Source organism: Triturus cristatus, chromosome 11 (genome assembly GCF_964204655.1).
Source record: "Triturus cristatus chromosome 11, aTriCri1.1, whole genome shotgun sequence".
NCBI lineage: Eukaryota > Metazoa > Chordata > Amphibia > Caudata > Salamandridae > Triturus > Triturus cristatus.
The window spans coordinates 403,285,364-403,357,452 of record NC_140594.1 but is presented as its reverse complement, the minus strand read 5'-3'; the positions used below and the strand labels follow the sequence as shown (position 1 = coordinate 403,357,452).

Sequence of the window (72,089 nt, the reverse complement as noted above, 5' to 3'; positions counted from 1 at the left end):
TGTGAGAGTTTGGAGATGAGCTCCCCAACTAGTGAGCGATGCGTCTGCGGTTAGTACTGTCACTACTGCAGAGCAATGAGCGCGGCCGTCCACCAACACTAGATCTGATAACGGACCCAGAGACTGATTCCACTGACTTGCTAAGCATTCCTGTAGGGGACGCATTTGAAGTCTTGCATGAGGAACTATTAGGATGAAAGACGCCATAATTCCAAGTGACTGCATCAACACCGAAACGGAGGCTGGAACTGGTAATGTAAAGTTTGAATGTTGCAGATTATGGCCGGATTGGGATAGACCAGAGCTTTTTGTGCATCTATAGTAGCTCCCAAGTATGCTTGCGTGTTGGGAGGGTTGGAGATGGGACTTGGCCAGATTAACTGAGAATCCTAGGTCGTGGAGCAGCTGCACTGTTCTGTGAGTATGTCGTAGACAGTGAGCTTGCTTTTATGAGCCAGTAGTCTAAGTATGGGAAGACACGAATGTGTTGTCTTCATAGAGGAGCTGCGACTACTGCCAGACATATGGTGAAAACCCTGGGAGCAGTAGTGACTGAATGGGAGTACTTTGAATTCGCAATGTTGCCCCCCCCTACCACAAACCTGAGGTATTTCCGGTGAATGGAATGGATCAGGATGTGGAAGTAGGCGTCCTTTAAATCTAAGGTTGACTGAAAGTCGCCTTGCTGAAGGAGCAGGAGTACTTGTTGGAGTGTCAGCATATGAAAGTGATCCGATTGGATGTATAGATTCAGGTCTCTGAGGTCGAGTATAGGTCTGAAAGAGCAGTCTTTTTTGGGAATTAAGAAGTTTAGGAAGTATACACCTGTTCCTTGATATTGTAATGGGACTGGTTCTATAGCTCCTTTTTGTAACAGATCGAAAATTCTGTTTGAGAAGGTTGAGGTGTTCTTGTGACATTGCGTTTCATCTTGGAGGAATGTTTAGGGGAGTGTCTGTAAGTTCCAAGCAATAAACATATTGGAAAATTCGTAATACCCATCGGTGATTGTACTCCAGATGGGTATAAATCGGAAGAGACGTCCTGACAGGAGTGGAATGATCGGGGGTAGAGGAAGGCAGTTATGGTTTGTTTTTTTGCAGGGGAAGTGTGTGTTGAGTTGCCTCTCCCCTTTAAAACTTCTTCTACAGTAACCTCTTGATGAGGGTGATTGATTATTGCTCTTGTAAGAGGGGGGATTCTCTGATGAAATGTTTTTGGAGCCACCCCTGTAAAAGTAGCGACAAAAGGATCCCAGATTGGAAGTGAGTTGCAAAGCCTCCATAGATTTTGCAACCTTGGTGTCTTCTTTCATCTTCTCTAGAGCAGTGTCCACTGTAGGGTCGAATAAGTGTTCATTATTAAAGGATTGGTTCAGAATTGAGGCTTGAACCTCAAAATTCTGAGCCAAGCATGTCTGCATAGCAACACACTGGTGTTGACAGCGCGTGCAGCTGCATCTAAGGCCCACCTAATAGAAGTATTGGTAATTCATTTACCCTCCTGAATTAGGTCATTAGCTTTGATTTTGTACTCATCGGGTAAAAACTGCATTAATTTTTCTAGCTCATCATAATGAGCTCTATCGTAGCGAGCCAAGTGAGCATGTACATTTGCAATTCGCCAGTGATTGGCTGCTTGCGATGCTACTCTTTTGCCGGAGGCATCAATTAATTGTGACTCCTTATCAGGAAGAAGGGCATCTCCTGTAGTTTGTGAATCTGCTCTTTTGCGAGCGTTGGCGACTACAAGGGAGTCTAACGGAAGTTGAACCCTGACGTAAGTGGGGTCATTAGGTGCTGGCTTGTACTTTCTCAATTTTGGGCGGGATAATTCTTGCCCGCACAGGGTCTTTAAAAGTGTCAACAGTATGTTTAAGCATTCCCTTAAGCATAGGTAGTGTCTGTGTTGATCTTGGAGATGAACTTAAAGTCTCAAATAGAAATTCCTCTTCAAGGGGCTCTTAGTGTAATAATAATAATAATACAGAATTTTATAAAGCGCGAAACAGCTACCTCACAAGGAGGTGTCCCGGCGCTGCAGAACAAGATATAAATGTTGACCAAGAGAGCTAGAGGTGTAAGCGCCTAGCGTGGTTGAGCGAAAAGCCAGGTTTTCAGCATGCGCTTAAAGCAGGCTTCAGAAGGGGCCTGTTGAAGAGCAGGGGGCAGGCTGTTCCAGAATGACGCCACATTTGCCGAAAAAAGTCCGTCCTCCCAGCCGTGCTCTTTTTGCTCTAGGAACTGCAATCAGAACCCGGTTGTTGGAACGGAGAGAGCGGGTTTGTGTGTATCTAGGCAATCGGGCTTTCAGATAGTTTGGACAAGTGCCATATAGAGATCTGAAAGCCAATGTAAGTGCCTTAAATTTTATTCTATTTGCTACTGGTAGCCAATGAAGTGAGAGAAGATGTGGAGAGACCGAATGCTTAAAAGGAATCCGCATTAATAGTCTCGCAGCCGCATTTTGGACCAGTTGCAATCGATGTATAAGGTATTTTGGTAGGCCTAGATAAAGGCTGTTATAGTAATCCAGCCTGGATGTTACCATGGCATGGATCACTGTTTTTCAGCAAGTTACTGGCAAGAGTCGCAGAATCTTACGTAGATTTCTTAGCTTGCACAGACAGCAACCGACTTTTTGCTGGACGTGTGATACAAAAGACAGACTGTCATCCCACCGCACTCCCAGGTTTTTTGCCGAGTGGCTGGGCGAGGGAGGTTGTCCCATCTCTACCGGCCACCAAAGATCAGATGGGGGAGGGGGGCCTTTACCGAAAAAGATCACTTCTGTCTTGTTAGCATTGAGTTTTAGTTTATTTGTGTTCATCCAGCAAGCCACATCTTGGAGACAGCCCTTGAAGCTTGCAAAAAACGCCTCAGACACTTCTGAATACGGAAACACCAGTTGGGTGTCATCGGCATATGATAGCCTTGACCCCCCAATTGGCAATCAGCGTGAAGAGCGGAGCCAGGTAGATATTAAATAGAAGTGGGCTAAGAGCCGATCCCTGAGGGACGCCGCAGCTGAGGGCCTTAGGTGTTGAAGAGGCGGAACCCAGCGCCACCTTCTGTGTTCTCTGGGTCAGATATGACTGTAACCACCCCAGTGCCTGGGCCTTAATGCCTGACTCCGCTAAACGAGACAGCAGTATGGCGTGGTCGACCGTATCAAAACAGGCCGACAGGTCCAGGAGCACCAGCATCGCTGAGTCCCCTGAATCCATCGACCACCTCACTGACTCTGCCACCTCAATTAGTGCCGTCTCAGTGCTGAAGCCGGGTCTAAAGCCTGATTGCGTCTCATGTAATATATTATTTTCTTCAATGAATTTATTCAATTGGCGCTGGATTAGTTTCTCTAGCATTTTGCCCGGTGCCGCCAGCAGAGAGATCGGGCGGAGATTGCTAAGATCCTTGGGGTCCCCATTTAGTTTTTTCTTTAGCAGGAGGAGAGTGGCGTGTTTCCAGATATTCGGGAACACCCCAGAGGAGATGGACACATTCCATATTTGCTGAATAGTAGGAGCCACAAATTCAGCTATGGCGTTCCAGAGTTTAGGAGGGCAGGGGTCGTCAGGAGATCCTGACTGACAACGGCTAAGTTCTTGCGAAACCAAGTTTAGTGCTATTGGCTCAAATTGTGTCAAGGTAGCGCAATCCGGCAATTTATCGGCTAAGTCCGTTTTTACCGTTTTTTTCTCTGGCCCAAAAGATTCATAGACTTGTTTAATTTTTGAGTCAAAGAAGTCAGAGATGTTGTTACACAGCTTGGTCGACGGGGGAACCTCCCTCTCAACACACCTAGGTTTAAAGAAGGACTGTACTAATTTAAAAGTTTCTCTGCTCGAGTGTTCAGCTTGTTGAACAGAGTCAGCGTAGAACTGTTTTTTTGCCTTTCTAATGGCTTTGTGCAGTTTTTTTGAAGCTTCCTTATATCGGACTTTATCTAGGAGTCCGTAATGTAGCCTCCAAAGCCTCTCCAGCCTTTTGCAGTCCGACTTTAGTATTCTAAGGTCCTGAGAGAACCAGGGAGCGGACGGGGAATCACGCTTGGATGTCGCGTATGATGCTGGTTCAATAGAAGCCACCATGTTTCCGACCCAGTCATTGAGTAACAGTGCGTCAGTCTCGACATTTGAGGTGAGGGAAGGTGTGTTCTGGGCAAGAACTGGCCCCATCGTAGCGGGAACTAGCTTCTTCCATTGTCTCTTCCTGAAAGAGCACTTACTTGTCGCAGGTTTGTCCACCGCTAACTTTAGTTTAAATGGAATCAGCGAGTGGTCTGACCATACCATTGGCAGCGGTGTCTCTGCCAACACATTGTCAATATTAGAAAATATTAAATCAAGCATGTGTCCCGCTCTGTGCGTGGGGCCCTTGTTAATGAGTCTTAGATTGGCTGTATCCAATGTTGACCTTAGTAAAGCTGCAGGGACACATTCCTCCCTATCCATATGAATATTGAAGTCGCCAACGACCAGAAATTGAGGGTGGAGGAGGGAGCTCTGGATGATAATATCCATCAAAGTGATCAGGTGGGGCTCCTCCCCCCCAGGGGGGCGATCGATGACTAATCCCGCTAGGGATAGTTGAGGACCCACCTGAAAGCAAAAGTGTAGACCCTCTAGACCCTGAATAAGAGTAGGGGTTGAAGATGTGAGTGTGAGCTGCTCTTTAAATATGACAGCCACACCCCCGCCCCTTTTTTCGCCTAACCGATTGGAGAAGCATATTTTATACCCAAAAGGTACAGCCAGTGCAATGGCGGTCATATTATCCTCATTAAGCCAAGTTTCTGTTAGAAACAACACATCCCACTGATACCCTTCCAATAGCAGCCAGATTTCGTCTGCATGCTTAGCCATGGATCTGCAGTTCAGAAGGCCCGCTCTGAGGTCTCTATTACATGGTGACTTGGGTTTAATCATCCCCTCCACCTACCCGCCAACCGGCCTACCTAGTGGTATCCCACAGGTCCCACACGCCTGAGGGAGGGTGGTAGTCCCAAGGTCGATCTTGTGAGCACAGGTATCAGCCATGGAATTTAGAGACCAAAGGTTTTCCCGTGATCGCACGATTCTACCCTTATGTGCAGCCTCACCGGCAGCATATCCGGCCCCGGCTTGGTCGCGGACGGGCGCAGACGGGCTTGCCTTAGGCGCGCCTTCGGCGCGCAAACGGTGCGCCCGCTGCGCTCGTCCGCTGAGCGACCGGAAAAAGCACATGTTAAATAGGAAGTGAATGATAGGAAGGGGCGTGGCCTGATGTTGGTGGGCGTGGCCTCTGTGTCCCGAGGCTGGCAGCAACACAATCAATCAGGTAGCCCGCGGCAGCGTTGTCAACTGCAGCGCGGTAATGCCCAGGGGAGAATGAGGGTAAGATCAGTAAAAGCACAACAATACACTCAAATTATTAAAAGCAGCGATACAACTCTCCCGGCTTCCGCCTCAGGAGGTCAAATGTTCTGGGCCGCGCTAGCCAATCAGCGCGCTTAAAATACCCTGAATCGGAGGGGGCGTGGCCTGATGTTGGTGGGCGTGGCCTCTGTGTCCCGGGGCTGGCGGCAACACAATCAATCAGGTAGCCCGCGGCAGCGTTGTCAACTGCAGCGCGGTAATGCCCAGGGGAGAATGAGGGTAAGATCAGTAAAAGCACAACAATACACTCAAATTATTAAAAGCAGCGATACAACTCTCCCGGCTTCCGCCTCAGGAGGTCAAATGTTCTGGGCCGCGCTAGCCAATCAGCGCGCTTAAAATACCCTGAATCGGAGGGGGCGTGGCCTGATGTTGGTGGGCGTGGCCTATGTGTCCCAGGGCTGGCGGCAACACAATCAATCAGGTAGCCCGCGGCAGCGTTGTCAACTGCAGCGCGGTAATGCCCAGGGGAGAATGAGGGTAAGATCAGTAAAAGCACAACAATACACTCAAATTATTAAAAGCGTGTAATGCCACCCCATGGTATTGAGCAGCCCTATTAAGAAGCTCTATATACCCTATGTTGTCATCAGGTGGCGATGGCCTGGAAGGGTATAGATCTGATCACACACAACGATCTGGATCTGTATTATGGTCCTCCCAGGGTAAACTAATGTCCTGTGGCGTTTCTTCATCCCCATCTCCCTCATCTTGTATATCAGGTGATTGAGGTGGTGGATAATTTGTGGGTGTGATGAACAAATTTGGGTCAATGGGTGAAGTAGGTGCAAAGGGAGGAGAAGGGTTAGTAGCTACGTTCTTGAGTTTTAAAGGAACGTGGTAGTCCTCTTGTAAGCCCATTTTCCTTTTCTTTGGCAGTTTTACATGAATATGTCCAGCATCTGGATGGATAACCAGTGGTTTGTTTCAGATCTGTGTTTGCAGATGGAACGTCGAAACAAGGCTCTTGGGATAGAACAGTTTTCCCTTTGGGCGCCATACTGGTCGGTGTCGAAAGATGGCAGACTGCAAAGCATGTGATCTACAGCTCACATGCCTCGAACATACGGATTTTTCACTCCTTTTTGTGTTGTATGGCTCATGGTACTACACTTGCACTGCTCCGTCACTTGGAGCACTGGTATTCTGATGATCAGTTTATATCATGGCATTTGATTGTCGAAATGTCTATCAATCATCATTTAGGTTGATACAGGTCTTTCTTTCTACTTGACATATTCATGTTTTGTGATTGACCCATTGGCAGACACTGCTCGGAACAATTCCAGGCAGAACACTTTTATAGAACTGCTCTATTACAAAAGCACCTGCGTCAGAGGTCTGTCTGTATATGCTGCTGACAGGTTGGCAAGCAAAGAGTCAACAAGGAGAAAGCAGCTCAATCAGCTATCCATGCGGCAGCCGCCTCGCTCCGATAACTGCGCAGTGTGGGTACCTCCATTGTAGTGTAAATGATCACACACTAGGCCTGCAAATCTCCGTAGGTAGCCACTGTCAGCCCAGCAGGCCCTCCTCACTGCAAGCCACTCCCACATAGGAGTTCAGATGCCATCTTTGGTCAGCCTGGTAGAGAGGAGCAAGAATCATCCACTGGCTCAATGATACGCTGAATGGCAGTGGGAGCCATGTCAGAATTCCCCATTGCTCCGACCCCAGGAACCCCCTTATCCACTTGGTTAGGTCATGTTGGGCTGGCGATACGAGTGGACCGAGAGTGGAGCCCTCTGCTTAGGTGGCCATCACGCTCTGGCAATTGCTGGAGCATTTGAGGAGTGGTGTTCACGGGGTAAGGGGGGGGGGGGGAGGTCTTTGGTCCAACTCTATTTTGTTGCTTTCAAAAGGAGCCCCCAGAGGATAGATTGACAGCACATATCGTCCTGGGTATAGCAGTTTATTTTTTAGCATCTCTACTTGTGGCCAAAAGAGATGCTAGTCATTAAAGGGTAGGTTAATGAGGTATGCTTAACATCTAGTTTAAAACCAGAGATGCATAACCACGATTGGCTGGAGAATTATGAAGGCGCTCACTACTCTGAACACAATCTGCTGCATCCATGACATCTTATGGAAGCAGAAGAGTTGATTTTGGTTTCTACAATACCTTCTCTTTCTAAACGACTCAAGGAGGCATTTTAACAGACCATCCATTTCCTTCCACTGGGCGCCATCATAACTTGCAAGGGAGCCCACTAGCAACACATCAGTGGGTGATGGCCCTCAATCTTACCCTTTTATTTGCAGCATCTAACCTCTTTCTTGGTCGGGTAACAGGAAAATGCATTTAGCCTGGACAGCAGCCAGTTTATGGGCAGAGTTGACCATCAGGGATTCTGAGGGAATGAGCCCCTATATTTAAGTGGTGTCTGAGCGAGAAAGTTTAATCCTCCTCCACTTTGAGTAACCGTCCAGGCCTTAACAGACTTTAGCATACCTTTTAACATGAGTAGGTACTACATTGAGCGTTCAGACCCTAGACAGCTTCTCAACGAGGAAGTGGTCTTCTTTGAGCATGGTATACCTACTTTGTGATACGATTCTGCTCTTTGGATAGCTCCCTGATAAAACTAGTGTTGTCTGGGGGTGGAGCCCTGAATGGGGGTGGAGCCCTGAATGGAACATGCTCTAGATCTCCGTGCCCACTGTATGATGCGGGTTGAAACTGCTTTGCAGTCATTGTGGGGGGATAGAAGTGCTAGCTTATTAGACAACTGGCATCAGATTAGGTCTGTTGTCTTGAAGGGGTGATCCTGGTGGAGGCAGTGGAGAAGGAATGCAAGAAGAAGGGCTCATGGCTGCGCCCTTCAGTTTTACGCAGTGCCACTGAATGTCTGGCATTGGCTTGTCCTTGAAAGAGTCTCCCTTTCCCGGACAAAGATTCGGAAGTCTTTGATAATGGGATAATTTCTTCAAAGCTCCCTCCACCAGGGTGGAAGAAAACATGCCATTGTCTTTTACTCAGCTTTGTAAGCATTAGCCTCTGGGAGTCAGAGCAGGCCTTGGGTGATGGGGTGTGTCAAATGGAGCAGAGAAAAGGCCTGCAGCTCAAAGGAGGTTTTCACCTGTCACAACCAGAGGGGGGTTGGGGGTGTTCGGGGTTTAAAGTGTAAAGGCTCTTGATCAAGTCCTGTAATCTCCAATGTCTTACTGCCAACCAGAACTTGAAGTCTGCGGGGAGAACCTGTAAGTGGGAAACGTACGAAGAGGGCTGAATACTGACGCTCCTACCAGGAGGACGAGGAAAGTGAAGGTTTTTACTGGGTGTGCCCAAAGCAGCAAGCATCAAACAAGTAGATTCCTAGAGCTCAGTCGGCATACACCGACCCAGATGGTAGAGATAAACAAGTTAGTCCGTGCCCATGTGCATTGCCAACTAATGGAGTCACTCACAAGCCAACTCTGGACTCAGACAAGTATTTGAGCAAACACAACCTGCAACATAGGAGGCACATACTAGATGTCAGGAGTACTCAGACCATGTGCATCCAAAGACACATGCTACAAACAATGTTGTCCTCCGTAACTAGCTGCTCAACCCCCTTTGTGTACATCTCAGGGAGGTGCACCATCAATGTTGTCATCTCCGAGTGATACGGATTGTACTTTGACAGAAGACCCATTTAATTAGTGATGTGGCACCTGGTAGTTGCACTAAATGCAAAGCACTTAGCGCCAGCACTGTGCCTACCATAGCCCTGATCAGGTCTTCCAAGTTGTCGGGATGAACTTTAGCATGCCCTTGCGCACAGGGAGAAACTGGGCAGAATTCATACTGCTCTGAGAATGACTGCATGAAGAAAAGTGGTATGCTTCGGTGGGGATGGTGGCTTGGCCAACTAAGGCTCTACAGCTAGGTCATCTGTAGGGCAGTCGTCCCAGGGGGTCATCACAATCCTCTACTCTTGCAGGGTGGCCATAAGGCTCTCCTGGCTGTACACTCTGCCAAAATCACAAAAGGAAGAGATTGCCCCAAAATCACAAAAGGAAGAGATTGCCCTCTCAGGAGATTCTGGTGGAGATGGTGAGGGGGGGGGGGGGGGGGGATAATATAGAAGAATTGATGATAAATGCTAGAGAATGGGAGGCTGGGGAGGGCACCTTGCTGCCTTGTCCTTATTGGGTATCTAGTGCAGTGGTGCATCGAAGGCAAGCTCCTCCCCATACGTTAACCAATTCTTGGCAATTGGGAACAGTAAGGCCTATTTTTCCAGGTGGTGGACAGTCTGGGGTACAGTCAAGCTCTCCAGTCAATCTTTCCAGGATGGGAGCCTAACACCACTGATCTGTGTTTAAGGGGCCCATTATGTAGGGGGGTGCAGCAAAAGCGGTGAGAAGGGCACCAAGGTGTGTCACAGCTATCCTGTGAGCTTGCTCAGCTCCGAGACCTTCTCTGTGTCGAACAGTCAGAGGGCAACAGAATAAGGCCATTCTGCCCAGTTTGGAGTTGGCACAAGACTTCCCCGGAGGGGTACTCTGCTGAGGTGCAGGGGAATTCAAATGAGTGGGGGGTCTCATCCCCTGAAGCCAGTTGGTATACTCCCAGCAGTCAGTGTCTTCTTGGTGCAGGCCTCTGCTGGTGTCAATGACCAAGTCATCCTAGTCTAGATCTCCTTAGAGGTGCTCAAGCATGGCATCTCGGGGCTGCCATTGCAGAGGACCCACCTCTTTAAAGTAGGGCATCAGAGTCAGATTGATGGATCTTTGACATACCGAAGGGAATGGCGCTGGGTGCACTCAGTGTTTGCACCAAAAGGAGAGGCAGCTGGTCTTATTGTGCTGGGGTAGAGGATAAGGTTATCATGCTGGCCAAGCCACAAACATTTCATATTGCACTACAGACAAAATTGGATGGGTGAGCATTCCATCTCCCACCTTGAGAAAGCTTGACAAATATCTAAAATGCGCCAACTGAGTCCAAGACCTGTGCGGTGGCTGAGGTGGGGTGGGGGGAGAGAGGGATGCAGCTGCAGTCGGTACAAGTGTAGCGGTGTTCCCATCAGGAGCACTGTGATCATGGTCGCCTTGAAAAATTGAACGGTTAGGCCCAGAAAAGCAGCAAGGAACGAGTCTCAAACAGTTGTGACACATGTCCACATATGATGCTGACCACATTGCAGGGTATTCCATTTTAGGGTCTCTAGAATGCAAAGTAAGGGGAAAGAGAAAAACACCAACATTTCTTCACTTTTGATACTCCAAAGCTTCAGACCAATGACAGTCTTAAATCAAACAATGTTACCACTCTTTCCCGATTAAAAGTGTATTCCAGAAGTGTGGGTGGAGCAACTGCTGAGATCGAACTGTCCAAACCGGACCATGTGACCCATCAGAGGTAACAGGCATAAAACCATTTTAAATACTAATAAGGTGGAAGGTATGACTGCTCAATGGCCAGAAGTGGCTTCCAACTGCAAGTCAGTGCAGAGGAAACTTTTCTTTATGCTATCACCCAAACACTGGGTAATTTTGAAATCCTATATACGACTGATGGTACATTAAAACACGCATATTTTCAGATCCAATTTTTATTAGATGCATCAGTCAAGTTTCGCCTATGTAGGTAATAAAGAGCTGTTTTGATCAATCATCGTCCAGGAGAAAGAAAGATCTCAGACAAAACAGGAGTGGAGAGGATGTCGCACAGCGGCCAGAGCTGCCGACTCGAAAGCTGGGGATCCCAGTTCGAGTTTCTGCAGCACCCCGTGATTTTATGCATATCACTTAATCTCTCCTGGTGATAGCTGGTTATATAAATATGCTGCAAGAATAAAAGGTTAAACTTTTTGTAAATCTAGTTCCACCAAAGCGGATGTTAAGGAATGCGTTACTTACCTGTAACTGCGGTTATCCAGTATTGGTATCTTTCATAGATTCACATGCCTGAAATCATTCCCAGTCGTCAGGATGGGAATCCCCGGTACATAAATAAAGTAAAGTCTCACTAGACATATAGAGTAATAGGCCAAAGGCCTCACCTTAGTAACATATCCACATACTTCTGTAAAAAAAAAATGCCCAAACTTTGGAGAGTAGCCAATCAGCTATCACCACCCTCTAGAACCTTCCTGGAAGGAGCTCTAGTCCCTCAGATTTTCATAAGCACAGTTTTAAGTAGTTGTATCACTGAGACCCAAGAGAATCCTTCTAGGGGAGGTGGGTGGGTTGCATGTGAATCTATGAAAGAAACCAATACTGGATAACCGCAGTTACAGGTAACGCGTTCCTTATCAAGTATTAGGGTATCTTTCATAGATTCACATGCCTGAATCAGAATAGTAAGCGATGAGCACATTTCGAAAAGTACAGTATATATAAATTCACCAGATAACATATCAATGTGAAAATAGAAAGTACCAAAAAGCTATGATATAGCAGAAGCATAAAACACAATAGAGAAATGTGCGTATAGAAGAAAGGATGGTGGGATGAAAGGAAGGGCTCTCTAATGAAATAAGATGACGGAGCACCGCTTGACCCACTGCAGCGTCTTTCATGAGCTCCGTATCCAGGCAGTAATGCTTGGTAAATGTATGCAGCGTTTTCCATGTTGCCGCTCTGCAAATGTCCGCAATGGGCACACCTGCAAAAAGTGCCATTGAAGTAGAGGTTGCCCTCGTGGAATGGGCTCGAACTGTGGAGACCCGCTTGCTGGTGACAAAAAGTAATAGCTGCGGAGATCCAGCGAGAGATGCTTTGTTTAGTGAGTGGGAGACCTTTCCTAGGTCGACTGTAAGCCACAGAGTTGGTTGGATTTGCGGAAGGTCTGTCTTGTCAATGTAAAATTTCAGGCAGCGTTTAAGGTCGAAAGAATGCAGAGTTTTTTCTGCCACTGTTTGAGGATTTCGAAAGGAGCGCAACACAATAGGCTCGTTGAGATGGAAGTTTGACGGAACCTTAGGGCTAAACTTCGGATTCGTGCGAAGTATGACCCTGTCGTGTTTGAATTGAAGGAAAGGGTCTTGAATTGAGAAAGCATGAAGTTCACTCGCTCAACTTGCCGAATGAGACCACAGAGAAGGGCCTGTAGAGGATCTCCTGAAACAGGATATTGCTGCCAGATGGACTTTAATGGAGGCATGAGCGAGACCAGATTTTGCCAGATGAAGAAGGTAGGGCAGTATTTGCTCGAGAGGATGAAAGAGGGTGTATTTTGTTTGACTTGCACCAGATACAGAACCTCTTCCATTTTAAGGAATATGTTTTGGTAGTACTATCTGCTCGAGCCCGAGCCAGAACTGCTCTACAGTCCGGAGGGATGTCTAGATCCTGGAACTCTCTGAACTCAGGAGCCAAGCTGATAATCTGAGAGATGCTGGATCCGAATGCTAGACTGGTTGGTGGTTCATAGTGAGGAGAGGGGGAAAGTTTCAACCGGATCAGCGGTTCCAGGGAGAGAAGGTGAAGCTCCGTGAACCAGTGTTGGCGTGGCCAAGCTGGAGCTATCAGGATGAGCGTGCAAGGTTCCGCTTTCAATTTCCTGAGCACCCTGGGAATCAGGGGAATTGGTGGAAAAGCATATGCAAAGACGTTGCACCATGCGATCGAAAACTCATTCCTTAGAAATCCCTTCTGGGGATGCCAGCTTGCGAAGTGTTGGCATTTGGTGTTCTGCTGGGTAGCAAAGAGGTCCAGAAGAGGGGGTGCCCCATTGAGAGAATATGCGGTTGAGGGTCCGCTGATTCAACTTCCACTCGTGACATGCTGTCGTCAGCTCAGAGTCGGCCAGAAAGTTGTGTGTTCCTGAAACATACTCTGCTCGAAGAGAAAGGTTGTGAAGGAGCAACCAGTTCCAGATTTTTGCGACTCGTTAGAGTGTGTTAGAGAACGAGTCCCTCCCTGCTTGTTTAAATAGTGCATTGTCGTGGTATTGTCGGTCAGTACAAGCACTAGAGAATTTCTGATTCGCGGTAGGAATGCCAAAAGAGCGAGATACACTGCTCGGAGCTCCAGAAGATCTATGTGGAGTTTTTTCGGAACGGGACCATTTGCCGCAGATCTGGAGTTCTTGGAGGAAGGCTCCCCAACCTTCCAGGGACGCATCCGTCGTGATGGTATGTAGAGAAGCAGGAAGCAAGAAAGGCCAGCCTTGAGAAAGGTTCTAAGGGCAAATCCACCACAGTAGAACCTTTCATCAGAGGGGTCACCTGAATGACATCAGTCGAATGACCCCGTACATTGGACCCATTGAGCTGAAAGCGCTTCTTGAAGAGGTCGCATGTGAAGGCGCCAGTGTGGAACTAGTAGAATGCAGGAAGACCATCCCGAGCAGGGATTTGAAGAGGCACACAGTAAGAGTCTTTTTGGAAAGTATGTGAAGCGCCAAGGAAAGAAGTTTGTCTTTTCGCCCTTGTGAAGGAAACGCTTTCTTTTGGAGCGTGTCGAGAGTAGCACCCAGGAAAGTTATGCGCTGGGAAGACTGAAGGACGGACTTGTCCTGATTGAGAGTAAGTCCCAAACAATCTAAGAGCCTTAGACAGGCGTCGGAAGACCTGGACGCGCCTTCTAGAGAGGGTGCTTTGACGAGCCAGTCGTCCAGATATGGAAAGACCGGATGGTGGTGTTGTAGGAGATATGCAGCCACCGGAGAAAGGCATATTTTAAAAACGCGTGGCGCCGATTTGAGTCCGAACGGCAGGACGCGAAATTGGTAATGCCTGCCTGCTACTGCGAATCTCAGAAATTTTTTGTGGTTGCGGTGGATCGGGATGTGAAAATAGGCATCCTGAAGGTCTAAAGACACCATGTAGTCGTCCGCATTGAGTAGCTGTAGTACTTCCTGGATGGTAACCATACGAAACGACTGCTTTTTCAAGAATTTGTTGAGATTTCTCAAGTCTAATATCGGTCTCCATTTTTTTTCTCCTTTTTGCTTATTAGGACAAATCGGGAGTAAAATCCCTTCCCCCATTGACTTAGAGGAAGTTTTTCTATAGCTCCCTTCTGGAGCAGAAGTGAAGTTCTAGGAGCAGAGCACGCAGATGTTTGTGAAGCATAGGACGGGGAGGAATTTGAATGAATTCTAGTGAATGTCTGAATTGAACCAGTTGCAGAACCCAACGATCCGCGATTTGCTTCCAATTTTTTAGAAAGTGAGAAATTCATCCTCCAACCTTGCAGGGCAGAGAGGAGTTGGAGACCGGCGGTAGTGGGAAGTCATTGTCGCCGAGCAGCGTCTTTCTGTCTACCTCCTTTGCCACGAAAGGAAGATTTAGTGTAGGGGGATTGCTGTTGATGTTGCTGGTATTGTGGCAGATATTGCTGAGTGCAAGAGAAGTAAGATCGGTGTTGGTAATCACCTCTGGTAGACGTTTGACCTCTCCCTCTTGAGCCTCGAAAAGATGGGTTCTTGAATTGGAGGGTACCCAAAGCCCTAGCCGTGTCGGTATCCTTTTTAATACCTTGCAGAGCGTCGTCGATGTGGGTCCCAAAAAGAAGCTGACCATCGTATGGCATGTCTAACACTTTCGTTTGTACCTCCGGTCGGAATGAATTCGCTTTCAACCAACCCTGGTGCCATAGTACAGCTGCGCCCGCGAGTTGGCGAAATCCAGTAGAGGCGATATCCATCGCACAGTCTATAATCTGATGCAGACCGCTCGCCCTCCAGCAATATTTTCTTTGCTTCTTCCTTTGAGTCCTCTGGAAAGGCCGCAAGGTATGGAGCAATATCTGCCAGTTATAACAGTGCCAAGGAATTGGACGCACGCACTGTTAATGCAGACATGGATGAGAAGCGTTTGCCAATATTGTCCAGCCTTCTACCCTCTTTGTCCGGAGGAGCGGTCAGCAGAGCGGAATGATTTTTTGATTTCCGCTGAGCAGCTTGTGTAATGACGGAGTCCGGTTTAGGATAGCCCTATATTTCTTATCCAGACGAGGAAATACTGGAGACACCAAGGAAGGGTTCTGCATGATCTTAACACCCTGATCCCATATGTAGTCTATAATAGGGATAGATCTAACGGATTTTTTAAAAGGCTCTTTAAAAATCATAGAGGAAGTAATCCTGTTGGTGTGAGGTCATAGGTATTTGAAAGCGCTGCGCCGCTCTTTCCACTATGTTGTGAAAGCCTCCAATGTCCTCCGGAGGAGAGTCAGCTGTGGCGAGCACAGGAGAAGCTGGACAGGGAGCTATGTAATCGTCCCACTAGTCACGAGTAGACTGGGATTCCTGAAGTTCCCCTTCATGTTGATCCTCCTCCTCATGGTCTGTAGAAAGTGGAGGTCGTGATGTGACAGGCTCAGACTGTAAGCTTAACGGAGGTGGTCAGGGTCTTGGTGGTGGAGACACAATCGGAAGCAGTGATGTTGGAAATCTCTGCTTATAGTCCGAAATGAGGAACTGCAGGTCAGAGACCAGGGATGCAGGCAAACAAACCATGGGAGGTGGAGGCAGATGGCATTCTTCAGGAGAAACCGCCTGACCTTCCTGCCCTTCATCATAGTCCGAACTGTCCTGGTACTTAACATTCAGTTGCGATGGGCTTGTCGCCGTTCTAAATATACTGCCATCATCAGTCTTCTTCCTCCAAAAGATGTGCTGGAGGCAAGAGCTGGACTCTACTAGGGGAGGTCAGGGCCGGCATTAATGTAAGTTTCGTGATTTTTAGGTGCACATACGTACTTTGTAGGTCAGAATCAGCTGTCGTCAACGGTCCAGTCGACGGTATAGTCGTCAACGGTGAAGCGCCGACGGGTACCATGGTAAATTGAGGTCCCGTCAGAGCAGTCGTCTGTCGATGAAGTTTTCGTCGACGGAGCCGTCTGAGTCCTCGTCGACAATGATGTAGATAGGACAGTCTTCGTCGACGGTGTCGATCGCAGCATCGACGGCAGTTTGGACGTCGATGAGGTCTTAGTTTTAGCGTCGACGAGACAGACCTACCGGCTGTCGACAATGGAGTTGTCGACGTTGATAGTGAATGAGATGCGACAGAAGTTGAAACTGTCATCGTTGACTAGGTCCAATTCAATGCCGTAGATGGAGATTGTCGAAGCCACCGTCAACGAGGCGGTCGTCGACGGGGTGGAAGAAGGCTTTTTGAAGGCATGAAGAACTTCCAGAGGAGAAACCTTTGCTGAAAGAGTCTTAGGAAGGACCTCTGAAGACATTTTTTATGCGCCTTCTTTTGAGGGGGCTGCGACGAAGGGCATGGAGAAGCCACCCATGGTCTTTTTTGAGAGGACTGTGAAAATATGGAAGAGCGCACACTTTCCTCAGAAGAAGTACTGAGCCTTAGTCTTTAAGCCTCTGCAGCCAAATTAAGAGGCATCCCTCACGATCTTTGAGGGTCTTGGAGGAAAAAGGTACGACATACCTTACAATCCTTTGAAGAGTGATTCGGATAAAGGCAGTAGAGACAGTCTGTGTGTTGATCGTCCACACCAAGTCTTTTTTCCACACGAAGCACAAGACCTAAAAAGGCCCTTCTCAGGGTATCTGCCATGAAGAACTGAAGAACTTCACCCAGAAGATGGAAATTTGAAGAAAGAAGCACTGGTAATCCAAAAACAAGGATTGCTGAGCAGAGCACAGAGGAGACTCCCTTAGCACGACGTGCGGTAGAAAATCTAAGGGACTAGAGCTCCTTCCAGGAAGGTTCTAAAGGGTGGTGATAGCCGATTGGCTACTCTCCAAAGTTTGGTCCTTTTTTACAAAAGGACGTGGATATGTTACTAAGGTGAGGCCTTTGGCCTATTACTTTATATCAAAACAACAGGTGAGAGAAGGGTCTAAGGGAAAAATAATTTAAAGACCTACCCAAGTCCAAATCCCCTATTCTAAACTAATGCAACTACAAAAAATCCATTCGCTTGTGGAAGCGATATATTGACGACGTTCTGGTCGTTTGGCGGGGAGATCTTGATTCTATTTCTGCGTTCCACCATTGGTTGAACGCACAAAATGATTTCCTTAATTTTACAGTCGAAGCCAGTCAGACCAGATTGGCCTTTCTCGACCTGTCTATTTTTGCTACACCACATGGCCTGGAGAGTGAGATCTACAGAAAACCGATGGCGAGGAACTCGCTTCTTAGATATGACAGCCAGCACCCGAAGGCACTCAGAGACAACCTGCCTTACGGACAATTCCTTCGAGTTAGGAGGAATTGTTCCACCATTGAGGGTTTTAAAACGCATACCCAGTTGCTGACCACCAATCTTTTGGAAAGACACTATCCTCAGAGTTTGGTAAAACGCGCCCGCAGGAGAGCCGCTAATAATCACAGTGAGGCCCTTTTAGAGCCACCGATGCAGAAGCCTCCTGTAGATAGATTGACTTTTGTACATACCTTCAGTACACTTTCAAACCAGATACAGAAATGTATCAGACACCATTGGCGTTTGCTGAATTCCAGTAAAGAAAAGATTTCTCTCCCCTTGTTTGCATTCAAAAGAGGTAGTAACATCAAGGACAAATTGGTTCACACACGCCCCAAGACACCATTACTGAGACAACTGGGTACTCTCTGGGGCTTACCTGCAGCCACAGGTCACCATCCTTGTGGCGAATGTTCTATCTGTCCACAGACCTCACATTCAACAACAATTGATATAGGAACTAGTAAACCATGGGTTCAATATCAATTTACTAATTGTAACAGCAGCAATCTGATCTATTTGATCACTTGCCCGTGCCGGATAAACTATGTCGGGATGACTACTCGAAAAGTCAAGGCACGTATGCTAGAGCACAAAAGTACATTCAGATGCAAGAAGCTTACCACAAAACTCATGAGACATTTTAATGAACATCACGGACCAGAAGATTTCAAATGGACTGTGCTTGAAAAACCCAATATACCCTTATCTGTCAGTGATATCTCCAGATATCTATTTATTAAAGAGCAAAAATGGATATATAAATTGCATAGTGACACTCTGGGTCTCAATGATGACATTCCCTGGGTTAGTCTTTAATCTGGTATAAGTTCCCCAAATGTTTCATAACACCATATACTTGTTGGTTTGGATATTTGTAGGTATGGCTTTGACTTTTGTTGCTATGTGGCTTCGGAAAAACACTTGTTGCTGTATCTTGGCCATCATATGTATATCCTGGTCTTCATATGATCATCACGATATTTGAACACATGATGGAGTACATAGGAACATTTTAACAATATATGCCTATGGACAAGAGAGCCGGTTAAGCGTATGCCTATGATGAGGTATATATGGGAACATCACTTCTTTGAGTGCACACACCATGCAGGGAATGATCATTCCATTATTAGTTATATACCGTTTGTAGCCTTGGCCAATACAACAAGATCAACAGGGATGTTTGGCCAATTACCTCTATCTAACTACTGCTCTAACTACTACTATAACCCTCCTCTCACATGTATTGTCAATTGGCTGTAGTGAGAGTTAATACGGAGTGTTATTTTGTATCAGGGATCTTGGACTCTGTAGTTCGGACTGTCCTCGACTTTCGAACTACTAAACATTCACGCGTGACGTCCATTTGTAGTATTATGTTCGAACTCTGCTTTGAACTACAGAAGGGTTACGCGTGACGTCAATTCGTAGTCCAGCGGTGTGACGCCGTCTTTGATTCAACGCGCGTTTTTCAAAACCGGAAATACACCCACGACAACAGGATGTATTTAAATCCGAGGAAGTTGTAACTCCGGTGCCTCCTTCCCAGAACTCGGTGGGAGTCCAGAGGTACCGACGGACAGGTTAGTGTGTGATTAATAACCTGATAGCAGGAAGGAATATGCTACTTACCAGTATGCATCTGTTCTTGGCATGTAGAGCTGCAGAGTCACACACTGAGGATAAGATCGCCATCTGGTGTTGGGCTCGGATGATTGCAGGTTGTTGTTGTCTTCGGAAGAAGCCTTTGGTCACGAGGATGGTGACTCCTCCCCTGGACAACAGTGCGCATGGGCATCCACTCCATCGTCAGATTGTTTTTCGCCATGATGGGAAAAGATGGAGTGTATAGAAATGAAAGAAAGGATGTCCATGTGTAATGTCTAAGTAAGACGGATGCTGGAACAGATACAGGTCCCGGGGAGGCGGGAGGGCGTGTGTGACTCTGCAGCTCTACATGCCAAAAACAGATGCATACTGGTAAGTAGCATATTCCGTTCGAGGCATATGAGCTGCAGATCACACACTGAGGATAGATTATACAGCAGTGCTTCCCCTTAGCGGTGGTCGCCTGTATCCGTTGCAGCAGCTTGAAATAAAGTTTTTAGGACAGCCTGGCCCACGGAGGCCTGTTTGGCTTGCACGTCAACACAATAGTGTTTAGTGAAGGTATGCGTGGTAGACCACGTGGCTGCCTTGCAAATGTCTTCTAAGGGAATGTTACCTAAGAAGGCCATAGAAGCCCCTATTTTACGCGTGGAGTGCGCCCTAGGGGGAACTGTAAGTGTACGTTTAGCCTTGAGGTAGCATATTTGGATGCATTTAACTATCCACCGGGCTATGCCTGATTTGGAGATCGGGTTGCCTTTGTGTGGTGGTGCGAAAGCAACAAAGAGTTGTTTTGTCTTTCGAAAGGGTTTTGTCCTGTCGATGTAATAAAGCAAGGCTCTTTTGACATCTAAGGTATGTAGGGCCCTTTCAGCTACGGAGTCTGGGTTTGGGAAAAAGACTGGTAGCTCTACTGATTGGTTAAGGTGGAAAGGGGAAATCACTTTTGGAAGAAATTTAGGGTTTGTCCTAAGAACCACTTTGTTACGGTGTAGTTGTAAGAAAGGTTCCTCTAGTGTAAGGGCTTGTATTTCACTTACTCTGCGCAGGGAAGTGATTGCGATAAGGAAAGCTACCTTCCAAGTTAGGAATTGCAACTCACATTTGTGCATAGGTTCAAATGGGGGACCCATGAGTCTTGTTAGAACCACATTGAGATTCCACACTGGTGCAGGTGGCAATCTTGGGGGAAGAATTCTTTTGAGACCTTCCATAAACGCTTTGATGGCTGGTACCTTAAAAAGGGACAGGTGTTGCCTATTTTGCAAGTAGGCTGCCAAGGCTGCTAGGTGTAAACGTATAGAGGAATACGCTAGATTGCATCTTTGCAAGTGTAGTAGATAGCAAATGATGTTTTGGATGGAAGCATCCAATGGATGTATGTCATTATTAGCGCAGTAGATGGCAAATCGTTTCCATTTCGCGGCATAACACGCTCTAGTAGTAGGGCGTCTGGCTTCCTTTATGATATTCATACAGTCTGGAGGGAGATTGAGGTAACCGAACTCTAAGACCTCAGGAGCCAGATCGCTAGGTTCAGTGTTTGAGGATCTGGGTGTCTGATTTCTCCATGGTTCTGGGTTAATAGATCCGGGGAGAGGCGTAGCCTTTGATGTGGAACTAAAGATAGTTCCAGAAGTGTGGTGAACCACGGTTGACGTGCCCAAGTGGGAGCCACTAGTATTAGTGTTAGTGACTGTTGTTTCAGTTTGCGTACCACAAATGGAACTAGTGGGAGAGGCGGAAAGGCGTACGCAAATCTGCCTGACCAGTTCATCCATAGGGCATTGCCCTTCGACTGTGGGTGTGGAAACCTGGCGGCGAAGGTTGGGCATTTTGTGTTTTCGGGAGTGGCGAACAGGTCTATGTCCGGTTGTCCCCACTTTTGGAAGAAGGGGAGTAGAACTTTGGGGTGTAGTTCCCATTCGTGGATTTGCTGTGTGTGGCGACTTAGGAGGTCGGCCACTTGATTGTGGATCCCTGGGAGATGTTCTGCTAACAGGTAGATGTTTTGGGGAATTGCCCATCTCCAGATTTGCTGTGCCAGTTGGGACAGTTGGAGAGAGTGTGTCCCTCCCTGTTTCTGTATACAATACATTGTCGTCATGTTGTCTGTGCGTATGACGACAGTTTTGTTCTTGAGGTGAACTTGAAAGGATTTTAGTGCTAAGAACACTGCTAAGAGTTCCAGGTGGTTGATGTGGAGCAGTTTTTGTTGACTGGTCCATCTGCCCTGAGTGGTATGGTGAAGGAGGTGGGCTCCCCACCCTGTGAGAGATGCGTCTGTAGTTAGCACAACTTGTGGAAGAGGCTCTAAGAACGGTCGCCCTTTGGACAGGTTGATGGTGTTCCACCATTTCAGTGAGCGAAGTGAGCGACTGTCCACCAACACCAGATCGGTAAGTTGTCCGTGAGCTTGGTTCCACTGTTGTGCTAAACATTCCTGTAAGGGACGCATTTGAAGTCGTGCGTGTGGGACTATGGAGATGCATGACGCCATCATGCCTAGGAGCTGCATGAATACTCTTGCTGGAAGAGATGGATGAGTTTGAAATTGAGAGATGAGATTTTGTATACTGGCTATCCTGGTGGTGCTGGGATAAGCAATGGCTTTGGAGGTATCTATGGTTGCTCCTAGATACTGATGTAAGTGGGAGGGTTGTAGGTGGGATTTGGGGTAGTTGATAGTGAATCCCAAATCGTGGAGAGTTTGAATTGTGCGATGAGTGTGGAGTACGCATTTTTGGTATGTGTTGGCTTTTATGAGCCAATCGTCCAGATAGGGGAAGACATGGATCTGTTGTCTTCTGAGATGCGCTGCCACGACTGCTAGGCATTTGGTGAACACTCTGGGTGCCGTTGTTACTCCGAATGGGAGAACTGTAAATTGATAGTGTTGCCCATCTACCACAAATCGTAGATATTTTCTGTGAGCGGGATGCATAGGGATGTGAAAGTATGCGTCCTTGAGGTCTAATGTGGCAAGGAAGTCTCCCTGTTGTAACAGTGGGAGGACTTGTTGGAGAGTGGTCATATGAAAATGATCCGAATGTATATACTGGTTTAGTAGTCTGAGATCCAGTATGGGCCTTAGTGTTTTGTCCTTTTTGGGAATGAGGAAGTATAGAGAATATACCCCTTTTCCCTGATGTTGAAGGGGAACTGGTTCTATCGCATGTTTTTGTAACAGGGATTGAACTTCTTGTTTGAGGAGAGAGAGATGATGTAAGGACATTGGACGTTGTTTGGGTGGTATGTTTGGGGGGGATTGTATGAGTTCGAGGCAGTAGCCAGACTGGATAATTTGTCTTACCCATCTGTCTGTGGTGATGGAAGTCCAGACAGGTAGGAATTGTTGGAGTCGCCCCCCCGACAGGAGTGGAATGGTGTGGGGGGAGTGGTGGCAAGTCACTGTTTGGTGGCTGGTGAGGTGCGGGTGTTGTTGTTGTTGCCCCGCCCTCGACCTTTGTTATTGTTTCCCCTATAACCTCCCCTGAAATAACCTCTGTTAGGGGATGTTTGTCCAGAATTTTTAAAGGTGGACGTGGTCTCAGTTGATGTGTTTTTGGAGCCTCCTCTATAAAAGGAGCGACGAAATGAACCCCGGTTTTGAGGAGACTGCAGTGCTCCCATAGACTTGGCAGTTTCATTATCCTTTTTCATTTTTTCTAATGCAGTATCCACTGCAGGGCCGAATAGCTGCTCCTGGTTAAAAGGTTGAGCTAGGATTGCGGTTTGAACCTCCGGTTTAAGACCGGAAATACGGAGCCAGGCATGACGTCTGAGTAAGACGCTAGTATTGACCGCCCTAGAAGCAGTGTCTGCCGCATCTAAGGCGCATTTAATGGAGGCATTAGATATTGATTTGCCTTCTTGAATGAGGTCAGTGGCCTGGGACTTAAAGGGTTCAGGCAGATGTTGGATGAGGTCCTCAAGTTGGTCATAATGTGCCCTGTCATACCGGCCTAACAGGGCTTGGGTATTGGCAATACGCCAGTGGTTCGCCGCCTGTGCGGCGACTCGTTTTCCTGAGGCCTCTAAAAGCTTAGACTCCTTGTCTGGGGGGGGGGGGGCGTTTCTCCAGTAGTCTGTGAGTTAACGCGTTTCCTGGCATTTGATACGACCAAGGAGTCTAAAGGGAGCTGGGCTTTAATGTATGCAGGGTCCTGCGGGGCTGGTCGGTACTTTTTTTCGATGCGGGGGTTGAGAACCCTCGCTCGAACAGGGTCTTTAAAGACGTCAGTGGCATGCTTTATAACCCCTTTAATCATGGGAAGTATATGAACTGTTTTCTGTGACTGTTCAAAGGTATCGAGGAGAAAATCCTCCTCAAGGGGGTCTGTGTGCATAGTGACACCATGGAATGTTGCTGCCCTGTTTATCAGTTGGCCAAACCCTAGGTGGTCATCAGGAGGGGAGGGCTTGGAGGGGTAGGTAGTGGGGTCAGGCATGTCAGGTATTGGGTAAGACCAGTCATCTACCGGTGCTGTGTCTGGCAAAGTAAACGGGTCGGTAGGTTCAACAGGATAATTAAAGAAATCAGGGTCCGCCCCTCCCCCTAAGTCATCATCATCATCCTGTGGAGGGGGTGAATGACAGGGAGATGGTAAAGGTAAAGGAGAATCAGGAGGAGGAGGGGGGGGACGGGTTAGAAGGTAATACAGGAGAGGAAGGACGAAGTGGTGAAGTGGCACAGTCCTTTTTCCGTATGGGAGCTGGGGGAGGTGTAATGTCCAGCTTCCGCTTTTTATATGGGATGGCAGTCACATGTCCAGTGTCAGGATTGATGTAGATCCGCTTTTGAGTAGGATCTGGTCGAAAAAGTTCATCTGGCTCCGAAGGTGGGGGCTGCGATGTCCGCTTCGGGTCTGTCTGAGCTTTTTTCAGTGTGGGCGTAGTTTTCGGTGCCGATAATGTTTTCGGTGCCGATAATGTTTTCGGTGCCGAAGGATGTGTTGGGTCCGATGGATTTTTCGGAGCCGACTGAGTTTTCGGTGCCGATGTATGCTTCGGTGCCGATGTATGCTTCGGTGCCGATGTATGCTTCGATGCCGAGGGACTTTTAGGCATCGATGTCGAAGAACGTTTCGGTGCCGGTGGAGACTTCGGTGCCGAGGAACGTTTCTGTGCCGAAGGAGATTTCGGTCTTGGAGCCTGTTTCGGTGCAGACAGTGGTTTTTTGGGTGTTAAAGGCACAATCAGGTGAGGTTTGCTCGAGCCCGAGCCACCTACAGGCTTAGATGTCTTCGGAGCCGGGCCCGAGGGCGGGGCTTCTGAAGAGGATTTCCGGTCGCGACTGGGCCCAGCTGGCGGAGTCTTGACCAATGGTTTTTTGGATGGGGCAGGGGCAGGGGGGGTGGTACTCACACGCTGCCCTGGAGTGATGAGGTCATCTGAATCGTCGGCCTCGGACACGATCTCGAGGTCTTCGGTGTCGTCTTCGGGAACATCTTGAGCAAAGATGTCCTCCGGTTCTGGAGCTGGTTTGGCCATAATATGGCGTCGAGCTCTTCGGTCCTGGAGGGTCTTCTTCGAACGGAAAGCGGAACAAGCTGGACAGGTGGACTCGTTGTGTTCCGGCGACAGGCAGAGGTTACAAACCTCGTGGTGGTCACTGTGGGGGAACTTCGCTCCACACTGGGGGCATTTCTTGAAGGGTGTCCTGTCCATCAGCCGCTTGCGGAACCGGTCCGAGTTGATGTTGACGTCGATGGAATGAAGATCAAGGAGTTAAATTGATTGCTAGAAGTTTTCTGCTGGAGCGGAAAAAAGTTCATCCGAACCCAATGGCGGAAAAAAACAATCTGGCGATGGAGTGGATGCCCATGCGCACTGTTGTCCAGGGGAGGAATCACCATCCTCGTGACCAAAGGCTTCTTCCGAAGACAACAACCTGCAATCATCCGAGCCCAACACCAGATGGCGATCTTATCCTCAGTGTGTGATCTGCAGCTCATATGCCTCGAACACAAAGTTATCTATCGCTAAGGAATATAACCCCCTAGACCGGGTCCCTGAGTATAGCGTTGTAGTAGCCCCAGATAGGCGAGACTGTACACTCGCCTACTCATGCCGTGATCTCATGTTATAACCTTCCCGGTTGACACAACGCTAAGGTTGTTTTCTAACAAAAAGGCGTTCTTTCGCCTTCCTTTTTGAAACCGCGATTTAGTCTTACTGTGGTTTAACTTACATCACGCTTGCTTTGACTGTTGGCCCACTTGTCTTTAGCCACACGAGTGGGTAGTGAGTCTAAAAATATATTGAAGGGCATCTATAATCATTATCCAGGGTGGTGTAATGGCGTGAACACCTTGGGGGTATGGAGTCTATCTCACTTAATCAATTGAATTTTGATAGTGGGCTATTGAGGATATATAGCCATAAGACACTAACATTATATCCATGGAAATCAAGAGAAGGGCAGTATGCACATAGTAAGGTGTGCCTGCGCCTGTATCTCTATTTCATACAAGTATTTTCTGCGAGAAATGATTTTTACAATTTCTTGACCTTGGACTGGTTTTTGTCTTAAAGAGCGGGAAGGTAGTGTAGTGCGATTGATACGCGCATTTTGATTTGGTAAGACTCTGTACTTCAGACAGGGTTTCTTTTTGGTTTATTTGATTGTTGAAGAGCCCCCCCCCCCCCTTTTTTCTCCCCTCTTTTTTCTGTAGAGCGGGGCCTCATCTTTACCCGAGGAAGGTTCCAGGGAGGGGAGGTTTGAGCCTTGACCATGCAGGGTAAGCGGAATATTAGAGCCATTTTGGGCATACCATTATGCCTGTAGGTCTCATTTCTAAAAGCACAAAGTATGATAATTGATTTATTTTTCTGTAGGTGATGATTGCATCCTGTAAATGAAGGTTTCGCATCAAGCGAGGTTGTATGGTTCTTCTTATTACAGTGTCTTGATATAAGAAGTTTTTTGGTTAATGTGCAGTAGCTGCGATTTGGTCCTGAAGAAAGCCTGGATCATTTCCATTTGGGCTGAAACATGTTGACCATGAAGTAGGAGTCATGGTGTTTTCTGCTATGAGTCAGTAGCGGAGACCCTGGTTAACTCCTTTTGTTTTTACTAGGTGTGAGGAAAGAGATATTGCCAAAACACTTTACGTCTTTTCACATAACCTTTTTAAATCTCACTGCACTGCATCACATAGTTTTTTTCACAGTTTTTTCTATGTTTCTTCAACACGCTGTGGCATCAATTGCTTGCCTTGGTTGGGAATGGCATTCACGAAGAGCGTATGAGCTCGCCACAGAGGGAATCCTTATGATCTAGAGGTTACCCTCTTGGAAGTGGCAGATTACCACGTGATAATACTGACCTACAGAGCTTGACACTTTAGCTCTATCACAACGATATAATTTGATGGAAATCTTGCTCAGCTCGGTTTGCCAGGGACAAAAGAACAGTTATCCTTCTACCAGCATACACATCACTTATTGTGCTTCCTCTTAGACCCCCAGTCCCTTTTTTGTAGTTGCACTATTACTTTATATGTCTAGTGAGACATTACTTTATTTATGTACCGGGGACTCTCATCCCGACAACGGCGAATGATTCAGGCATGTTAATCTATGAAAGATACCCTAATACTGGATAACAGTATTTCGGCAGCAGGAAACCGATAAGAGAAGCAGACGAGGAACAACCACTGGTAAATGCAGGAAAATATGCTACAGCCAATAGAAGCGGAGGAAAGGTAAGTGGCACGCTCAGGAACTAATGAGGAGCCAGGAGAGAGGAGGCGGAATACAAGTGCCTTTTAAGTTTATATTGAAAATAGATTACTCAAGCACGGCGCAAGCGATGTGCAGGCGAAACCTAAAAATGCAGCAGCACAGCTGGCTCCCAGTTTTACAGTTAAGACAAAGTATTCAATGCATACCGAAGAGTGGGGCAGGCAGAGCTGTACTGCTTTCACAATTCTTCCCTGGGTTCCACACCTTTCCCTTGCAAATTGCAGGTAGTAAGAAAAAATAACGGCCACAAAAAGGCTTAAATATACTAAGTAGTAACCCAGGATTCAATTTCTCTATCACCAATAGAGTAGAGCTGGCTAGCATAATCGCTCTCAAATGTAACCACAGCAGACTGGATGCAGACTGCTCTTATGATTAAACTATTATGCGCGATTCATTAGAGTAATAGTTTATAAAACAGTCAGGCTAGCCATTACTCAAGTCACTAAATTCAACAGGCGCACAGCATTTCAACTTCATACACCTCATCACCAACTCAAATCAACTTGATCCCATTCTGTTGAAATCCAAAGAACACTGTCTTTATGATTTAACAGCAATATGCTCTGCAGATTGCGCTCAAAGAAAAAAAAGATATGACACAGGTGGTGGGTTTTAATGCTTGTTTATTTTTATTTATTCCACCAGCAACAAGAACAAACCAGTGAAAATGGATTTAAGCTGGAAAACGTCAGCCTGCTACATGTCAGACCAATCTTCTGGGCTGCACACCACATCACACCTGCTGCCAGACATCCCCCAAATCAGCATCGCTGCACGCTCGAACCAGTGAGGGAACAAGGTTGCATACACCCTTCCACTTTCCTTCAAACAAAATCAGTTCTCTTGACTTCAATTTATTTATTTTTTTAATTAAGAAAGAAAATGGTGGCTAGACTAGTATCTGTGTGCACGTTTATTTCCAACCTGGACCTGCATGGATAGAGGACTGAGCCTTGACACGAGCACCAACTCACTGTGCCAGCCAGTACTTTGATTCTTTCTAACCCCCACCCCCCGCTACTCCTCCCCCCCAAAAATGTGGGAGAAAATAACTAAGCATTTTCTGGGAGATTTTTTTGTTTTTAAAGTTGCGATATAAAAAGAATACAGTGACCCACAGCTTTTTAACACTGAAGTTAAGTGTGATGGCGATACAGTACATTAGCTACGATTTGGAGACAGCAGTCAGATATTTAGTATAAAAGCAGTTTTACAGCACAAATATACCGATATGGTCCACCCCCTCCAGTCCCCACTTTCGTTTTGAAGGATGGTTAAATCTTAGTAACGCATGAGGTTGTTCGATTAGGGGAGGAGCAGGAAGTGCAGTCCACCGAGATGATAGAAAGGGTTACACCAGGTCCCCTTGTGTTCAGAGAATGGCATATTTGAAGAGGGCCATAATTGCAGCACTAATTAGCCCAGAGATGGGAACAGTGACAAACCACGCCAGAAAGATGTTCCGGAAGAGACGCCAGTCAACAGCCTTCCGCGAGCGTAGCCAGCCGACCGAGACAACAGAACCGACCTGAAAGAAACAAGCAACATGTAGAAGCAGGCAAATCAAGCCAAGCCGACCGTGTTCACGCAAACACCATTTCAAGGAGCTACAACTCTGTGCCCTTAATAGAAATGCCAGCAAACAGGATCAAAATCTACACATGGCTACAAAAACAACCAAACAACACTGCAATGTATTCTCTGCAAACGGTTGAATTAAGCGTCCTCTATCGCGTTACAAAGCAGTCTCCCTCATACCTCAAAAATACACCATGAGACCGTATACTCATTTAGGACCTTGTTCTGACTACAGCAATGTTTTAGCCCCCTAAAAACAAATGAAACGATACTTACTTTACAATGTGTTGTGCTAATGGGAAGGCCAACGTTTGATGCAATCATGACTGTGAGCGCAGATGCCAATTCAATACTGAAGCCACTGTAAGAAAACAAAAAAAAAACACAAGGGTAAATTACTGAATTCCTTCCTGAACCGAAAAAAAGGGTAGTATGCCCCGATCTTGCAAGCAATGCGTGACATGCACGCACTGAGGAGTCACCCGTGCATACATGTATACTGTAAAGGCATTATTAGATAATAGTTCAGGTAAGGGGCACCGAGTAAATCAAGACATTTTATCCAACTTAAAACTGCTCTGGATTGCAGAAAACTATAGCCTTAAAGTAAAATGGCATTCGGAGAGTAAGACGAGGACACTTGAAGAGCATCAAAAAGCACATCCATTGCTGTGCGTCTTGCAGTAGCGCACATGACTGCAAGCATTGTGACAATTCGGATTAATTAGTTACAACGCAAATTACTAGTCTAGTACGGTAGTAGGTTTCACTCAGACTGTACAAGATCAGTCGCAATCTCATCTACGGGTTTGAACTCCGGCCACAGCATAAATCTTGGGACTCCATTTCACTTAAGGCTTTGTTTTCGAATCTAAAATAGGAGGTCAAAATCCATTAACAAATCATCCTTATTAGGTTCGCAGTTTGTCATAGTATTGATTTGTTTTGGCTACCAAAAACTTTCAGAGACCATAGAGCTTTAGCTCGCAAGAGTACAGGGACAATCCGTATATTAGACTAGAGAAAACTGGCCACTTATGCTGTAATGACGACTGCATCCACTAAGAGGCTGTACAGTCGCCATTACGATCAGGCACTCTTCCGCCATAATAAACGTTTCTAGCCCTCTAGAAGGCAAGATGCCATGTGACAAGTACGCAGGAACATGACCAAGCTAAATAGTTTTCTAGGGTTAGATTTACAGAGGAATGCTCTGTCAAAACTACACAAAGCCGAGATTTCTGGCATGAAGAAGAATCTTCCTTTTAAATAGGCCAACGCTATGCTTCGGCTCTATATCCTTTCCAGGTAGTACCAGCCACAATTGGGAGTTTCTGCTCCCAGTATGTGTGCAGGGCTCATCACATTGCGAGACTGCATATTGTTCCAAAAGCAGCTTCTGCCCAAGTTGTGCACTGGGCTTGTGACTGTGCCAACTCGTTTTCTTGAATACTGCCATCACTGAATCATCCTTCAGTGGCTGTGCATAGAAAAGGTTTAGTATCCACATCCAGAATGCATTTCTTTCCGTCTATGAATTGGTGGTTATGAGATCTAGGGTGGAGCACGCTTTTCTAACTTCACTAGGAAGAAATAGTATATTCCTTGGCTCTTAAGAAATGATCTGCCACCTGCTTTGCGGAGTTAAGCTTTCTGTACCAGCCAATGTTGGAAACAGTCTTGTAAGCGTACAACTGTGTGGAGACCGCCAGAACCTAACCTGTAACCATTATTTACAGTAGCTAGCACATATTAGCATGGTCACACAACACAAAGCCAGAAGATTGCCACCCAAGGCAGTATGAAAAAGGGGAGGCAGTGTTTAGGTCATTGACAAACTGCAGTGTGGCATTCGCCAGAGTAGCCAAAGGGTTATCAATCACCTCCGGTAGGTAGTCCTTTAGTGAACAGAAAGGACTAGACTGCAGCTAGCATGGCCGACTGATGTTTTTTCAATTAGATTTAGAACAAAGCCAATGAATGACATGGATCCCTCATGTGTGTATGTTCAGCTGAATTTCTGATCGGATTAAGGCAGACTGGTTTGATACTTTCACATAAGACTTCAGTTCCTTTGACCTCCATGTCAATGTAGATTTAGAGGGAGCACCAAAAAGGATTAACAGGAGACTATCTAGAATCTCTTGCAGTACATTTGAGCTGAGGTTGAGCCACAAGAATGGCCTCCAAGAAATCGCGCAAGCTGCAGTTCAACAGGAATCATGGTTTTGAAGTGCAGTGCTACCAAACAAGGTTTCCCAGCGCTGAACAGGAGGTAGGTGGCTTGGCCAGAAACATGCAAGAATTGGAAGAGCCACGTTTTTTTTAAATGTTTGCAGAAGGCGGTCAAAGCTTGACAGCTTCTCGGCAGGTCGGACAGCACGTTACAGAGCTAGGGGCCCAAGACAACGAGCTAATGGCTGAACTGATCAGCTTTAACATTGTGGCATCAATTCAGGATTTCAATGGAGTATGCGCTTTACTTTGAGAGTTTGGGAACAGCCCAGAAATCTGAGAAAGCATGGTCCTAGTGCTCAAAAACTGAGGCGATAACTGCTTAGGGACGTTTATAGCCGTTCAGGTGGCTTTACCCTTCGAATCCATTCACCTTTTTCTTGTCCAATACTAGCAGAGGTTTTCAAGAGACTGAACTGTTTCCTAGATCAATAGCTTCCCTAGTCTTACCGACAAAGAATCTAGATCTAAAGGACAGAACCTCTTCCCACACCATTTTATAGTCATTGACGAATGCTTCCAAGAATTGTAGGACGCCTGTAACAAGGGGTCAGGGAGACAAACTATCTCAAAGAGGAGAAGTCAAGGCCGGAGGTCAATAGTTCAGGTGTTCAGAATGGGGTCCCAAAAGATTAATCTCATTCACAAAAAATATTGCAGAGAAGAGAGGTTCCAAGGAGTACTTCATACAGTAATACGGTGAAAACATTAAAGTGCAGAGCATACGAGGTAAAGGAGGCAAATCTTTCCTAGTTGGGTTAGAATTTTTAAACTGGCGAGAAAATACGTGCCCAGTTAAGCATTTTCCTTCATAAAATTAACGAGATCCATTACGTGTACCAACAAAACACACTTTGAGGAACTAAACAAAATCATGACGGTGATAGCCATTCCTGGATGTACACATGGGCAATGACCAGTACTCGTGTGCATCCCAGAGAATGTGGGTGCAGCTGAGACTTGCTGAAGAGTGTGGTAATGGTTATTCCGGGGAGGTAGGTAGGGGTGCTGAAGTGGTGTGATCAGTTTGCATGCAGAAATGCTGTACCAGTTGTGTGAGAAAAAGGATACTTTTCGTCTGCTTATGCTGTGCCATATCTTTGTTTGAGCACTAGTCAACATGCAAAACCCAAACCTCAAAACCATTTGCCGTTTTACAAAAATATTAACACAAATCAAGAGGTAGAGTTTAGAAGGGCTTTAAGTACCTTCCAATACAAAGAACAATTAAAGCTACAAGAAAAAGTTTCGAATTGAATTCCACTACAAACCCTTCAGAAAAATGAGCTTCTAAATGAGTTTACACTGAAAGGAGTTGGAAAAAGCAAAGCAAGGAGTTATGTGAAAGAAGCCGTTCGAATTAAGTCTTTGCTCTTACCTAGAAGGTGTGATCGGCGTTAGATCTTTGCCCATGGTCTGAATCACTCTCCTGCCCCAAACCCACAGTCCGATGCAAATGCCTATGCCTCCGTACAGTAGCAGCCAGATCGGAGTATGCGCTTTGGTAGCAACGTCACCCGTTTGATAGACCAGCCACAAGGCAACAAGGGGTCCAATGGCATTACTGGAAGGAAAACATTCACATGTTAGAAACAGCAATCGCACAGAAACCTTAAACACCTAACTCACCCTCATCACTGCTAAAAACACTAGAAGTTTCTGGGAGTAAAGGAACTCAAGTTAAACTGCTTTATAATACTGTGACTGCAAACCTAGAGAGACAAATACAGTGGTGTGTACCCCAGACATGATGACAGCTTGTCGTCAACTAGTTTCACAACTAACTCCTATGGAGCTAATGCTTTAGGAGTCAGTTCCAAAATCTAAATCCAGACTATGCATACAACTAGGTCGAAGGGAATTAAATATACATTTTAAATGTACATTTAAAAATCTACATCGATTGGCCAAACTGTTCGTCCTTTTGGACAGAACGAGGGTGACCTAAAGCTATCTGGTCACCGGAACACCACTAAAGCATTTCTGGACTTTGCTTTTACATATCAGTGTTATCAGGTGTTCGATTACACAATTGTCATTCTAGAATACCATAGGTCACAAGTGGCACCAATAAGTGTAAGCATACTACCGTAAAGTTAAGCCTGTCCATGAAGGAACCACCCAGGAACCACCCACCACAAAAAAAAAAAAATCCTTGCTTAAACTACCAATCTCCAATAACCAGTCTTTAATAAAAATATATATATTTTAAACTAAATAAAAAAGTGTGGCGTTAGAAGTACCATTGCTGCAAGGATATTTTCCTCCAACTAAACTGCGCCTACGGTAAAGGGTAAAACTAGCTTGGGGCAGGCACTAATCGTTATGGGCTTGAAACTTAACTGCATAGCTCTTTCGGGCACACCACTAAGCCTAGCTAGGAAGGCAGGTAGAACAATGGATTGCAGGTTTGTTCCAGCACGCAGGAGTAGTGGGAAGCCACAATCACAAGGGGCATTATACTAGACCGAAGCCCTTTACAGTGGCTTCTACAAACCGTTTCGAGCTGTTTTCGTGCAGAACAAACAGGCATTGTCTTTGTGGGTGGCAGTTAGAAACAACGGGCCACTGGATGTCAAAGCAACAAGGGCAGCTGTGTTTCCCCATTTAGAACACACCAGCGCACAATGGAGACCAACTCGATTTCCATCCTACACATTCCTAGGCTGTGCTCCAATCACTGCTCAATCTCACCTCCCCTCCCAGACGGTTTTCAAATACAACGCGATAGGCTTATTTAAGCACAACTAAAAGCAGAGCGCTAAGTCACCAACTGGTAGAAATCCACTGACCTGACATCATTGCCACCATGGGCGAAGGAGCCAAAGCAGGCAGTGAGGATCTGCAGGAACTGGAAGAGCATGTTAATTTCTGGCTTGTCCTGATCGTGCCATTCCTCCAGAGAGTGGGTGCTGCCTTTCGGATCTTCAGGCTCCAGCTCCACCTTGCTCTCGTCTACCTCAGCCACCTCTGGGAGAGGGTCTGCCACTGCATTGCAGTAGCTGGTATAGCTGTCCATCCGCGTGCGCTTCTTGTTCTCTGCTCCAGTCCAGGTGAGCTTCTCTAGCTCGTCCCCCTTTGGTTCATTCTCCTTCGGGCGGAAGGAATCCAGAGGCATGCCGCATATGGCCATGGTGTAGGACGTGTAGCTGTTGTTGCGCCTCAAGGGTTTGTCAGCATTGTCCCCCATGCAGTCGCCCACCTTCGCAAGATGGAGCTTGTGCAGCAGGTCCTTGTACAGGCCAGAATCCTTGTGCACTGTATGGTACTGATACTGCCCGCTGGAGTTAATCTGGTTACTGACCGTTTGATTGAACTGTACATGGTTCCCACTCGGCAATTGTACACGACCTAGAAAAAGAAGAGGGCAAACCAGTTAGTGGCAGGCTACAAGCTGGGTAAAGTGAAAGGCGTTAGAAGCATGGAAGATGGACTGCATGATGTAAATAAAGGATGAGAATACATTCCATAACAAAAACGGTAGACCCATCGGAGCTGCCGTAAAAACGACGGTCCCCTTCACCATACAATCATTTGTGAGCTTTTCTTGAGGACGGCAGAAGTGTAAGGGGCAAGCTGGCCTGCCAATAAAAAAAAAAAAAAACTAACGCCACTCCCTCAAAGCAGGGATTTCAGGCGGCGACAGAAAACTCAACTGCCATGGATAATGAGACGCAATTGACACATTTAGACATACAAACAGGGATTTGCTAGAAACCGAATCGTCATCTGTCCAGTTTGGGGTGTGCAGCCAGTTGGCCAAACTCACCACTGTCGATGTTGGTTTCCTTGAGCTCTTGGCTGGGGGATTTCTCCCTCTCAGGCACGTCGTCCGAGTCTCCCAGGTTGAAAGAAACGGTCCTCTCCTCTGCGGCAGCTCTGGGGATTACAGGCGTGTCCCCACACTCCACGGAGCCCTTGTTCTCAATGCAGATGCCATTACAAAGGGGAATCTTCACCTCTTCAGGGTCCGATTTGCGCAAGGAAGAGTGCCGCTCTCTGGACTTGATGGTCATGAGTGGGCTTTCCGAAGGACTAGACTTGTGCCCTGTTGAGAAAAAAGACACTGGAGTAGGAGTTCCCAACAATGGCATTTCATAGGCTTGGGTCAAATACCATAAACCCCCATGCACAGTATTCCATAGCTTTTCTGAACTGCGTTTTTTGAAATGGGTTCCTTCAGTTTCAAAACAAAAAACTCTGGCAATCGAGAATTAGTCCCCACAAAGCTAGTTGAAGGCCTTTCAGATTATACAGTGAAAGACCGCAACATCAGCAAATATTACACAGCGTCCTTACATTACCGAAAATGTGTCGCTACTTCGCATCTTTACAGCGTTTCCTCTGACCGCTGAGAACAGTGCAGCAGAGCGCCTCAAGCTTAAGGGCTGCCATCACGCTCAGCTGGTAGAACGTTCAAGAGTTTCTAGGAGCAGCACTGCATGGTGTAACCAACTAGGTTACAATAGTGTTGAACTAAGGGTCCAGTTAAATACTTAGTATTTCACGCTTTCAGTGATCTAACAGTACTGTTGTTGTGCAACAGGTACATAAGCCATGACCTTCTAAAGTTTCCCATCTGAGTCACACATTTCTACCATCCTTGGGGACCTAAACTGTATTTTGAAGCTATAAATTATCAGCCACAACAAACCTTGTGTATGCTAAGAGTGGTTACTAGGGTACTTTCCGCAACCCCCACCCTTGAGTGACAAGTGCTGCCACCTGCACCATCAGCAGTGCGATTCAATCTCAACTTTAGGCTATCCTGGGAAGCGCATGAAAGGTTAACCCACGCAACGCCGCAGGGTTAGATTCTTCCAGTGTCCTGAAGGGGGCTCGTGCAGCACACTATAATCCTCCAAGGCCGTCCGTAATATGAGCCAGACATGGTATGCCCAGAATATAGCAACAGCTAGGTATGACTAATGAGACAAGCCAGCCATGGTGAACTTGGATTAAAGGAAGGCAAATTAACTGCAGTGCCAAGCCTCGAGCCCCAGTCACTTCAAACTCTACACAAACTTCAAAAAGAGTAGATTCAGACGCCTCAGGTGAGAGGGAGCTTGCCATGTACATTGTCTACTAAATACAAAAAAAAGCGCAAGTTTGCGATTCAATTTAACAAATACGATGTACAAATACAGCATTTTCTCTCAGGAAGGCTTAAAATGTGTTTTGTAACACAATTACCGTCTAATCAAAACCAGAATACTCCCCATAAACATTGTTCCAATAGAAATGGAATGGTATTACTTACGCTCAATTTTCCTTCTCATCCGTGGACAAACGACGAACCAAACAATAAGCGCGCAGATCACAGCACATCCCATGGCAACCAGGATAACACCCCACAGTGGAACCTTGTCGAAGCCGAGCACTGCGGAATAAAAGCACCATTAGACTCCAAAAATTCCCAGCAACACGTTTTTATTAGTAAAACATTACTTTTAATGGTTCTAGCTGACATTCTACGGGCATCATCGCGCATTCCTGGAAAAAATGCGCTAAGCAGAGTTGAACAGTCCTTAAATCAGGAGACGGCCGCATATCTGGACCTGTCAAATACTCAGTCAAGAAACTAATCCTAAAAAAAAAAAAAGAAAGAAAAAATATCTGGCTGACATGGGGATTGATGGATTTTAAGGTCCGCATAACTGGAGGTTTATCGTGATAGCAAGGATCGAGAAATACTAACCCTCTGCTACCTCCACCTCCCCTATACAGGCACCACCGTCTCCCCATTTACTTTGAGAATGAATTGAACACTGTTAGACATCCATCAACTGTTTCCAGTGAGCAAGTGCAGAAATTGGCAAACTCCGCATCCACTGTGAAGGAGACCACCATGCAACTGAGCCAAATTTCGGGGGTGGTGGGAGGCCCCAAGAGAAAATTTCGGGGGGGGGGGGGGGGGGGGGGCAATTCTTCAAGCCATAGGCAGAGAGGAGCTGCAGGGGCTCTAAGAAGGGGTGGAAGAACAACAAAGCCTCATTTTCAAGTAAAGGGTCTTTTAAAGACCTGTGAAGTACTAGGGTGCGGCTGTGTGCGCCAGGGATGAGACGACGGTGGTCGGTGAGGGGGGGGGGGGGGGGCATTGGGGGGCGGGGGCTTAAGCCCTTTCAGCCCAATATTTGTTGCGCGCCCGACAAAAAAAAAAAAAAAAAAAAAATTATGTGTGTTTTTTTAACCTCAAAAACGACGGTTGGCTAATCCGCTTAAAAGAGCATGCAATAAACCCGCGTGGCTTTACGCTGCGCTTACATCTGTACAAGCAGTACTGCAGAACCAAGCTGCAGCATTTAGCGCGATAGTTCGCCATGTCCTTGGCGGAGTGACAGTGCATTTCACATTCACAATTGCCTAGATTCTGAAAAGCGGTTTCAACCCAGCCATCTTATGGGAAGACGAATGGCGAAGTAACTGCAAGTTATGGGAATTACTTTTGGCCTTCAATTTATTTATAGAACTTTTTCCGAGGACACTAATCTAATCAAGGAAGAAAGCAGCTACTGTATCGAGCCCCCAAGCCAGCAGCAGTGCGAGGTCTCAAGAAAACTATATAGAGAGGGCGCCTGCATTATCGGTCTGTGCGCCACACCCCGCACTTGAGCTTCAGTCGTGCAGTGCACAGATAAGGGTGCAGCCGGTCACGTGACCACTCCGGCATCGCTCTTCCGAGCACTTTTCACAGAGCCAAGTACTGACAAACATAAGCCCATCAGTTTAAGGATGCAAAAACAAGTATTTAGTAAACAAGTCTGGGATAGCTTCACAAATATGTTTGTGCCCACTTTCAATAAGGAGAGTGGCGTGCAGCCATACGAACTTCACCCCCCCTTTTTTTTAGGGGGGGGAACGAAGCACATGAAGGCCGGACTAGAGTGTCAAGACATTCCAACCCCGTTAATAATAACATTCCAACCCCGTTAATAATAATCAATACCAAACAGAAAATGCTTCTCGAAAAGTAACCCCACCTGTATGAAAGGCAAATTAACTTTGGATTACCAGATCACAGCAACTGCAGACTTCTGTAGGGAGAGCATGCTCAAGAGCCAAGTAAACCCATTTTAATAATTACTTAGTACAAAACAGACGCTGCTGCTCCTTATTTGCCAGCCATATATTTATTAGCTTCAAGGATACATCCTAGGAATCTGAATGAAACATGAGCACAAGCTCTCCTTTACAAACACCAAATGTTGTACTCTACTGCACCGCAACTAAGTGAGCCCCGCTAAAGCACCTCCAGTCAGAAGTGGGCTATGCAAATTAATAAACGCACTAGTTGTAGCCAATATCAAAGTCAGAGCTCCAGTTAAATCAGGTTTTCGTTAATGGCTGCGCAAAAGGCCACCGACTGGCGTGGTCAGTAAGGGACAAAGCAAAGAGATACAACTTTACAGCTATAAAATGCAAGTGAACAAATAAGCCCAGTCAAGTGTAAAGTGCTTGCTGACTGGCCAGCAAGCAAACCTCACTTGCAACACGCCAAGTACAGTTGAGAAAATATTCCCCCCCCCCCCCCCCCCCCCAAAAAAAAAACAGGCTGCCAATACATTAACCATGCATAAGTCCAACCGCAAGCAACATTTGTATACTTCATGTCAAGCCACCCCTGCCTGCCACAACCCCCTAAATATGCTAGGACCTGGAACAAAGAAGGGAGCCTGGCTGGGTTTAAAAATGTAAAAGTACTTTTAGAGACTGGTCACGAGAAACCAAAGCAGTCGGGAATAAAGTCAATCCCGTTAGGAGATGGAGGTTATGTGCAGCCATGATCAAGCCATAAGGTGGCAGCCCTGAACAGGTGACAGCTTCTCCATCTCCCTTAATCAGTTATAAAAAATATAGATATATATATGTATATATATATATAAAAAACACACAGTTGGCCAACATGCAGCCCTCCTACTTTCCAAGGGAAGACCACAGGCTACCATCAAGTTTGTTCTAAAGAGAATAAAAACGCATGCCATGCCCGTGAGTATAGAATACAGACTTACTGCCATACGCTCAGTTGAGCACACTACACCTACTGCCACCAACACCAAAATGAGAAACAAGAAAGGTTCTCGCCAATAGCAATCCCTACACCATTTACCCCTTAAAGTATAAGTCACCTGCTCTTTTGCCGACTGCCATTAACTCCAGTCGGCCCCCCTACCTCAAACACTACTGTTGGCATTGTACGCGTACCCAAAGCACACCTAAAAATACGTAAAATGTGTAATGAGGGAAAAGCATGCGGCGCTTGTGGATTGGGAAGCATATCAAACTAGCAGATTTAACCAGCCTCTTGCTTTCACGAGATTAGCCTAGATGCTACACCATCAACACGGGTGCTCGTGCCAAGCTAATCCCCTTTTGTACTTACATGGTGCACCAGTATACATGATGGAAAAGAGGTTGATGCCAATAGTGCAGGCATAGAAGACTGGTAATGCTCGCAGTCCATTGGGAACAGGATCAGCCTACAAAACAAAAGAACAGCATTTCTATTAAAAAAAAACAAAATCCAAAGACCAGTTCACTGTAGAAGGAGATAACATTTTAAATTCCTTAACAAAACTAAATCAAGATTCATTATTTCTCTTTGGTGAGAGACACTGCTCGAAAATGTTCATTGGTGAAATACGTTAAGGAAAGTGTTACCCTGTAAGCTTCTGTTTATGACATATAGTTTTGTAGATTTACATGCTGTGCATAATCCGGCCATCTAGTTTTAGGCCTGGATGTGTGCAATTTGTTCTTCTTCAAAGGTAGAGCGATTTCTCCTCTGCATGATAATGTGCATGGGCATTGACTACATTAAGACTCTTCCGATACACCAGGTGAGGATGGATTATGAAACGAAGTGATAAGTAGAGAGATGGCCATGCATAAGAGGAAAAAGATCGAGAATAGTGCAACGGGCAGAGGCTACAGGGGAGGGCGCATGTGAATCTACAGCACTAAATTCCACAAATAGACGCTTAACATTAGCAAGTAACATTTTCGTGTAGTGGCACGTGTGGTTGTAAATACACATGCTGTGTATAGGCTGGAAAGCAGTGCTCACCAAAAGCAGTGGCTAGCCTGTGGGTGTTGCAGTCATTTTGAAAAATGTAAGAACTGCTTGACCATCATTGGCTTATTAGCATGCTAGAACATCCACACAGTAATGTTTTGTGAAAGTGCGGTGTAGATCAGGTAGCTGCTTTGCATACATCAGCTACTGGAATGTACCACAAGATGGCCATAGAGACTGCTTTCTTTAAGTGGTTTGCACTAGGAGTGGGTTTGAACCCTTTTGGCTTTAGCATAGCATGTCTGAATGCATTTAACTATCCATCTGCCAATGCCTGATTTGTGCATTGACTTTCCCCCAAACCTCAAAGGGAAGGATGAGTTGTTGGGTCTTTCTAAAAGTCCTAGTCCTATCAATGTAGTACATAAGGGCTTGTTATACATTCAAAGTATGGATGCACAGGACAACCCTGTCCCTATGTATTTGGAAATAGATTCTTCCGGAGTTCATGCTTGAAGCTCACTGACTTGCCTGCATGAGGCAAAGTAATTTGAAAGGTCGCCTTCCACGATAGGAATTGAAAGGGGGGGGGGGGGGGGGGAGAGATAGAGGCAGTAAGAAGGGGCTCAAATGAAGGGCCCAGGAGTCATGCAGGATTCCAAGTGGGTGTTGGTGGAACCCGGGGAGGAATCACTTGAGCCCTTCAATGAAGGCTTTAATCACTGGTATTTTGATGAGATGTATTGTTTATTTTGAAGATAGGCAGCTACAAGCAAGCGTATGGAGGTAAAGGCTAGCCCAGAAATTTTTAAGTTAAGCAAGTAAACAAATGTTCTGTATTGTAGCTTTGAAAGGGTCATTTTGTTCTGGGTGATAGTAGCAGACAAAACTTTTGCATTTGGCCACATAGCAGGCACCGGTGGTAGGTGTGAGGGCTTCCTTGAGCATGCTCATGCACTCAGGTGGAAGATTAAGGTACAAAAGTTCTAAGACCTCAAGAGCCAGAATGCAAGAATGAGGGACCTGGAATCTGGGTGACAGATTTCTCCATGGTTCTGGGTGAGACGACCCAGGCTATTCGGGAGCCACTCGAGCGGTACCAGAGAGGTCAAGCAGAGTTGTGAACCATGGCTGGCGAGTCATGTGAGCGCTACCAAGATGAGCTTAGGGATTCTTGCTGAAGCCTCCGAACCACTAATGTGAGAGGAGGAATAGTGTAGGCAAATATCCCTGACAAATTCATCTAAAGTGCATTGCCGCTCGACTGGAAATTTGGAGGCAAAGTTTGGGTATTTTGGTGTTATCTGCGGATGCAATCATATCTATTTGAGAGAACCCGCATTTGTGCAAGTAACAGTGGAGGACTTACGTGTGGTGTGGAATTCCCACTCTTCGACTTACTGCCGTCAGCAAAATTGTTGTCTATCCCCTGAAGGTATTCCTCTAACAAATGAATGCTGTAAGGGAGAGACAAATGGTCTGAGATAACAGACCACTGTAGAGCGCCCCCCCCTCATTGTTTCTGATGGTAGTACATGGCTGTCATATTGCACGTCTGGAAATGGACAACCATACCCATCACGTGACGCAGAAAGGCTTTCAAAGCTAGATGAACAGCTAGAAGATCCAGGTGGTTGATGTGGAGACCCTGGTATCTGGTCTCCCCCAGACCCTGCACAGTTAGATCCTTTAAGTGTGCTCCTCACCCCAGTGAGCAAGGCGCCAGTTGTAACGATGGCCTGAAGAACAGGGTTGAGGAAAGCCGCCCCGTAACAAGTTGTTGGTGCTCACCACTGCAGAGAGTGCTGCGGTCGATCAACATTATCATTGAATGACTCTCTGCCCGAGACCACTGTTGCGCTAAACATTCCTGATGCATGTGAAGCCTTGCATGCGGTACTACGGCTATGCAGGAGGTGGTCATGACCAAGAGACGAATGACCGTCCCGACAGTTGTTGATTTGGTTGGAACGCGGGAATTAGTGCTTGAAAAGTCTGGATAATCGCTGAATTGGGATAGGCTAAGCCCACCTCTGTTCAGAATAGCCCAAATGTAAGGCTGATGTGTACAGGTTAGATTTGGTGGCATGAATGGTAAGCCTCAAGCGATGAAGTAGATCTATTGTGGCTTGTGTATGGTTTTGGCACTGCTGATGGGTGGCAGGTTTGAGGAGCCTGCTGCCCAGTAGGGGAAAATATGAAAGCCCCGTCTGCAGAGATAGGAGGATACCACCGCAAGGCATTTGGTGAATACCCTAGGTGCAGTAAGGACCCCAAAGGGAAGGACTTTGAACGGGTATTGCCTTTCGCTGATGGCAAATACGAGATAATGCAGATGAGCCGTATGAATTGGAATGTGGAAGTAGGCATCCTTTAGGTGTATTTGCAGCCATTGAGTTGCCTTGCTGGAGAAGCAGAATAATATCCTGAAGGATTACCATGTGAAAGTGCTCTAACAGTATTTGTTTAGGGGCATGCGGTCCAGGATGGGTCTGCGGGACCAGTCTTTTTTGGGCATAAGTTTAGGGAGTATACTCCTGTACCATGCTGATGGTTCCATTGTGTCTTTGCGGAGGGTGTTGGCTCCTCTTTGAGTAGAGTGATGTTCTGCTAAGGCATGTTCAGCAGATTTTGCTCAACTTCTGACTTGAAGCTAGATATATGTGCCATGAATGTCTGAAGGAGAATACTAGAATTTAGCCCCCTAGCCGTGATGTTAGAGTCAAAGGCATAGCGAATGAAAGTACTGAAAATGAGCTTGGCCTCCAACACCATCTTGACCACGTGTTTATGCTCCTCAGGGAGGTATAGGAGAATCTCCATTTCATCCCAGTAGGCACGGTCATATCTTGAAAGGAGGCCCACGGAATTTGCACTATGGCAATGGCAGGCTGATTACACAGATACTTTTTCTCTGCAGCATCTATGGGTTTGTTCTGTTTTGCGGTGGGCATCTCCGCGAGTTTGCTCAGTTACAGGCAATGGTGATGACTAAGGAATCGAGTGGAAGCAGACGTCAGATGTACAATGAGTCAGATGGGAGATATATACATATATATATATTCACTGAAAAAACCATAGGTTTCACACATGTTATAGTTAGCTGGACATTTTACTGATAAAAAAACAATGAAATTCCCCCGTTATAGTTACTGTAGGCAACTATAACTCACGCGACCGTAATCCTCTGCTGATGCTAATACTGTATTTAGACACTTATTTGCCCAGGTCTTCTTCCATTAAATTTTAGCTATACATATATTACAAATATTTTTTTTTCATAAAGACACATGTCATCAGCAGAGGATTACGGTCGCGTGAGTTATAGTTGCCTACAGTAACTATAACGGGGAATTTCATTGGTTTTTTATCAGTAAAATGTCCAGCCAACTATAACATGTGTGAAACCTATGGTTTTTTCAGTGAATTTGCAAGGTTTTTTAAATGCTAATTCCTAACTATAACGTGTGTGAAACCTATGGTTTTTTCAGTGAATTTGTACGGTTTTTTAAATGCTAAGTTACTTTACGCCATTTGTGGCGTGCGCGCCCACTTAACGCAGTTCGTTCGTTCTGTTTTGCTGTAATAAGCCATGCACAAATGGTGACCTTCGGGCACCATTTGCACACGGGGTGGGGAGAATGTGGGTATTTTTTTTTTTTATTATTATTTATTACCGTACGCGTACGGTAAGCGTAATCGGCGAAATTTTCGAAAAAATTAAAATTGCCTTTTTTCACTTGGGGGGATCGTTGGGGACTCCCTCGACATGGCTAGGAGCTTGGGAGCTGTCTAAACAGCCCCTTTACATGTTTTTGCACTTTGTTTTTCAACCCCCTGTCAGAGTGCGAGAGAGAAAATGGCGGCCGCCGCTTCCTGGTTTCGACCGATTCGAATGTTTACTAAGATCTAACGGCCAATCAGAATCGCGCTCGTCACCGTACGCGTACGGTAAGCGCACCGTAAGCTGGCTCAGATATATATATTGATTTAAAGGCTATTTTCTCAGAATCTACTGAACAGATTTACACCAAACCTACAAAAGGCACTTCCTTGACCTGAGGACTACCTCTCTGCCAAATTTCATTTAATTCTGTTCAGCCGTTTGGGCTGTAGCTCTGTCTAAAGGTCCTATGGAAAAATGCATGGGAAAAACGCGTTTTGGGACCCCCCTTTTATCTCAGCCACCGCTTGACGAATCCCCCCCCCCCGAGACTTTCAGGGTAGGAGCGGAGCGTAGCGCCCCACCTATTTTGAAAATTTTGCGAGGATTCGTCAACCGGCGCAAAAGTTATTCAAAATAGAATGTTGAGGATTTCCTATGGAAACGTGGTCCTAACTATAACTACCTACTGGCGACTGCCAGTAGGATATATATATATATATATTACCTACTGGCGGTCGCCAGTAGGTAGTTATAGTTAGGACCACGTTTCCATAGGAAAACCTCAACATTCTATTTTGAATAACTTTGGCGCCGGTCGACGAATCCTCGCGAATTTCTCAAAATAGGTGGGGCGCTACGCTCCGCTCCTACCCTGAAAGTCTCGGGGGGATCCGTCAAGCGGGGGCTGAGATAAAAAGGGGGTCCCAAAACGCGTTTTTCCCATGCATTTTTCCATAGGACCTTTAGAACGAGCTACAGCCCGAACGGCTGAACAGAATTACTCAAAATTTGGCAGAGAGGTAGTCCCTAGGTCAAGGAAGTGCCTTTTGTAGGTTTGGTGTAAATCTGTTCAGTAGATTCTGAGAAAATAGCCTTTAAATCAATATATATATATCTGAGCCCGCTTACGGTATGCTTACGGTACGCTTACGGTACGCTTACGGTAAGCGTACGGTGGCGTGCGCGAGCGCGATTCTGATTGGATCTTAGTAAACATTCGAATCGGCCGAAACCAGGAAGCGGCGGCCGCCATTTTGTGTTTTTCACTCTGAAAAAAAAGAGTGAAAACAAGGAAAGGGGGCAATGAGGAGAGTTACAGACCCCCTAACATTTGTAAGGGGGTCAAAGAAGGACAGAAAAGTACAAAAAAAACATTTATTGATTTTAAAAAAAATCACGGGGTACGCGTACGGTAAGCGTACGGTAGAAAAAAAAAAAAATGAAAATCAGATTTAAGTGTTTAGATATTAGGGGGCTCTAAAAAGAGCCGTTGTGTTTATGAAATGATTTTTTAGTGGTACCTACAAGTAAGTACCGATGCAGAGTCTAAGGTTCAAGAGGAAGACTCTGTTCCCTTCATCATTGAAGTGCACACCATCTCCTCTATAAATGTCTTGCATGTCATAACGCAAGTTGTTGTGGTAAATGGCACCCATACCATAGTCACGGAGGAAAGCAGAAACAGATTTGTTGACGTGCTTTCTTGCTTTGTCATCGCACCGCGTGCCCACCGTGCGTGCACGGCACTAACTGCGTAAAGTGGGCGCACGGTGCGCGAAGCGCACGGTGCGCGAAGCGCACCGCGTGCTCACTGTGCGCGCACGGTGCGCGAAGCGCACCGTGCGCGCACGGAACGAACTGCGTTAAGTGGGCGCGCACGCCACGAATGGCGTAAAGTAACTTAGCATTTAAAAAACCGTACAAATTCACTGAAAAAACCATAGGTTTCACACACGTTATAGTTAGGAATTAGCATTTAAAAAACCTTGCAAATTCACTGAAAAAACCATAGGTTTCACACATGTTATAGTTAGCGGAAATTTTACTGATAAAAAACCAATGAAATTCCCCCGTTATAGTTAGTGCAGGCAACTATAACTCACGCGACCGCAATCTTCTGCTGATGACATATGTGTCTTTATGAAAAAAAAATATTTGTAATATATGTATAGCTAAAAATGTATGGAAGAAGACATGGGCAAATAAGTGTCTAAATACAGTATTAGCATCAGCAGAGGATTGCGGTCGCGTGAGTTATAGTTGCCTGCACTAACTATAACGGGGGAATTTCATTGGTTTTTTATCAGTAAAATTTCCGCTAACTATAACATGTGTGAAACCTATGGTTTTTTCAGTGAATATATATATATATATATATATATATATATATATATATATATATATATATATATATATATATATATATATATATATATATATATATATATTTATATTTTATCGACTTTTGGTGTTTTAGTCCTAGCTCTGGTGGGGTCTTTAAAAATGTCAGGTGTGTGACACCATACCCATGAGCATTGAGAGACTGGGTGGACCGGTGAGTTAAGGAAAGGATTTTTTGAAAAGGAACTCCGCTAAGGGCTCCCTGTAAAGCTCTACTTTATGGAAAGAGGCAGCTCTACTGATCAAGAAGGATCTAATCGGTAGGAAGGGGGGGGGGGGGGGGGGGGGGGGGAGGAGATAGTCAGGGTAAAGGTTGAATCTGTGTACCCAGGTGGGTCCTGTGGAGGAGTACCAAATTATCCACCCCAACCATGCCAACAACCCATTGTCAGAATTTGGAGACCCGAGGTATAACATCAAGGGTGTCCCCTGTAGAAGGAGGTGAGGATGGTGAAGGTGGAAGAGGTAAGGGGCTAGTACCCTTATCTGCCATCCAGCGCAGAGTTGCAGGAACTGGAGCATAGAAAGCTTCCTAGACGGACAGCTGGCATTTAGAGAGTGAAGCAGCAAGTCCTGAAAGGAGGGCATACGGCCCATGAGGGTGGATGGCGAGCTATTTTTTGCCTTGAATCAAGATGTTCCTGTAGCTTATGGAGGATGTAATGAACTAGTGTCTGACTTGGAGGTGGGCGAGGAAGTCTTCGGTTCCAAAATTGTATTTTGTTTCAGCGCAGATAGCACACTCCGGGCAGAGGCAGATTAAGCGGATGCAGAGGTCGACTGTGCCACTGTGGTCGGAGCCAAAGCGCTCAGTCTGGTCTTTTTTGGTGCCAAGTCAGAGCTTCGAAGTAATTGCTTAGTGCCAACCAAGGCCTGAAAACAGCAGCAGTCCGAAGTCCTGTCTTTAATGTTCCAGAGGGGATTCATGCCGTTGGGTATGGGGAGGCGGCAATATTCAGACTGCTGAGTAGGTGGGAAGCCATCGATCTCCAGGTCAGAGCTCCCTTTAAGGGAGAGTCTTAGTTTGCAGCAGGTGGCTATGTGTGTTCCCCCTAGACGTTACCAGGACTGAAAATGTCTGGTGTATATACTGAGTCGCCAGGTGCAATAGTCGAGTCTTTTTGGAGCAGGAGCAGCAGGCGGCTCAGTTTGTTCCTGTGACAAATTACAGACATGATGATTGGTCTGAGGTTATTTTGCGTGGCAGCAAGGAGAATAGCGAAAAGGCATCTGTTCCGTTGCCGTCGAGGCATGATGGTGAGACAACGTAGATGGGAGAAGGTCTGGTGAGGTGCAGCAGGGGTTGCGGTAGATATGAAAACGGGGCAATGTAAGTTTTCAAATGACAATCGAGAGGAAAGAGCAATGTGAGTGAAGTACAATGCTGATGGATGATAGGTACCATGTTAACCGGACAAAAATCCCTCCTCCTCCTAAAAAAACTGCGGTGTTGAACCAGAGAACACATTTGAACCAGACAGTGGAAAGAAAATTAACAAAGTAGGAGTCTATGTCCATGTGCATTAGCAGCAACAGGGTCAATACTTTGTGACTCGAAAGACTTCTTCGAAGAGAAACAACTTGCACACATCCGGACCAAACACTAAATGCCAGGAGTATGCACAGCATATGTAGCTACAGACAAACATGCCTCATACAGAGGATTTCTTTATGGAAATTAAAGCCCATTTAATTTCCATCTTTCCAGCATTTACTTGCACTGCACAAGATATTCACTGGGATCTACCAGTCAAGAAGGTTTTCAAAAAGGAGTTCGACAACCCTCTGTAGAGTAGTGATGGAGCAGGTAAAACAAAACGTTGTATACCTCCTCTATTTTGCATGAGAAAAAGGTCTTAACCATATTAAGCATTAACTCGTACTAACTAGTGTGGAGTGGAACGACTAATCAACATTTGCCCCTTGATAAACACGAGATACAAATGGGACTAAAATGCAAATTGCATGGCAAACAATTAAAATTATTAACTATGGTACGCGAATTAACTTTAGAATGTGGTGAAATAGAAAACTGCATGTTTCATGTTGCTTTGGTGATGGTTTGTGCTTCCAGTGCTGCAAAATGGGGAGTATTATTGCTTTAAATGTTGCTACAAGCTAGGAAAATACTAATATATACTAGGATTAAACATTCGAATCTTCATTTTTATATTTTAATTATTGTTATGTCTGTTTTTGCTTAAGTTGGTATTCGGGCCTGCTAGGCCGCGGTACTCAATATGGAGCTCAGAGGGTGCCGCCGTCATGTGAGCGAGAGGTCTACTGCGCAGAATCGGATGGCTCTGGAGATCTCCAAGTGACCCCAACCCCAAACCAGAGTGTTCCTTGTCAAGGATAGGAGCATGGAGGACTGCCAAAAGATGAAGTGTGAACTACCAAGGGGACAATGAGGGACCTGTACGAGAAGGCTTGCTTATTGTTACTTCGGAACTTTCTCCTGTGACCCGCATTAAAGGATATACAGTTCTCTGCCATGCCGGGTCTCATGGGAAAACCTGCGAACATGAGAAAACTCCAAGAACGTACCAATTTAATTAGCCAATCAGAACACTGAATACCGTAAAAATGGTTGCACATTGATCTAAAGTAAGAGGAAAAGGGTATAAAGACCCTTGTCCGCGCAAGGGGGGTGGTTCGTTGGGATGATAGTCTGTGGCGTTGGGTCTACGTTGAGCCGATCAAGATTTCCATGGTTTACCTTGGGTTCTTTAAATTCCTTGAATAATCCTCTGTGTGATCCGAGGGTCGCCGATTTCGGTAAATATAATGCAATGCGAAATCTATGCTTATGTTCTAAAGATTTGATGTCTTTTTGAAATAAATCAAATTATGTTATATTCTGTAGCACCTAAACGCTAATGCAGAGCAAACTAATATTAGATAAACAAAATTTGGATTAATGAGAAATGAGGTTGTGATTCTTTAACGGAGTACTGGAATTTAGACAAATGTTTCCTAGGCTTTAAATTGTGTTTTAGCTGGTTCTAAATCACCATCAACCAGTCCAACTAATTGGTCATAGACCAAGTGGTGGATTTCCTTGATGTCAAAGTCAGGATACTATAGGTGCATATATATATATATATATATATATATATATATATATATATATATATATATATATATATATAAAGACATTTACTCCCGTCAGGTAACTTAGGTACACTACATGTCCAGCACTTTTTCTCCTGTGTACAGATTAGAGTGAGACGTATGAGTGTTGGTGTTATGGGCCCCACCAATGAATGAATGTATGAGTGAGTTAGTGTGATGACGAGTGACAGGGAAAATACGTAAATCTGCCATTTCCACTGGAGCAGTAGCAACATGCTTTGCTTCAACGTTAATCTGCAGTGTAAAACATAGCAGTCTTGGCTAGTTCTTTGAATCAGGCACATTGGTTGGAATGTTGCTAGTCTGTTATCCAAAGAGCGTATCACACAAAATGGGTCCTGATGCTTTAGTACTGTAGCCACATGTCCAGTATGGTGCCCTTTGCATAGGTGTCTGCAACAAAGTAGGCAAGCGCTGAACTAACATTGGGGGGGGGTTAAAGCTTTATGCCACCACAGTGTGCACACTTATGCAGCGGAGGTCTAACTTGCATTAAGTGCAGTGCTCATTTAAACAAACAGATATGTGGACTACAGCGAGGTATTAAAACTGATCTAGTCAGCGTTTTATTACAAAATGCAGACCATTCAAGCAGCCCAGGAAAACGCATGGTTCACACGTCAAGCAGCCTGTTCAGGGACGGTACACCATTTTAACACCCATGTCAGAAGGAGTTATTACGAAATCGCTTCGAGCCAATTCACCCAATCGCCCAGATTGGTACAGAAACTAGTGAGCTGTAAATACCCCTTTACAGCAAACCGGGACAGCTCTTGACCGAAGGTAGAAAAAAGCATGTGATCAAAGTAGCGTAGCCCAGCTGCAACCAATGATCACAGAAAAATGGTCTTGCACAGGTAGAATTATGAGACAATATAGGCTATTCTTAGAGACTTTCCATTAACAACCAGACCACCATTGGCAGACTGTCTTTTTTTTCTTCCCAGTCACGAAGCCTCTACTTAGTTGCTTTGTATCGCAATCATTCTGCTGCATACATATCCGTCCCATATGAAATTGCTCTTCAGCAAAATGTCTAGTTTTACAAAACGGCATAGAACTCCCACTATTTCGAGCAGTGAAGCCGTAGGTCTTTGGCCCTACACTTATCAGCCATCTCACCACAGCAGTTGGGGCTGTGCTCCTATGCTAAAGTAGTTGTGTTTTTCCATTCTGTAATCAAAGAAATGTATAGGCCATACATACAATGGAGGAAATGGACCAGCTTATTAGAGGTCTGCATTAAAAATCCAATCTGCACTGCTCATCCAGTGAACAAAGAGTGCATATGCAGGTTTATGTCTGAAGCCCTATTTAGCAGAAATGGTTCATTATTTCACTAGGCATGCTAGTCTGGCTCACTTAAGATGATTCTTCTGTTGTTAAGAAGACCCCAATACTGAAGAGCAAACTCCCTATTGCTTAGCCCAATGATAATTAAGGTATGCAGTACAATAAAGGAACTCACCTTGCGGAGAATGAACTGACGGACGAGAAAGAATAGCAAAGCAGACATAATACCAGAGAGAAGTGGCGAGATAAACCAAGATAAAACTGGAAAGAAAAAAGAAAAAAAACACTATTAACATTAGAAACGGGAAACAAATTAAACAAAATCCTAGCTGGGAAACTGCATTACTCACCAATTCTAAGCAGCTCTATCCACTGGACTCCTTGCTGCCCTTTGGCCACCAGCGAGAAACCAATTGTGGCTCCCACAATACAATGGGTACCGGAAATAGGAAGCTTCAAAAATGAAGCAGCTAGCTGCCATACAGCCGAACCTAAAAAAGAAAATGAATGTATGCATTAGTTTACAGACTGATGCGGACCCATGGGGTGGTCCACTGCCTAATAGCTAGTTTAAGTATGTGCCCTTACGATTATGCTTTTCACAGTAATTAAGAAATAAATAGTAGGATAAAACAATGTCAGTACTTTAAGTTTTATGTAGGCCGAAAAAACAGTTTTGTACCTCAAAGGTCACTCGTCTAATCTGAGGACTATGCTCTGCAATAAAACTATCAGCTGCAGTTTGTTCGATAGGTTTGCAAAAGCTTTAGTGAGCACAGGCACCTTCTGTTCACTCTACACATACAGCACAAGCTGCTGAAGTAGCTACAGAATTAGAGGAAATTAAATGCAGCTGGGAGTTTAAACTATTACAGGCGTGACCGGTCACCCACTTGTCACCAACACCAATCAGTCAAAACCAAAACAGAGGCTGTCCCTGAAATGGGTACAAGGATGAGCAATCAGTGAGCTCATTACCCCGGCTGCATGATAGCGGTTATCCCGACATTCTTTTGGCCTAGCACGATCGACAATCGTGTGTAGATTGTCACCCAGACAATCCTCCAAGTTGTGAGATTTGAATCTGGCTGTGTGGCCTTGAGTGGTGCACCAATGTACCCTTCTCACAAGACTATGGTCTGTAGCCGGGGACATATACATTAAGTAGAAATGACAGAGTACAAGGTTTAACTAATAAGCAAGTTTTTCCTAGTTAGTAGGTGTATAGTGCCAACCGGAACCACTTGTGTTAAGTTCAGGTTGAATGTAGTGCCCAGACGCTGCTCTAACATCCATACTAAATGCATGTGTGTATTGTACAGGTAGCAAAGCTCAATGTTCAATTTGAGTGTATGCTTCACCAGATGAATGGGTCCCATTATGGACGACCCCTGGTACAAAATCACCACAAGACTGAGGTGGCAGCTTAGACTTCCCAGGCAAAGAAACACATTGATGGCACTGCTGCTCTGGGAGAAACAGCCCCAAATATTCAACTATCATACAAGAAAGAGCAGCTTTAAAAATGGAGTGAAACCTCAGAAGTTTTCGTAGATTATCTCTCTCAGAGAACTACCATCAGGGCCGTTGGCGGGCAGGCACAGGAGAGGTGATAAGAATGGTTTAGGCAGGGCTTGCCCGTATCACAAGTTAAACTCCCACAAGGACTGCTGAAAGCCAGGTGCGGAGCTTAACCTCGATTGTGCTGCGGTTGTGGGTCCTTCAGTTGTAGACACCACTCATTAATGCCCGATGAGAAAAGAACACTCAGACGGGGTCTGCTCTACAATTAGAATACAATCAGTTCCAGGCCTTTGACAGATCTGGAAAAGGACTATAAAAGTGGGACGTGACCATTACCACTTCGTTCCAGTGCTTTTATGAACAAGCATTTGCAATGAAATAGGTCTCGCATTTACGCAAATTTAAGCTACTGGCATTGTAAATGACAATGCCTTTTATTGGTTTTAAAAACCAAAACATAAATAAAAGGCATTGCAATTTACAATGCCAACAGCTCAAACTGCCGTAAACGCGAGACCTATTGCAAACGGTAGGTATCACGAGGGCGGGGGTGAAGAAGGCACGGACAACAGTATGAAGCGCTTCATAAACACAATACAAACTTCCCTGTTTGCGTGTATGAGGGCAGACGCTCACAAAATGCTTATCTTCGGTTAACTAGCTCTCAAGAGGTAGCAGGATTCCGTTCAGACATCAAAAACATGTGAGGAGTGAGTTCATGAGCTCCCTCCTGGATCACTTTGTCCCACAGTGCACTCTGAATGAGTGAAGTAGTTGGCTTCGGGCATCCGATCAGCCAGCTCAGAAGAGTGTACCTTGAAGGCGTGTAGTGCCTGCTATCTATTCTAGTCGCTTCTGTTTGCAGTAGTAATACGTTTATTAAGACAAATCTCCATAAAACGTAACTTGCAACAGCTTTAAAAACCATATAACAATCCCATAAACCAGCATCCTAACTGGCCTTCATTAAAAAGTAACACTTGGTGTTTAATACACGTTAAAAAGTGTTTCTCGGCCCTGTCTGGCCCGGCTCTGTTTCTCTTGTTGCGCTTCCAGGGCTGGTTCCCGATCTCCCTACAGCACCCTGATGCCTCTGGGCCCTAACCGGGGCTTTAAAGAAACTACAATTCCTTCTCTACTGCGAGGCCTCGGCAGGTCAAGATTAAGGCTGGGCAAAACACTATGCTCGCATAGTTTGCGAAGTTCGCGCTACTTCGCACTACGCGAATTGCACGTAGCACAGTGCGAACACGCGTAGCGCAGTGTTGCGTAGTGCTGCGGTCATTTTTTGCTTGCTCACGGTCCTCAACGTCAAGTTGGCGACCGCGAGCATGCATAATGACATCCCGGCGAGACTTTCCTTGTTCACGATCAGCAACATCAAGTTGGCGATCGCGAGCATGGAAAATAAACATCCCGGCGAGATTCCCAACGCGAGGTGGTCAGGTTTCTCATTGCGAGTGGTCGCGTATGCTCGCGATGAGAAACTACCAGTTCACGTTGAGAAAGCCGACGCTCGAGTAAAAATCTACTCGAGCAGCAGAAAACTACAGCTCGCACTGTGCAAGATGCCATTTTCAATGATTGCGCAGTGCGGACAAGCAACCGGCACTGTGCAATCATTGAAAACGACATCTGGCACAGTGCGAACAAGGTACTACGCAGTTCGCGAAGTGCTACGCGTAGCTTGCGTAGTGCACTTTGCGTAGCTTCGCAAAGTGCTACTTCGCGAACTACGCCCAGGGTTAGTCAAGATTCGCAATCACGACCCCAGCCCCAGAGCGGTTCTATCAAGCGCCTGGAAGCCATTGGGTTACGCAGTATCCCCTACACAAACAGAAGGATACAAATAAATGAGTGTGTTTAGACAAGTGAAATGCGAGCCTAGCTTTGCCTTACTACTCTATATATAATAATACATGGCTTTCTAGCGCTTGGTTACAGGTCGACCGATTCGAACTGCTATAGATAAGATGTGATATTAGGCACCTGCTCGATGGTGCTCAGTTTAAGCTCGTGAGCGAGAAACTGCTGAGCTGGCTCCAGGATTTCAAGTTGCGACTGATGGCTCGACAGGAGTCAGCAGCTGGCGCTGAACTCACTGAGCTATCTCACAGAGTTCGGTCTGAAGTTCTAGTCGTGCTGTTACATCACAATCCTTGCTGTGAGATTTTCTTCCCAATGGTGAAAAGTGTGCTTTACGTTTTACAAGCAGTAGTGCCTTCCCCACAAATCTATAAACTTGTCTGTGGCATCTTTGATCTATTGCAATAGTGCTACTAGTGGATACTGAACCAGATTGCAAAATCTATTTTTCAGAATGCTGGTTATTTCGGATTCAGTTGCCGTACTTACTTATGCAAATTAAACGTAGAACTATAGTAAATATTAAACTGCAATATTTGGCTACTCTTTTGGGATAAATGTTGCTGGAACAATTTTCAGGAAACATTTGATTTTACTTTTTGGGGAAATACATTAGAGTAATTGCTTCCCTCGTTTCCAACCTGCGATCGCTTTCAGCATCCTAATTTACGACTCAAACCCAGTGCAGTAATATTATGTGTCGTAATCAAAGTTATTCATCGATCAGCCAGCCTATTTTGTGTGGTTTCACTGTAAAGAAGCAACAGTCATCCCTCTTAACCTATAATGGTCTTCCATCTTTCCAGTGATGTTCACTGCAGTATATCAGTGCATGATGTACAACACATCAGTCATATAAAGACCCGTACACATCTTTGGCCCAAAAAACAGGAAAATTATGAGAAAACTTACAGCATCGCACGGTGCCTTTAACAGCTTCCCCTGGGCCTAATAAATCCATCACTAGAAAACTGGCGACGGAGCTAAAGCTCATATTTCAGGGTCGTCAAAAAGCACAGATTCCTTCACAGTTGACAACACCGTGGGCCTGACACGGAAGTCATTATCACGAGGGCCAATTAACCAAACCGCAGTTGCCCCTGCGCGATTGACAACCGCTTCAAGGATGTTTGCCAGGGTCTGTCAACGTAGGAGTGAACGAGCCCCAACCCTGCCTTCCCTCTCTGAAGAGGTGAGAGCGGATCTCCACATAGAATGCTATAAGCATAAAACATTTTACTTGCCATTATGATGCGATGTTGCTGTTTGGACAGCTTTACCTGCTCAGGTTATATCACTGAACAAATGGAGTCCCGGAAATGTATTGCTATGTAAGAGTAACTACGCTGTAATGGCCAGACCACGATAATTGAAGCCATATGGCAGAAATGCGCGTGATAGACCCCAATAGGCCATGGGCGGAGCTATGCGCCCACCTCTGGCCTATTGTGTGCCATCTTTAAAACAAACATGCAGGCAAAGGCCAATAACCGGCCGCAAAAGTAAAAACACATGCACAAGCGTGTTCATTTCCAGGGTCCATTTCTGAACCCCGGACAAAAGGACTCTCGCCTGCGCGAGCACTGCTGCGCAGTGCAAGGCAGGTCGCGAGACCTAAAGAAAGGAATCGGCTACCCTGCAGAGTAGCCACAAAATCCTGACATTCAGAACTAGTGTCTTGTCTGTCAGGAATCTCCAGAGAAGGGCAGTGGGTCTGCCTGTTACCTTGGAGTTGCAGACCATCTGAAAGTGGGGAAGAAATGCCTGGCCCCTATAGGGAGACAAATGCTATGAAGAAACTAAGTAACTGGCACCGGCCAGTTGGTCTACCAGCCTCACCAACCTAACCTCAAGACACTCATCATCCTACAAGAGTCATGACAGCTATCCTTCAGTGCTCTGCAGCTATGAGCTACTGTGAACTAACACCCTACAGGTACAAGCCTGAGGAACAGCTATAAGTGACCACTCTTTCATTCCCCACCACTCCACAGGGAGGACACTGCCACTAACTGAAGTGACTGGTACAGAATGCCAGAGTCCACTCAAGAAGCCAGCAAAATCTTGTTTTGGGCAGATCAAAGGTGGCCTGTCGACCAGCATGCTCACTTGTTTGGAGAATTTGACAGCAGCGTGGTTGCACATATCTGACTGAAGAACCAAGGACACATGCCCATTGCATCAGTTAAAACCGAGGTGAAGCCAAGAGTGCTGACCTCTACAGAGTGCCTCATGTATCCAACAAAAATGGGTTGTGACAAAAACATAATTGGAATACTCCGTGCAGGGACATTAAAGGACTGTCTTACAGGCCACATAACTAATAAGCTACTTGTGCACTTGGTGAGCCTTCACTTCCGCGTATGTTAAACAAGACTAGTTTCTGTGCAGAATTCCCGATATTGCATTTGCAGTTGTGTCTTAAGTTATTTCTGTGTAGCATTGTGTTTGGTAGTGCTTTAAGGAACATATTTCACAAAAAGAAGCATGGGAAAGAAAGCGGAGTCCAATCTCTGCCACCACACTACCCCCCCTGAAAAACTTTGGCTTAATTGCCCTGCAACCAAAGAAGGTAAAGTGCTGAGTGGATGTAATTGGTGTTCAGTTTGCAGGGCCATTGTAGGTCAGGCAGCAGCAACCAGGTTTGCCCCATGAACCCCAGAACAGGCCCGGAGAGATTCTATTTCTTTAACACAATAGGGATCAGAAAACCCAGATGCGCCTCTGAAGGACCACACTGGCAACAAATGTCAACACAAATATAGTGGTGGGGTTAGTATTCAGGTGACTAGATTCTCTAACAGTCATATTTGTTAGTTTAAGGAGGAGCAGCGACTGGTTATTCAATGGGAATGGGGGGGGGGGGGGTATTAGCAGGCCTTGGGTAGGAGTGCTCCTCGGAAGACATCCAACAGTAAAAATAGACTCATGTACTGAAAATATTCCACGCATGCCACTGAAAACTGATCTGCACTTCTGTGGGGAATGGATTCATTTGTACAGATGGTGACAGTGAAAGGCACGAACGTTTTAGGGTAAGACAGCTGAGGAGCAGGCTAGACAGAAGTGTTCGATACAGCTTTTTAATTTCTCAAAAAGCTACCTACAACACAAGTGGACATATTCCCATGAAGAAGTCAATAGAAAGTAAAAAGGAATGGGCCATCATTTTAGCTCCCTACCAAGATTTCAAGTAGATCTTCGCCAAAACGTAGACTTTATCCTATGGTCACAGCCACGTACCAGAATGTTTTTCTTTTACGGGTTCTTACTCTTGAGGCAGTAACGTACAGCAGGTAACCTAGGAAGCTAGCTGAACAAAGCAACTTAATACCCCTGACTAGCATATAAGTTCACCTAGGCAGAAAAGAGTAAAGTAAATGGGTGTGGCTTGCCTTTTCAGTTATAAACCAGACCCATTTGGTTTACTAAAGTGACCAGGCGCTAAATTTGTTTTTCATCAGCATGCCAACAGCAGCAGGAGAGCTACTGGATGTGCTGCATCTTATTAGCGGCGTTGTGGCTAAAGGCAACAATAGTTCCTCCAATGAAAACCTTTGGAGGAACAACTAAAGTCAACCAATGAGCCTTGTAGTGAGAAGATGCATAGATTTTTGTAGATCAGGCATGTAAAAAAAAAAAAAAAAGCTGAATTAGAATGATTTTATAGCAGGCTTTTCAAATTTTAAAAAGTCCTTTATGCATTTAAACAGAACAGCTTCCGGGGGTAGGGTTTAAAGAACCTAAACAGGAGCATGCTCCTTTGAAAAGCATCTTAAGATTGGTCGAAATACCAGCAGTTATTACAAGGAGGCAAAAAGAAGAGGTCTTAATGTTGGAAGAATCTTATGGAGAGGACAAGCAGGATATATGAAAAATTATGCCCATGGAAAGGATTTACTGCTAATTCAGATAAGGTATATACACACAACTACAGCCAATGAGGATTGCTTAATATTTTCGTGTACAACACCACGTCCGGTGCATTTTTGCAGGAGCGCAACTCGCTATGCTGCAAAATCTACTGTGCATGGTTTTTTTCCCTAGAAGAAACTAGCACAGAGAATCTATATCCGGAACTGCCATTGCCCCACAGTCTAGGATATAAGTTACTGAACACCAGCAAATGGTGAAGTATTCTCCACAGCCGGGTTGGTGTTTTAATATGCAGCCTTGTAAAAATCTTCCAGCCCAGATTTTTTTTTTTAGCTATTTGGCTAACCAGGATTGCCTCGATGTTGGTACGTACATCTTGTCAAAAACACTACAGACCACCTAGATAATTTAATCACACATCAGAGGGCTTCAGTGAAGGAAGCCAATGTTTTGCAGGGAACAGCAGGTTTTGAGTACAGGGAACACCACTGTGTAGGTGGCTGTTTTCAAGCAGTCCGATTGCAGTGTCTGATGACGAGATGTAATGCTCACCATTTAGAAGTCTGTTTAAGCAGATGCTCACCAGCCCCTAAGAACACTGGTTGAGGCATTGGTGTTTACCCCGGTGGATCCTGGAGGAGTTTGTAAACTATAAGTAGCAAGCACAAATGCATTTATTACTAACGTGAAGGGTTTATGTATGATGCCGAAACCCTTCATGAATGAACCCTGTTGGGCGAAGGGTGATACATGCAAGATCGGTTTCCAGCACCCTGGGCCTACGTGGTAGCCACAACTTGAACCGTGCTGCCAAAGTATATTATACCAGTATGACAGACCTTGAAGCTGCAAGTTAAAATGGTTCAGACGAGAGGGGCACTTTAGTTACCTTTTCAAAGTTGCATAAAGTGGATTTAGTTTGTGCGGCAGTGTCCATGTCATAGCAAAGTCATGCAATTAATATACAGGGTGAATTGAGTGTTGGACAAAGGACGAGTGTGCTTAAAAACTGATAGTTGGGCTTTATAGACAACTGTCAAAAAAGGTTCCTATTTTGTGAAGCTACCTAAAAGGATTACGTGGAGGTTTTTTGGGAGAAAGGTGAAATCTCAGACTCAAGAGCTTAATGCTGGCTCCATCCTTAAAGCACATTTGGACATGCACCTAAAAGTATGACAGAAACCAAACTTACCAAACATGGCACTCACAGATCCTGCCATCAGTAGCTCTTGGGTGGTGTTGTACATTTCCACATCAATCAGCCCTTTGCGGATGGTCTCGCTGACTTTGGCTCCCAAAAGGACTGAGCCCACCGTCTCAAAGATGGATGCCAAAATGCATGCTTGCCGGAGCGTCACCACGCCAGATCCCACTGCTGTCCCAAAGGAGTTTGCTACATCATTGGCACCCACAGAAAAGGCAAGGACGAACGCGATGATAAAGCCCACTATAAGCAGCCAAAGGAATGCAGTCAACGGCCCACCGCTCTCTGCACCCACTATGCTTGTAACTAAACTCATCAAGGCTGTCGTTGATTCCATGTTTATCAAAATTAGTGGTTCAAAAAATATTTAACTTGATATGTAAACAAAATGAGGTATGAAAATATTCAATAAATAATGTATTATAAAATTAAATAAGACTGTAAACTATGATATGTATTGAGGTGTTAACCTATTGCTATCCTCTACGTATCAGCGTCTGTTTTCTAGAGTTCGTTTGTCTCCGACGAGTTAAAGATGATGAATAAAGCCCCATGGTGAAGAGAGATGGAACAGCAAGTTCTTCATTCTGTAGAGGGAAAGAAATAATAAAGAATATTCAAAACTGGTCACATAGGTCTTAAATAAGAGAACTGACTGACAATTGAGAAATGCAAAATAAACATTTACTGAAACAATTTAAGCACAAGAATATATGGGTTAACTGGACTACTTTTTTGGCTAAGAAATTGAAATACCTGCTTAGCAAGTGTTATAGTGGAGCTATTGAATTTGAGCGCAGAGAGTGGGTGCAGTTATTGATTCAAAAGACTTCAAAGCATATGAGGACATGTGAAAGGTATTTATAGGTATTAAACATATAAACATGGGGAGAGGAGTGGAACTCAAATACTAATCTACTGAAACCGCTAAATGTTTGAGACTCTAATCTGTAGCATGGAAACTACCATCTAGAAAGCTTACACCTTGCAAAGGGGCCTAACAATTTAACATGGGTTTGGGATTTCCTTGCTTTGGGGTAAATTAAAGCGCTTTAACGGGGATACTACTACATCCATAGACCCCCAATAGTTCGGTAACTATCCGAGGGGGCAGAACTAAAACGGCTAACGGACAATATTGCCCCTTCTGTGGAATCCACAAAGGCAACATGTATTACAGTACTACAGCACACAGCAAGTATTCCAATCCCAATGTTATTGGAGATAATCAGGCCTGGGCTTAGTTCGCAGAGTTTTGCTACGCAGCACCCCGCAAAGTGACAAAAAAAAAAACACTCTGCAGAGCCCAGCAAGAACTGTCGTTCGCGCTGTTCTCCCTGCCGCCTGGGTGGAAATTCTACCCAAGCAGCAGCTCGCGCTCGACCAACTTAACATCCATGAGCGCAAAAAAAAAAAAAAAAAAAAAAAAAAAAACGCTGCTGCGCTAAGCAGAGTTTTCTACACTCCGGAGTGCAGAAAACTCTGCAATCTCAGCGGAGTTCACTGCCCAAGCCTAGAGATAAACAATATCTCGGGACCCTTTTAGAACCACAAGGGCAGCAACCTTCTCTAGTGTCGACACAGGCGGCATCCTCCTCTAGTACCGATGTCAGTTTTAAACCGATTGCCATTGATGGTATTACCTAAAATTGTGGGTTGAGCTGGATTTTTATGTACAGCTTCCCATAGATATGCATTAAAAATACATAATTGTGTTCGATTATATAATGGCAACAATACAGTGTTAAAATGAGGTGTCTGATTTTTAAAAAATGTCCATTGTTTTAAAAAAAATGCGTACAAATAAGTCAAACAACTGAAAATGTAAATATAAAAGGTCAAACTTGCGTGGAAGATGCGGCTAGTCTAGACAAATATTTCTGTAATCAAGCGGCAAAGCTCTCAGCTTATCAAAGTATTTAGCGATGATACAAAGACTTCGACATTATGATCCCGCTCGAGATTCATGCAAAAAAGCCAGACCGGTAAATGAAAGTTCACCCACTAAACCCACAGAAATCGGAAGCAACCCTCCATAGGACAGAAGGACCCTTACATTTAAGAAAATAAAAAAAGAGGGGGGTATAAATGCCTGTATTCCTTAAAATAAAACCCTCCCGCCGTGGATTTGAATTTGAAGTGACCTTCCCGCTCATTCCGAAGGTCTCTGCAGAACAGCAGAGAAAGAGGAAACGATTCTTCCCGCCCACGTCTCCCGCCCAGGCTGTCTAGTACGGCGCTGAAGGGCGAGAGCGTCAAGGCTTTAAACAGGGCTATCGGCGAATACTCCCAACCCTGGCACGGGATTGGAAAAAAGTACTACACCCGAGGTTGGCAGAGAGCCATCGGGCACGATGTGCGGTGCGCGCTTGGCATACAAGAGGGCAGGTGAGGAGTCTTGCACAGCAACAAAGAACTACCGCCTCCCTCTTATAGTACACTCACTGTGCGCCATTATCCATTCATTGACAAGCCGATTCCACAGCTATTTAAACCGATACTAGAAAATACCACTGCATTCTGACCTACGTGCATTATATAGAGATGGTCGTCATTTCGTTTAAGGTCAGGGTAATTTAAATTTCCGAAGAATGCTGCCACCCACATACCGGATCACCAGACAGACAAGACAACCAAACTCATAAAATCACCCGGACGACGGAAACCAACATGCGCGGACCGCAATATTCAGAGGGGACTGGGTTCACTCTGCACCGCTACAGTAGATCTGTGTCCATTCTACCCTCCATTAGGTCGTACATCCATGTCAGAGCCCCCGCCGTCCGCTCCTCTCCCGGGGCACTGGGACAGCTGAATGTGAAGCTGGCGCGGGCTATTTATAGCCTGCCCTAAACCAAGCATCTGATGCCAGCGCACCTTCACAATTAGGCTCGTGGACTTATCTACCGTTTCCAATAGCACCCTATGCACTCAATGCACAATTTACGATAAAGACGTCCAGATTGTTCATAGGTTTCAACACCCAAGTCAATAAATAAAACTGCTTATGAAAATAAAACGCTGTCTGGATGAGTGCGGCGGTTGTCACAGCAAAGCAGCGAAAGGGAGCACAGGGCGGTGCTAGCAACCCCCCTTTAGAGAGGAGATTGCACAACGAGAAGAAGCCGGTTTTATCTGCTTTTAAGTTGCGAGTGAAAAGCCTTGCTGATGGCTTAGCACTCTCCCTCCAACCGGCGCGGCCCGCAATTCCGTCAGCGACAAGCGATCGCAACCCAAGGACGCAAGGCGCGCTTTTCTTACCCTATTTACCCACCTCCCCGCACCTAAATGTATAGTTAAACTTGCATGCACAGCTCGAGATTGACCCCTTGTGGACTATCAGCTCCGTAGCATGCTAGGGTACGTTTCAACAGGCACAGCCCGCTAACATGCGAAACCGACCAAGCAAAGCTTTTCAAACGCTTGCCCTGCTTGGTACGGCTTACTCTCGCCACACTCCCGTGGTGCCAAGAGCGTCAAGGATGCAACCAGACTGCACCCTGCATGGGTCGCATGCGGCCTTCCTGACCTTTACATGTGGTACAATGGTCAACAGCAACACTGGGCTGCTGTTTCCTCGACTCCGCACCATCATCGAGAAGTTAGTTAAATAAACAGGCAAGACTTTATTTAAAGTCTAATTGAAGTTACCGCGATGAAGTACCTAGGTTATGCTAGCCCGCATAACTTTATAAACACTTATTTTTAAAAACATCTTGCAGCAAGTGTAAAAACAGGACAAGGTATCTACAAAATTCAAAAAGTGCATTTCATTAGCAGACGTTTCACCTTAGTACACCACGTTATATTAATGCGTTTAAAAAGGTGTTTTTTTTTTTAAACGCAATAGTTTTCAAACAAGAATTTACAAACATTCACTCTTCACCCCACACTGACAATGTCAATAGTGAAATTGATGCAAGTCAGTTGGTAAGTGCACTCTTTGGGCTTCGTACCTATTATACACGAACATTATAGACTATTAAATAAAAAAAACACAGGAGACGGTTTTATAAGATACACACCCATATGTCATGTACTTCGACGTCCTCATATATGATCAGAAAAAAGGAGGGAAGAGAACTGGATTGCCTAGAATCACACAGTGCTGTAAAGTGGGTGACGCCGGGATGAATCCCAGATTTTCTGGTTTCAGACTGTGCAATGAAGCCACTGTATGTTTCTGCTTCACTTCCACTACACCCACCTCACTGGCATGCCCCGCCCCAAACGCTACCCTATTGGCTTCAATGCGGCCCATGATCACATCACAGACAAAACCTTCTGGCCCTTGGGAAAATGTGGGTACCCATGGCTAGAGGGTGCTTAACGGCCCAGATCATTGGTGCAAGTAACAAGATGATTCTACTGTTAAAAAGGGGGAATATTTAAGGCAGGTTTCAATCAACAGAAGAAAGGCCAACAACAGGTTGTCCCAATGATGACGGAACCATCTGACAGGGTACAAGTCTACCATGTTAGAAAAGGGCTGCCCAGGAAAGAAAGATGTTGTGCCGCTGAGCTAGTATCCGATCAGACACCCGCGAAGGCGTAACTGACGTCTAGCCAGGGATATATGTGGATTCCAACAAAAGTTGGAAGGCATGCTCATCATGGCGAGAGCTCAACATCGATCAATAAATGCAAATTGTGCAATGATACATGGCGAGTGGGATCCACGTACCAGAAGATAGATAGCACAGCAAGCCACAATCGTAATAGTGAGACTGACCTACCATGGGACACTCAACTGCCCTTTAGAGGATACATGCAGTCCGGTAGATTAAGGCTCTTTTGATGCATATAGATTACGTTCTTTTGAACTAATTACACTTGATTAAAGTATAGAAACGTTGTGCAGGATAACTGCTCTAATAGCAGCAACCCACAATGACGTACGAATTGTTCTAATGGTTCACTCAACCAATGAGCATTAGATTCTCAAGTAGTAAAACAGTACGCTTGTGAATCACGTGTACAAACATCCAGCTCTTAAATCCACGACACCTTAAGAAAGTATTTGTTGAAGCGAGAAAATGACGCGCTACAGGTGTCCTATGACAACTATTTATGCAATTAAGCGTATTCAATGATCTAAGGGTTGCGCCGTGGAAAAGCTATACAAGTAAGTATAACATCGTCCTATAGATGTAACTGGTATACTGGATTGTTGGGTCAAAGGGCACGAACGCCCCCCCCCCCCAAAAAAAAACCTCAGGTATGCGGTCTGTAAACCAGCCTGCTGTCGTACAAAGCCCAGGTCTGAAACTCTGCCTTGGCAACAACATCAAGGACTACTACTGCTGGGGGTAAGCCACCACCATATATCGCAATTCAGAAAAACTTAAGCTCCCACTTTCACGAAACAAACCACGTGTCCGATGCCTTGTTGCATGCAATAGGTCGATCGTGCTACATCACTAACCTTGTCCCCCGCAAGACAGCCAGTAGACAACAAGCTTCAGTTTCGTCACACTACTAGCCTCCTCACGTGTCTGCTCCCAACCTTTCATCATGTTGAACATCTACACTCCAGTTTAAATGGGACTCCATCGACCCTAATTACAATGAATATCACATTCTGTTACGTGTGAACTGCCTCCGTATTCTATAAACTCCACCCTGCACCTCACATGGCATGGAGCGTTGTACGCCTCGTAGTGGCATTTTTTGGTGGGCACGTAAGAGATCAGTGTGTCCACAAGGTGCCGCGAATAAGGCGCCGGGGGAACAAGATAACAGTCCGAGCTAGCTATACTTCGAGTTTAAGACAGGAAGCTCTTTCTGTGCCGGCGCCATTATGCCCTAGGAAGGACAGGCCTGACTACGAGCAGGTGGGATATATACTCTGATTAATAGACACCTCGCGCTACCATCATTGGAAACGTGAAAGCCGGTGTGCACACGAAAGTGTGCGGAGGTGTAAGAGTAGGGGAAATAAGCCCGCTTGGTATATACAGTTTAATACACACTAGAACCTCAGGACCCCTACCGGCTTCAAGCAAGGTCTGTCAGACACGCACGCATACGCAATATACCAAGCCATGCGACTAGTACCGAGGTAAAGGAAGGGGTGGTTAAAGGCCTTGGAAACGCGGAAGGATATTAAGTTCAGTCGGAAAATGAACACAACCGGAAGATGGTGGAAAAGAATGGGCATGCACGGAATACAAAAAGAGAAGAGACGAGGAGGAAAATTAAGGTGCTCAAGTACTCACCAAAGCCGGAAAGGCCGCACTACTTCTCCTCCGCTCCTTAACTGGACGAACCACTCAGTTGAGCACGAGATTCCTCCTCCGCGCCTGCGCACAAATCGCTGCCGTGAACAGACTAAAACAAGGGGGGGGGGGGGGGGAGGAAAAAACGGGATCCTCGGGAACCGCGCGGGCGGGAAATCGCCGACCTCGAGACCTCCGTCACCGAGCACGTCTAAAAAGATAAAAACAGAGCCGCGAACACCGCCGCCATTCACTGACAGATCCCGCGCGCCGGCTGTATTTATAAAAGGCTGGGTATGGTCACGCCTCCCTGCGTCACCGCTCGACCCAACCTGTACCGCCCCTGGGAGTGTTCAGCGAGAAAGCCCGCCTACATCCTGTAAGAAGGAGAGGCCGGTCATAGAGCAGGCTAAGCTCAGTGACCTCTCCGGTGGAACGTGTCTGAGCCACGCCTTTTGAGCGGCTGCAGTATGCTGTGCTCACATCTTGCAAGAAGGCCCTTCGCAAGGCCCTCCCACATCCTATGAGGCTGTCACTCAAAGGCTGCCCAACCCATCCTGAGAAGTGTCAGTCGACATATAGGCTCCACCCACGTTGTTCTCTGTAGCTCCAAAGCCCATCAAATGTGGTTCACACACATTTATTCCTTCATAATGCGACGTACAGTCAAGGGACTGGTCGGTGACCGCATATTGCTCGGCGACGCTCAGACCCGAGCTCCCTTCCACATGTGTCAATCAGAGTAAATATCCCTCCCACTCAGCTTGCTGCCAGATTGCTACCGTGACGACACGCCTCTCGCCCGCCGACCACCTCAGTGCTGGTAGACCAGCAGAGGTCTCGCCCACTTTGGAATGGCAACCCGAAACGCGTCATTGCTAGTAACCAATGCAAACAAAAGAGGGGCAACAAGGGCCGGGGCACAGGCATGCTGAAGGTAGGGTAACAACGGTCCTGAATGAGGATTGTTTAGGGAAAAGCTTACATTTTTGGTGTCCGTTACCTTAGGATAATACATTTGGTAAATCCAGAAGTTCCAATAACAGTGTGCCTGCGTTATGTGATTAAAAAACGCCCATCAAAATGTTTGCGGCTGGGCCTTATGTCTTGTAACAGTACGAGAAAAGGCTGTTAGGGTATTAGCCGAAGAATAGGTTTTTAAGTCCCTCTTACCGGACACAATATTCACGTCCGTTCCTTGCACTTTTGGGCCGTCGGTAAAAGGGAGGATGTGAGGCCCCTCTACTTTGCATGAGATGCGATATCACAGAAGGTGACGTCACATGACTATTAAGTTTCTTTGGCATTGCTGAAGCAATACCGTATGGATATAACTTATAAGTAACATGGTTAAAAGGATAAATGTCCAAATTAAAATAAGTCAATCTATTTTAAGGCGGTATTAAGTGGATTACATTAGCCACAATGGAGGGAAAAGCTAGTCTCGGGTTTCAAAGAAAAGATGGAGTTCCTTACTCCATGTTAACGAATTGTTTGCAGATTACTGCATGATAAAGTTGAGTTCTGGGTAATGACTGCTCAGCCCAGAAGATAGGCTACCACTTACTAGGCATCATTGTAGCCATGACCTAGCATGGTGAGGCCCAGGGAAGAGGGGGCCACTCCTCGGACACCTACTGCTACATTGTGGCTGGGAGGTGCATGGCAGGTGAAACATTCTTTAAAGTAAGTAGTGAACCAAAGCAAGATGGGCAGTTTAAACCCAGGATAATGGCTTTCAATGAGGTTAGTTCTCTGTTTCTCAGACACAAAGTAATTAAAATCGGACTCTGAAAGGGATTCCTATAAGCTCTATATTTGTCCTTTACAAGTTAAAACACTGATCTCTCAACAATGACTTTAAACAACATTAAGCTACTCCTTGAACTGTGAGGCCCAGGGGAGGGTGTTTCAGCCCTTGGGCTTCAAGGCCATAGTGTAGCTGTGTGTGGTACAAGAGATGAGAGGCCACTGTTCTGGGCCTCAATCCACGGATAATGGCTGCAAGACCCAAGGAAGTGGGCCCTAATCCTGGACTTCGCAGCTATGATCCAGAGCTGGGCCCACCGGAGAAAAGCCCCATTGCTTGGACCTCAAGGCTGTAATGTAGCTCTCTGAGCAATGCTTAATTTGTTAGTTGCTTTGTGTTGATGCCCTTTACAGGGCAAAGCACTGATGCACATACAGAAGAATTATAAATAAAAAAATCCTGCAGTGTAGCCGTTCTACACCAACAGACGGCCTGCCCCAAAAACAGTGCAAGAAACCCACCCAACTTTTCCCAGGCTGAGTTAATGATTAAAAGTTCTTTGGCTATGGACACACCTTTCTAGTTATATCATACTTAGCAATGGTAAATTGCAATCCATTATTAGAAACAGCAATTTCAGGGAGACCTTTGTGGTGAAAACCATCAAGGAAACTTATTGCCAAATCAGAAGTGATGCTCTCCACCACTCTAATTTCTGGCTACTTTGTGTAGTAATCCATAAGAACAATATTGTAGGTTCTTTTAATGCACCTAACAGTATGGAACCATATGTTAATATTAACATATGATTCTGTACCATTCGGTGAATTAATTTGACCTACAATATCTGTCCCCAATTTTCTCCAAGTTCCAAATGGCAGTGTAACTGGACCAACCTTCATCACATAACGATTGCCTACCTTGTCACTCTTACTGCACATTTCACTTCTACTCACTACACAGTCTACCATGTCATCCAAACCAGGCCACCAAAAAGCGTATCCTCCTTTAGTGGCAGACATGCCAAAATGATCAGTTATTCTCAACCTGACATTGTAAAGTGGCACAATATTGTTTCCTCTCATTAGCAAAGCACTATTTTGGGGAAATTCTATCTACCTGGAGTTTTGCAAAAGTCTTTATTTCTACATGTATTATTCTCTAATCAGGCAAACTACACTCAAGAAAACATTTAACATCTGTAAATGCACATTCATTTTCAGCCATCTTTTTCCATTCTTCTGCATCACGTCATCCCTGAAATAAATTCAATAGGAGACATGTCCAAGAGAGTAAAGCCTGCCTGAAAGGGATCTCTCAGCACTGCACAATGCCTTTAACAGGAGAGTACTGCTACATCTCAGTATCAAAGAGGTAATCAGTGACATTGAGTACTCGTCCTACATTTCCATTCAAGTATTGCCTACAGCTTTACCTGCCAATATGTGAATACAAAGAAGGTAAACTTTAATATTTTTGGATGTCATAGTTGGAAGAGGGACGTGGCTTTTGGATTGCCACCTTTAAATAAAAAAAAAAAAGTCAATACATCCAGAGTTTTTAACTTAATTCAAATGCCACCACCTGCCGCACAGACTAGTGTGCACACTAATAAACCATACTGTACAGTCTAGTACCATTCCTAGCCAACTTTTTAAATCTCCTGGTTCGAATTACATGGGTGATTGATTTTTAATAAGTCTTTAGAACTTCGGAGTTACAACTTTTGCTGGATTTATACTGGTGTATTTCTCAGCGATATCAAAACACCAAGACCTGATCTTCAAGGCACCTCTTTTGAGGACAATTATATTAGTGGAAGTAGGGGTTCCATAACTTTTTTTCTCCATATACACCCCTCATTTACATTCAGAGGTCGTTACCTCAATGTAAATGAGGGGTGTATATGGAGAAAAAAGTTATGGAACCCCTACCTCCACTTGTATAATTGTCATCAAAAGAGGTGCCTTGAAGATCAGGTCTTGATGTTTTGATATTGCATGTTGAGTGGAGGAGCGACCTGGTCGGATTTTCCCTCTGTAGCTCCTTGTTGTTTGTATTTCCCAGCGATGCCGTTCTCTCACAAGATGGTTTCTTGTATGCACCACTAATTAGTTCATCTGCCTGCATGGAGAAAGTGTCTAGCCATATACATCGCTCTGCTACCTTTTGTTATGGTCTTCGTCCATGCTTTATAAAACTCCAAAGAAATAATAACAGATATGTTCCAGATGTGGAGTCAGACATTAAACAATACTGCAAGTGACGATTCCACAACCAAAGCCCAACCAAAGACATTTTCCTGAAGCACGAACACCGAACCAGATTTTACTTGCACAAAGATCCATCCAGGAAAATCACATCGGGAAATGGCTGCTTTGCAACCAGAACTATTCCGTAGCCCCCGCCTGACACTCTGCCAAGTTACGTGGGGACCAGGGTATGCCCCCCCCCCTGCCAAGACCATTCTACCCTTGCCCGCTCAAGAATAAGAATACTGGCACACATTCTACAACTGCTTTCTCTAGGATGGAGAATTCCTTGCGCAATTATGTCCAGGAAATATAAATCCACGCAGTTATTATGCCTCACTGAATCTTTCACGTAATTCATTGCTTGTATTCAGGGCCCAAATATCCCAGACATAGCTTCTAGAAATATTTTCAAAACTCCTAATAAGGGGTGTAAAACCGGACACTAAACTCCAGAGGAACCCTTATCCTCCCAGAGATGGACATGACTCCAGAAGTGGCCTCCATAAATGGAGGGATTACTCAAGAACCAGAGGCAGCACACCAGATGAGGTCTCCTGCATGGTACACAACAAGCCAGAAGTCTCCTAAACTAAACATCTCCAAAACTGGATACAATACTCTAAGTATGTGCCCTTCTGTAGTAGCAACACTCCAGATGACGCACTGAGGACCTGATACATTTCAGATAAGTCTTTCAGCACTTGACCCAGTATTCCAGATGAGACGTGACACATGTCAAAAACAAAAGTGATGGGTGAAATGCTTGATAGTGGCTGGTAATTACTAGTGTCCTCAGTCCACCACACCATTTTTTGCCCACTGTGCAACCTCAGACAGAGGCTAGCCATTTTTAAATCATTCTCTGTCCTGCTTCAATAGACCAGTCCAGTTCAAACCACCAAGCTATCTGAACGGGGACACAATCAAACACACAACATTTTTGTTGTTTTTCTAACGTAAACGCTGAGAGTGCAACAGATATGCTGACGCTGGTTCACATCCTCACAATACCATTGCACCTTAAAACGAGATCAAAAAGAGCATGGAGTTACTTGTGTTCCTGGAGAAGATCTGGCATGGCGAATTGGCTGGACAGCTCTTATTGGAGCAGGACCAAGGCTGATAAGCATAAGGCTCTCTCTAGAGAGGCATGGTGGGAAAAAATAGCTCAATGGTCTGGGAAACAGCTCAAGTAATTACCAGTGGCCGAGATCAATTCAAGCATATCATCCATCCATTTATTGTTATTTTCACCTATGTATTGTTATTGTGTACCATTTGTAGCATATGTAATAAAATATATTTAAAACATTGTCATTAATTATCTTTATATTATAATGCATTCCGAATTATGTCCCACATGACCATATTTATAGTAGGCAGTGTATATGTATATATTTTCACAGAAATAAACCATAGGTTTCAGGGGTGTTATAGTTAGCTGACCATTTCACTCGTACAAAACCAAAGCAATTCCTCCTTTATAGTTAGTTCTGCTAACTATAACTCGCGTGCCCGCAATGCACTGCTGATGAGGTCATATATTGCATCATTCATGACATGGTCAGTGACATCACTGATGACATCTCAAATGACATCATCCAGTGAATGTGGTTTAGTTTGAAATTTAAATATGTATTCTATATATACCAATCTGTATTGAAGATTGAGTGGATATATAACTGTCTGGATGGAGGATTTAGTAGCTGTCTCACTGTGTTTAAGTGAGTAATTAAGTGTCTCACTTAATACATGGATTAGTAACTAAACTATGTGAATGTGTGCATCACTGTCTCTGTTGTTGTATAACATGCTGCATCAGTTGGTCACTAACTACATGAGTGTGTATATTAGTTATTGATTAGTTGGGTGAGTATTTGTATGGGACACTGAGTTTGTGTGTGGTTGGATGGGGCGTGTGTAACTCTATGCATAGATGTGTGAATGGTTGATTGACTAAGTGTATAGGTTTAAGAGTGCATGTGGAAACAGTTTGGGTGACTGAGTGTATTTATTTGTATGTTGGTGAGCGAATATATGTTTTAGTTGTACATCTTCAACAAAGTAAAAAAATAAAAGGCATTGTATGTGAGAGTTGGTGTATGTAAATAAGTATGTGTAAGAGTCAGTGATTGCGAGAGTAACTATATGAATGAGTATAATTGTAATGGTGATTTTTTTTAACATTAACTATGAGTTACTGTGTGTTTGAATAAATGAGGTGTTGTTGGATAATTATGTAAGTGAGTAAATGTAAGTGTGATTAATTTTTCTCATGAGTGAGTAGGATGACTGCATAACCGACTAAGATGACTGCTGATGTGTCAATGTCTATATATGTGTATAAGTGCATTCAATAGTGTTCTATTAATTAGAATAAATGATTCTGTTGTTGAATGGGGAGTTGTGTATGTAGACTTAGGAATCAGTGAGTGGGTATGTAGTAACTGGTATTGGTGTGTCAATGGTTTCAAATATGGTACTCTGTATTTTACAGTGAGTGATGAAAGGTTATACTAGTGTAAGATGAGGTGTATCAGATTGTCACGTGGATGATGTCATCAGTGATGTCATTTCAGGGAGTTCAGTGATCCCATGTCAGTTATGTATATCTCACCCAGTCCAGAGATATCAAGCTCCCCATTGTCAGCTATGAGTTCATGCAGTAAAATGTTGTAGCTCTGTGTGTCCCTTTGTTTGTACTTTAGCTTTTCCCATTCTAAATTTAGGACTGCAACTACGAACCAGAATACAAAATAAGAAGCAGGACCGGATATTCTCCTCAAACCGGATAATGGGCCGGCTGTGTCCTCTTATGTTACTTCAGTCAATTTTTAACATTTATTGGTTTAAAACATTTTAAAAAGCTAGTTGGTCCACCGTGATTTCTCAATGCTCTTCAGTTCAAGGAAGGGGGCGTTTCTACTGCAATCTCCGTTCTATGCATGAAAAATTAATCAGCCATGTCTGTTGCTGTCATGTGTACTGCTAATGAGTAAGCAATGACTTTTTTCATCCTGTTGTTGGTAACTTATTACGCTGCAGCAAGACTGGGTTCACTGCAGTTCAATTGGTCAACCACTAAGAAATGTAGATTTTCCTCAGCCTTGATGGGCAGAAAATCTGGATTTTATTAAAGACACAGAGGCTAATATTATGCAATATTCCTTTAT

General features: G+C 45.3%; 1 protein-coding gene across 4 annotated transcripts; it reads right to left on the bottom strand.

The window, feature by feature from the left end:
• Window positions 1-27,508: 27,508 nt before the first annotated feature.
• On the bottom strand, window positions 27,509-65,340 carry SLC20A1 (solute carrier family 20 member 1). 4 transcript variants are annotated; one of them, XM_085635793.1, is made up of 11 exons: window positions 64,912-65,340; window positions 58,682-59,280; window positions 50,574-50,714; window positions 50,399-50,484; window positions 39,096-39,192; window positions 35,976-36,095; window positions 34,485-34,763; window positions 33,508-34,066; window positions 32,094-32,279; window positions 28,757-28,841; window positions 27,509-28,430 (listed from the first exon to the last, which is right to left on the bottom strand). In XM_085635793.1, exons 2-11 carry the CDS (start codon window positions 59,028-59,030, stop codon window positions 28,275-28,277), a joined length of 2,058 nt encoding a protein of 685 aa, XP_085491919.1. In that variant the 5' UTR covers window positions 59,031-59,280; window positions 64,912-65,340; the 3' UTR covers window positions 27,509-28,274. The 4 variants fall into 4 exon arrangements, with proteins under 4 accessions (XP_085491919.1, XP_085491922.1, XP_085491920.1 ...); XM_085635796.1 differs by lacking the exon at window positions 64,912-65,340 and adding an exon at window positions 62,719-62,907; XM_085635794.1 differs by lacking the exon at window positions 64,912-65,340 and adding an exon at window positions 61,454-61,501.
• Between the last annotated feature and the right edge of the window lie 6,749 nt (window positions 65,341-72,089).

What these genes read in the sequence shown, in the direction of transcription:
- SLC20A1 (XM_085635793.1), bottom strand. Translation starts at nt 59,030, where the DNA reads ATGGAATCAACGACAGCCTTGATGAGTTTAGTTACAAGCATAGTGGGT. An exon ending in CATGGTGGCAATGATGTCAG is followed by an intron (nt 32,280 to 33,507) that starts GTCAGTGGATTT and finishes TTTTCCTTCCAG; the next exon opens with TAATGCCATTGGACCCCTTG. An exon ending in ACGCCGATCACACCTTCTAG is followed by an intron (nt 28,842 to 32,093) that starts GTAAGAGCAAAG and finishes GTTTTCTTACAG; the next exon opens with TGGCTTCAGTATTGAATTGG.